Raw genomic sequence first — 72089 nt, 5'->3', positions numbered from 1 at the left:
CTACAGAAGGGAGCAGAATAATAAATTCTGGCTGAAACCTTGAGGCTCTCAGGTACAATCACATACACATTTACCTGGCAGTAAGTACCAATGAATGCAACTATAGGATGTCGGTATACATAATTCAGTGACCCAAAGGAAAGAACCAGAGTCAAATGCAAACATTGAAACACTATGTTGCCCTAGTGAACTCTATCTGAAATCAATTTGTTTGAAGGATATTGTTCAGCCAAAACCCAAGGAGCATGAGGTGGCTGGTTAAAAAACAACGGCAACAACAACCACCAAAAATCCAAAACCCTTTTTGCCTTCTGGTCTATATTTTCCCATTTAGTGTGATAGAGGCATCCATTATATGCAATCATAGAAAGTTGTGGTATCCTGAATCCACCTAGTCCAGTATTGTCAGCATTAACTGACAGCAATTGTTGAGGGTTTCACATCCATTCCTTCCCTCATCGTGCCTTGGGACACCAAAGGTTGGCCTAGGAACTTTCTGTATGAAACCTTCCTATGCTGAGAAATAAACAAGTAACTGGTGGAGTTCATCTAAGATGGAATTCTTATGCTCAATGTAACTGTCCCCACTCAGCCTGCAGCATTCTGGATTTCTTTATATCTCTAAACTATATTCAAAGGTAGCCCCATGTAGCATTTCCTCCAAAAGTGATGTACCAATGCTTGTGTTACTAATGCCAGATGAGTCTTCAAAAGAAATGTGCTCAGTTGGTGCATTACTTTAGCTGTGCAAGCACACTCTTGGCTATCACCTGGGCAGCCAAATTGAGTGAATGCAGGAATATTCCCACATTGCAGATGTGAGACTTCAAACGGAGTGTAACACCATTCCAGTGGAATCCCTACTCCATCAGCTTGTGACTAACCAAGGAACCTTGCTTAGGTTATGATTCAAGTTATTTGCTGGCATTCCATTCATTATTAACGTCAACACCACTTTATAAAGAAAGTAATTTATTTGGATTCATGTTGAAAGAAAAGGTAGAACTGAGTGCCAATAGCATATCAGAGGCAACAAACTGTAGATAGCCAATCCTGAATGTTTCATATATATATGTTTAATGTCACCAAATATAAAACAGAACCCCAAGGGACTCCAAAGGCCAATAACCACAGTATTCTATAGGAACTCCCCACCTTTGCATTCTGAACCTGCTCCTCCAGAAATGACCAGAGTCATGATTAAACAATAAGGCCCATCCTAGGAAGGCAGCCAAGAAGATATAATGGTCAATGGTACTTGAACGTTTGCTGAAAGAGTCAGCAAGTCTCCCAAGCACACAATCGAGTTGCCAACTTAGATAATCCACCAAAGTGACCGAGCCCAAAGCTAGACAGAAATGGTATTATGTAATTTGACTCATCCAGAAAGGAATCCTTGGAGCTGGGTGCAACTTATTCTCAATCAGTGTGTGCTAATAATGAAAACAAATAAAAAAATTCAAAATAGTAGATTTAATTTGATTTTACTGTTATCAGTTTCCAGAAATTCACTCCGTCTGACACCTTACAACTGATTACATATTCATCCAGATGCAATTATAGTTTTAAATTCTTTCCCAGCAGAGCAACTCATTACAAAAGCTTAAGGTCTTGTCTTAATTGTCTCTCTGTATACCTTGGTGGCTCAAGTTTGAAAATAATTTCCATTTTTGACCTTTTAGATAGCTGTTAACTTTAGCCCTTCGAAGAGAAGCAATTAAGGAAAAAATGCTTACAAATGGGTTCTTGAGTGTTATAACTAATGAGGGCCAAAAGCACATAAAGAAGAAAGATGGTAGCAAGATGTCAGAGCACTGTTTCAAAGGAAATTTAATATTAAGAGAAAAGGGGATCTGATAGGAATTACTGAGATATAGAATGATGTATTTTACAGAGATAGATTGGGCTGTGTGGGGGACACAGGGAAAAACCCAGGAAGATCAAGAGGAGACAGATAGAGAATTTTATTTACTATATATAGACTCTCATGACATTCATTGCCAGAACAAACAGAATTCCCCTTTTTCAATGGGGGGAGGGAAAGAAAAGTTCTACAGTTAGGTACGTAGGAAAAATGAGATGCAGAAATGTATGATGGTGACACCTGGCTTGGCAGTAGTACATGTAAAAATGATCTGTGGTGTTACTAGAGCACAAGATAAACCTGTGTAAAGCTGTCTATGCAAGCAATACTTCACTTTTTCTATGGATGGGGCAATCCAAATACTCTGCCATCTTGAGGGTCTTCAAAGCTAAGGCTATCTCCCAACCAATGTATGGGATCCCAATATGGCTGGAGCCTTCAACTCTTTGGTGGAAAGACTCCAGGCCTCTTTCCTCTATAAAATCTTTGCTGTGTCCCACTGTGTGCTGTACGCAGCTTTGTGCTTGGAGGCTGGATTAAGTAGACTGAACACACAAGTGTGGCTGAGACAATTTAAGTACCACCTGATAATCTGTTTTCTGTTAGACAAAGACCCCTTAATCAGGGATATCCTGTCTGATTCTTTCCAAGGTCTCCGCAGTCCTAAAAACCACTCTGGTGTTGTGGATAGACCAGAACTCAGGAAAGCTAACTCTCTGCTTAGCTATGAAATCATTCCTTCAACATCTCACACAGCTGAAAAGCTTTGTTCACATTGCTTGTTCAGGAATTCAAATATACAGAGGGATCTCAGTATCTATGGAGTATCAGTCTAACCCCCCCCCCATGGATACAAGAAAACATTAGTAAAATTATACTAAAATACATACATGAACAGTTTGAATGATCGAAAGATGTGTGGAATTTGGCAGGACAATTGGGAAGGCACCAAGACACAAAAACCAAATAATTATTTTAAAAAACTCCCTTGTAACACGATGTTTGATAAGCATGAACCAAATGTAGATAGATTGAAAAACTAATAAAATGTAATGGTTGTTGTGGGTTTTTCCGGGCTCTTTGCCATGTTCTTAAGGTTTTTCTTCCTAATGTTTTGCCAGTCTCTATGGCTGGCATCTTCAGAGGACAGGAGTCAGAACTCTGAGCTCTGTTGCTGTTTGTTGGATAGTTGAGTATTTATAGTTGTGGGATCAGCTTTTGTCCTTTTCAGGAGACTGGGTGATTATGGTGATCAGCATGTTTTTGTTGTGGGTGTATTGTTGTGATAAGAGGGAGATATGATCTGTCACTGTGATTGATGGGTGTCATTAGCTGGTCTTTTGTGTGCAATGATCACTGGTCCTTGTGGCTGGGTAGAGTTCATTGACCTTTTGCAGGCTATATTTTTCAGTGCTGAGAACTAGGCTTTCTTGAGTTTTAGAGGTTCTTCTTTTTTGTCGAAGCTCTGCTGGTGTTTGTGGGTTTCAGTGGCTTCCCTGTGCAGTCTAACAATGATTGCTGGTGTTGTCTAGTACTTCAGTATTTTGAAATAGAATTTCATGTTTCAAATTCTGCTGGAAGCCAGCTGTCCATTCCTGCTGGTTAACTTCCCTGTCCTGCTTCTCTGTGACCTCACTCCAATAAATCCTGTCAATCTGGTTCTGTGGGTTTTTTTCTCTCTCCTTTTTTAAATGTTTGCCAGAGGATTTGGCCAGCCCAGCTTGGCATCCCATTCCTCCCTTCAAAAGCCTTGTATAAAATCTGGGAACAGCTCACGAGGCAAGTATTGAGATATTCCAGCACAAGAAATCATCACAAGACTTCATCTCAGACCCACTGGTCCTGCTGATCACAGCAAACAATGACACCAGCCCACCAGCATGTTACAATCTCCATTCCTCACTCAGAAGCAGCTGCAGGAAAAATGAAATCATATATCTTGTGAATATAATAAGGGAAGGGAGCCATAGCGTAAGAAGTAGAATTATGACTATTGTGCTTTTGCTGGTAGACATAAGTCCAAGATACTGTCAAGAGAACTTTTCTTCCGTTCTCATCTGTGAGTGTCAAAGTCAATGTGGCTGATACAGAATGACTCCCACTTTGCCAAAAATATTGCTAATGGAAGGAATCTATTAATGGAAGGAACATAACATGTGAGAAAGTGTCTCTCACTGGATTGTCTGCTTTCTTCTGTGAAGTGAAATATTACACATTTTGGTTTTTCAATGGGAAGGCACAACCTCACACGATTTATTGGGCTTGCACATTACATTGCTCAGATGAAAGATGAGTACACACCCTTGTCCCTCCCCTCAACATATAGCTAGGAAAGGCAAGCAAAGAGATAAAAAGAAAAAAGAAGCAAATTAAAATTCAGAGAAGGGAATAAAAAGAATGAAAGAAAGAGGGAGCTGTAGCAAGTGAGGCTGGAAGTAGGACTGGTGGTTGTGAGGCATGATCCCCTCCATTAACCTTCAAGGATATCTCTGTAGAAGAGCAAGTTATGGCAAGGAAGATGAATACTGCATCCCATCCGCTGGGTCCTCCCTTAATTACGCCCAATATACTCTTGTGCTGCAGTGGGAACAAAACTGTATTGATACTGCAGAGCAGGGATGGGTTCCCGATTGCTTTTCCCTCCCAAAAAAGGAAGGCCTGTTTCCATTCATGGAGGTTTCCAGGAGCAGTACTTTCCCGCTTTACAGCCTTGAGGGATCTCCCAAGGCCTCCACCCCCAAACCCTCAAAATAGAAAGAGAATATGCCTGTTTGTTTGCTATTTGCTGGTGCCTAGGGGCAAGAATTTTTCCTGTAAGCCCTCTGAGATCATCAATCCCTGTTGCAGAACCTGGCAGATTTGCTGACAGGGTCGCTGATAAAGATGAAGCTTCTCTGTCTTATCTTGGTCAAACAGTTCCTGGCATCTTACTTGTCTCTTATGTGGGCAGGACTTCACTAAGCAAAACTCCAGTTCATTCCTGAAGTGGCTCTGGGGAATTTACAGGAGGGAAAGGGAGCAAATGAGAGTGGCAGTGTTGCTTATCCTGCCTCAGGCAGCAAAAGAGGTTGGGCCTCCCTGATTAGAATGGCAGCAGCACTCAGTTTGGCCATCTTTAGGAAAGGTTTGATAGGCTGACTGCATTTCTCTAAAATTTGTAAATGCTGTAGTATAATAAAAATCCAGGACAAAAATTGTTCCTTCATCCATGAAACAAGAAAGCTGGCTGAAGAAGTACATTGCTGTAAAAAAAAAGAAAATGGTCTTTTTAATGCTCTCCTATTAAAAGGTCTTGTCTACAGTCCAGTATATCATAAATTGTTACTTATTTAGAATAATTAGTTGCAATGTCTCAAATAATAAAAGGAGCACCCAAGTATACTATAAGGTTTAATTACGATCCATTGAAATAGTTTATATTATGGCATAAGCTCTTACGTTATCTTCAGTTTGCAAGGCTGGTGTTAATTACTGCACAGTTTAATAGTTGTCAAAGATGTCATACTTTCAATAAAATATGAACATCAATTAGCTTGACGTATTGGGAAAAGAACCACTGTGCAGGTCTTCCAAAGAGGTGGGAGCTAAACAGGGGACAAGAAGGGGACTATTTCTATCTTTCTGTCTATTCATTCCCCAATCACAGCTCATGCGGCCATGTTGGTTCAGCTCACTTTCAAAACAGTACAGTCACAATGCTTCTCTTGTAAACACACAAATCTTGAAGATCCTGGCTCATAAGGATCCCCAATTCTTTAGAGTGTGCTTCCTGTGTCTTCAGCTAACTGATCACCCATAGAAACTTCATTCTGGCCTGTTTTATTAATGCCCTGTTAGAGGATGAAAGGGCCAGGTGAGATCCAAACAGGGATGAAGGATGGACACCTCAACATAAAGATCCTTCATTTCTTAATCCTTAATAAACTCTAGAATACATATGTTTTTTATCAGAAACAATCAGAGCACCGGCACCACGATTTGCAATTTAGGCTGTAGCTATGATGAATTAAAATAGTAATCTCTGTTCTTTTGGATGGCCTATTCATTTTCAGTCTAAATTACCAGCATAAACAACTGTTTGTAAGCTTCTTTGACTTTGGCTTCAACTGGAATGCCACCAACATCTGTCTGCTGAAAGATAATGAGATGCAAATACTGGAATGTTCCAGGTATTATATAAAATGTAAACAGTAGGAATTGGAGTTTTCGATTCCTGCCCATTGCTACCTGGGAGTTTTCTGAACAAGAGACTTGAGCAGAACTAGGCCTAGCTAAGCCTCAAAGCATTTCAATTTAGGACTTTCTCTCAGGTGCTGTCCAATCAGGAGATGGTAAAGGAACTGTAAGGTAGACAGAACTCTCAGAATGGAAAATTATAGTATTTGTAGTCATAATATCTTGAAATCCCATTTTTAGCAAGCAAAGGATGTTTGAAGAGAGTACATGGACATTTTCATACTGGAACTGTTAGCCTTACTGTCATACTGTCTGCACCACAGTGTGCTACTTGCAGGGGACAACAAATGGTCTACCAAAATCTGTGTTGTATCTGTTGTTGCTGTTGGACTACTATTCTCAGAATCCTCCAAAATCTCCCAGATTCATGGTCAGCTCCAGACATACACTGAAATTTGAAATGGCACTCCAACAACAATATATTCTTTGGGCATTAGGGTAATCTGTGTCGACAGAGCACTGAAAGGCTACTTCTAGATCTTGGAAAAGTTGTTTGCAGAATATGACTCCCAGAATCTCCCAGCCATCATTACCACTGTCCATGCTGCCTAGAAGTTTCTGAGAGAATTCATTCTTAAAAGCAAACTTTTCAAACTCTGCATAAGCTGTCATTTTTAACATCATAAAACTAACTTGTTTTTCAGAAGTTAATCAGACAGACTTCTAAGCTACAGTGATGAACCAACATGACAGTAAGGAATGGCCTCCAGGTTCCTTTTCGTCTAATGCATCACTAATCCCAAAAAATTTGTTTCCCATCTATCAGTTACTGATTTTTTTAAAAAAGCATTATTGCTTTATAGAAAAAAACTGAAAATTACGAAAATAAAGCATAACTACATTAAGAAAGACAGTGCAAATGATATATACAATTTAGGAGAAATTCTTGAACTTCTTGTTTAAATAGCTGTGAACTGCTTTATTGCTCTATATACTGTACTTAGTTTTTGAAATATTCATATTGATTCTGGTTAGACTGATCTTTTAAAAAAGGAAACATAATCTACATTTCCAGGTGATCTTCTGAATGCTATGGAGAATATACCTCATGAAAGATTCATGATTCATTAGGAAAACAATTCATTTGAAAAGCAGGATATTAATGGCTATTGTAAATCCTCCATCAGGCATTACCCCCTGGGTCTGTAAAGAAAACATTTGCATTATGTAAAAATAGACCCAGAGAAAATTGATACCTCAGACTATAGAGACACAGAGGTCTCCATTTCTTACTATACTTCTCAATTGAATTGCATGATTTTGAGCAGCACAATTTTTGTTATACAAAATCTGTTATACACAGATTTTTCCAATATATATATGAGGGGCCACCTCACCACTAACAAGAGGGAGCTTGGTAAGCACAAGAGCTGCCTTTCTCAGGCCACTTCCTGGAGATGAATAGCAGCACACCATTTATTGAAAATTCATTTATATATATTCATTTATATATATATTACGCCAATTCTTGGCGTAATTGAACTGGCTGCCTCTCTAGTGAGAGCTCTTTCCCTCTCCACAGCACTCAACTTGATCAAAATGGTCCCTGTAGTCAGGCCAGTCCTCACCTTCAGATGATGAACTCACTGGGCTTGTGTGAGGTGGTGCCTTATACTTTGCAGGCTGTTTTTCCACCCTGTCCTTTCTTGGGCGCCATTTGTTGTTGTTTAATCGTTAAGTCAAGTCTGACTCTTCAGGACCCCACAGACCAGAGCACACCAGGCCCTCCTGTCTTCCACTGCCTCCCGGAGTTGGGTCAAATTCATGTTAGCAGCTTCGATGACATTGTCCATCCATCTCATCCTCTGTCGTCCCCTTCTCCTCTTGCCTTCACACTTTCCCAACATCAGGGGCTTTTCCAGGCAGTCTTTTCTTCTCATGAGATGGCCAAAGTACTGGAGCCTCAGCTTCAGGATCTGTCCTTCCAGGGAGCACTCAGGGTAGAATGGATAGGTTTGTCTCCTTGCAGTCCAGGGGTCTCTCAAGAGCCTCCTCCAGCACCACAATTCAAAGGCATCAATTCTTTGGTGGTCAGCCTTCTTTATGGTCCAGCTCTCACTTCCATACATAGCTACTGGAAAAACCATACCTTTGACTATGTGGACCTTTGTTGGCAAGGTGATGTCTCTGCTTTTTAAGATGCTGTCTAGGTTTATCATCACTTTCTTCCCAAGAAGCAGGTGTCTTTTAATTTCATGGCTGCTGTCACCATCTGTAGTGATGGTGTGCAATAAAAGCAATGGTAAAACCAGAAAACTTCTACACTGAGATTCTTAACTTCCCACCTGTCTGTAAACTGCCCCCCTTTTTAAATTTATAATTTAATGTCCCTTTGTTTTTTGTTTATATTTATTAACAATAATCAGTGATTATTGCTACTAATTAATTGATCAACCAACCAACTAGTTGATTAACTAATTATTCAGTTAACCAATCAGTTAATGTATTTATTTTTAATATAAACCACAGTAACCCTGTTGTCCAGAAACTCCTTAATTAACTCAGCCTTAATCCAATCAACACTCCCAATTTAAGTATTATCTACCCCTTTTTAAATTATTATTATTTGAAATATTTATCTGTTTCTTTATTCTTTTTACTGTATTATAAGTAACTTCTTATTATTGTCCTATTTTTTCCAAGTCTCTGTTGGCCTGAAATGCCCAGGGATGTAGGGGGGGAGAGGTGTAGAGTGCCAATATTCTATTTCCCCCTCCTTCACTGTCTCTCTCTTTTTAATATATCATCCCTCAAACCGTGGGGGTGCACTGATGTGCAGCATCAGTTAGGCCTCAACCACCCAACGTAGGCTCCATGCAGTGAAATAAAAACCACCGAGAACCACAGCTGATGAAGCTGAAAAGCATCTTTAATTGAAGCCCATAGCTTTTTGTTTCTCTCATCCACAGTCTCCCCCTTCCAACCTAGAGACTTACAAATACTTTAAATGCCTGCAGAAACCCAAGAAACATAAGTTTTAAGTCACCTCCAAACTAGCTCCAAACCAGTTCAGGTAATCTCCAAACCAGGTTGGCCCAATCTGTACAGCAAACATTTGGATAAAAATTGGACAATTGCCACACATCCTATTACAGACACTGGGGGAGGCTAAGCTGATGGGCATGAGTTATAAAGCATGGCTCTAGTAGCTATTGCTCTGTTTCCCCCTCTATGTGTGACTGCATGGAATAGGGGTGAGTGAAGATTTTGTTCCAGTTCATTCTGGATTTACCAAAGACCTACCAAGATTTTCACAAAATTCAGATATCAGAAATAACAAAATCAACAGATTTACCTCATATGAAAGGCAGAATATAATCAACCGTTATGTTGACCATCTTCTTTTCCTTCTTAAGCATCCTTCAGTCTTGAAAGACCATGGTAACGCACTCTGTATGAGTGTCCTCTCCAGAGCATGAAGCCTGGGTAGAATAATATGGAGGATAGGCTGTTACCCAAGCAGCAAATCCCCCCTCTTCATGTTGCTGAAATAGTCAAATGGAAAGGCAAGCGCCAATACAGCTGGTTACAGTGATGATGCAAGAATTGCCAGAACGACACGAACTGCCTCTGGGATTCCCGCTCCAGATTTTGCCTAGAGGTTTGCTCCTGAAGCCTTTTCCATCAGTGGATATAGCCACAAGGCAGTGGATGTTTGAAATTGGAGTTTTCCTTCTCCTAGATGGGCTGCCTTCCAAGGCTAACAAGCCCCACCTACCCAGTCCAGGTGGATCACATTTAGTCAGAAATCTCCACTATGACCTGTCCGTCTTGGATGTCTCTGTACGACATAGCCCATAGCTTCTCTGAATTACTCAAGCCCCTTTGTCATGACAAGGCAGTGATCCGTGAAGGGGCATCTTCTTTTATCTGCCTCTTACATGGTATTATATTATCTAAATTATTTCAATTATTTCTTTTCCTTGTTATTAATAAAATATGTTTATTCATAACCATTTATCTTTTTATTTCAATTTCTGTGATAAATAGCAGTGCCAGCATAGTAGGTCATACTGGTTCATTGTCAATATTACTTTTTGTGTGTGTGTGTTGAGGGGAGGGAGGAAGTCTTCTAGTATCTGCTGATTAGTGCTTCAACATTTACTTTTCTTAATGGGCTGTCCATCTCCATTTGTGTAAAGGCACAAACAGGTTACATTTGTCAGTGTTTCAATTATGCCAGATGCTTTGCTTGAAACACAAATCTCTATGTATGACTCTAATACAGCGAGCTTCAAATCAAATTTCATAAAAATGCTGAGATAAAAAGCATACATTATGTTGTAGTTCTGAATATTTGTGCTGAATAAGAAAACATATGCATGGGACAATATTACAACAGTTGTAATTGGTTTTAAATTAAAATGGAATTAAAAGTCCAGCTCCTGTATTATTGGTGTGTGTGTGTGTGTGTGTGTGTGTGTGTGTGTGCGCGCACGCACGTGCGTGCGGGCGTGCAGGCGTGCACATGTGTGTGAATCACTTTATATACTCCCATGGTAGATGAACAAGAAGGATTCCTGCTGGTATAGATTCTATATGAAACAGTACGGTTTTATTTATTTGTTTGTTTGTTTGTTTGTTTGTTTGTTTGTTTGTTTGTTTGTTTGTTTGTTTGTTTGATTGATTGATTGATTGATTGATTGATTGATTGATTGATACCCCGCCTATCTGGTCTACTCGACCACTCTAGGCGGCTTCCAGTATAGGATAAAACAATAAAACACAAGAACATTACATAATCATTTGATACAGTTACAATAAAATAGAGTGAGAATAAAATAAGAAGGAATAGAAAAGAAATCGGATATTGACTGGAGGGAAGGCCTGGATGTACAACCATGTTTTTAATTGGGTTTTAAAGATTCCCAGTGTAGGGACCGCATGAATCTCTGAAAGGAGGTTGTTCCAGAGGCGAGGAGCCACCAACAAGAAGGCCCGGTTTCATGTCTTTTCCTTCCGGGCCTCTCTCAGCATCAGGCTCCTCAGCCTCACCTCCTGACTCGCACGTGTGATCCGGGTAGACCTTGGTGGGAAGCAGGCGTTCCGCCAAATATCGAGGTCCTAAACCGATTAGGGCCTTGTAAGTAAGCATTAAGACTTCGAAGTCGACGTGGAAACGAATGGGCAGCCAATGCAATGCAGCCAGAGTTGGAGAAATACGTTGGTATTTTCTCACTCCAGTGAGGAATCTGGCCGCCGCATTCTGCACCACCTGAAGTTTCCGCATCAGCCTCAAAGGCAGCCCCACGTAACATGTGTTACAGTGGTCTAATCTTGAGATTACGAGCACATGCAAAAAGGTAGCGAGTGCCCCCGTGTCGAGATAGAGCCGCAGCTGGGCAATCCACCAGAGGTGGAAAAAGGCGGTGCAGACTACCAACACCACCTGCGTTTCCATGGTAAGTGTCGGGTCCAGATGCCAGGGTCACCCCCCCAAACGTGAGTCACCCAAGCAATCAACCACGGGGCCACCCACCCTCAGAACCTCCATCTTGTCTGGATTCAACCTCAGCCCATTTTCCTGCATCCATTTCAGTACGGCCCCCAGGCAGCACTGTAGGGACAGGACGGCATCACCTGCCGTTGGTGAAAAGGAGATGTAGAGCTGGGTGTCATTGGCATATTGATGACACGAAGCCCCACACCCCCTGATGATCCCTCCCAGAGGCCTCATATAGATGTTAAACAGCATTGAGGAAATAATCGACCCCTGTGGAACCCCACAATTGAGACTCCATGGGGCCGAAACACTCTCCCCAAGCTGCACTTGTCGTTAGTTGCGACCCTGACAGCTATCCAATTATAATCCGTCGGGTTCTTCCTCCACCTGTGCTCTAGCCTTCTCCTATATCGCTTCATCACTCGAAGCTCCTGGTTAAATCAGGGCACAGGCCAAGGTCTGTGTTGGAGAGGGCATTTAGGCGCGATCATGTCTATAGCCCTAGTGGCAGCAGTGGACCAGCTGTCAACCAGAGCCTCAACAGGAGTGCCAGCCAGGTCAGCCATAACACCTCTCATGGCGTCCTGGAATCTAGCAGGATCCAGTAGCCTTCCAGGGTGGACCATAGAAATAGGTCCCTGCTCCCTGCGAGGGGGGAGTGCCACTGACAGGTTACATTTTATTAGGTGGTGATCTGACCATGACAAGGGGACTGACATGAGGTCAGTCACCATCAGATCATACTCGCTCCAATTAGTGGAAAAGACCAGGTCCAACATATGGCCACCCACGTGGGTGGGGCTGGTGACATGTTGGGACATATTCAAGGAAGCCGTGGTTTCCAGGAACTCAAGAGCTGGCCCAGAAACCTCTGCCCCTGCGTACATGTTGAAATCATCTAAGACCAGAAGCCTCGGGTATCCCAACAGTGCTGCGGAGACAAAGTCGGCCAGCTCCGGAAGGGAAGTGGCTGGGTTGCGGGGAGCACAGTAACCCAGCAAAATCTCAATACCATCCCTGGCCCCAATCGACACGTGGAGTGCCTCTAGACCCAGCTTTACCACCGAGGAGCACCTAGTAACCTCCAAGCTGGATTTATAAACAATGGCTACTCCCCCCCAGCCCTCCAGTCTACCCTGATGTTGGATGGCATAACCAGGCGGACAGACAAGAGCCAGGGGAGGACCCCCTTCTCCGCCAATCCACATCTCAATTATGCATGCCAGGTCTGCATCCACCTCCAGCATATGATCGTGAATCACCTGGGGCTTGTTGGATACAGACCTGGCGTTCAACAGTACCAGAGTTAGAGTGGAGGGTTGGCTGGGCTGGCTACCTCGATACTGAGGGTTGGTCACAGTCTCAGAACAATGAACAGCCGTCAGACATCTGTTCATCATTCTTCTGACACGAGTAGGAATTGTGCCAATGCCATATCTCCCTCTACCTGTGATCACCGGGATGTTCAGTGGCCCCTCGCTGGGCAAACAGGCCCTCCACTCCATATCAAGAAAAAGGAAAAAGGGAGGAAAGAAAAAAGCAAGAAGAAGAAAAAGAAAGGAAGTACCCTAAATTAATACAGTGGTGCCTCGCATAGCGAGGTTAATCCATTCCGGAAACATCGCTGAACGGATCAAGAAAACCCATTCAGCGATGTTTTCCTATGGCCGCAGCCATTTTCGCGCCCTCCCCTCGCTTACCGAGGGCACAAAAATCCTGCACGCGGCCATTTCGGGGCTTCCGGTGGCCATTTTGGAGCCTCCGAAAAGCTGATCCACGGTGGCCATTTTGGAGCCTCCGAAAAGCTGATCCGCGAAACACTTACCAACCTTCACTATGCGAGTTTCGCCCATTGGGGCCATCGCTTTGCGATCGCAGTTGCGATCAAAAAACCCTCTCGCTATGCGGATTCGTCGTTCTATGGTGCGCTCATTAAGCAAGGCACCACTGTACAACAAATTAGATAACACAATACATATATAAGTCAATTAAAGTGTTGAAGTGCTATCAGTTAGAAACCCCAAATTATAAGATACATTATAAGATACAAAAAGCATCAAAGACACCAAAATCCACACTGAGAATGGTATTATCATTGTCATTTCCCTCCCATGAGAGACAGCTAAAAGTTGTTGTTAATAGTCTTAAGAGAGCAAGCAGAGAGAGTAAGTCCAGGGAAAGAAGTTCTCATTCAAGCAGCCAACATGGCGATTTTCTTAACTTGACCGGCCAGCAAACCCACAGCAGATAGCTCTCACTCCCTCGCTCTCTCTCCCTCACGGGCATCTCAGCTCTCTCACCGAAGACCTCCCTCCAAGAGCCTGGGACAAACCACTCTGCTCGCCAGCACCCACAGCACATGCACGGACAGCCGCAGGAAACCCAGTGATTTCCGGCTCCAGACTCCAGTCTCAGGGAGACGCCTAGGTCTCTCTCCAGCAAAGGTGGAACAATGTCCTCTGGGGGTCGAGCGAGGAGCTTCCAAGCTCTGCTGAAAGCCGCCGCAAACTCCACAGGCTTCGCTTTCTGAGCTCAGACTCCAACGTTCACCACACTGCCCAGTCTGTAGCTCTTCTTTTCAGGGGAAAGGACCCAAGCCGCTCTCAGATTGCTCCCAGCAAGCCGAACAAGCAGAAAAGGAAGGCGGGTCAGTGGGGAAAAAAAGGGGGGGAGAAATAGAGTGTAGAAATGTAAGAAATGGAAATAAAATGAAAGAGAAAGGAAAAGTGAAAAGGCAGACGGCGCGGCGGGAAAAAAAAAACGTGGTGGAAAAAATGCTAACCGCCTGCTGCCAGAGCCATCTTTTACTTACACCCAGAGACAGTAAGAACTGTGGCAACAGCCCAGCCCCAGTTCTTACTGTCTCTCAACCAGTGAGCTGTGGCAGGCAGAAGATCTTCTGTTCCCCCCAACGCAGGAATGCTGGTCCAGTAGGGCCCTGAAAACACCTTTGGCTTCAAAAGTCCTCTCTCCCCCTGAGCCAGGTGGCTGATGTTGGAACGGGGTGAGGCAATCAGGAGTAGCAGGGCTCAGTTCACAGTGCAACGATAATCCCTTACTTTTCTTAGCTGTTCCTTATAGATGTACTATTAAGATTTGTTGATATGACAGAACTGTTCACCACCACCACCTCTGGCATTATTCAAATTCTACAGCTCAGCCATGGAAGATGGGAAAGGTTCACACTCTAACTTAACAATATGTGTGAGAAGGGAACTAAATCATGAAACAGGATAAAAAGGATTGAAACGATGCTGAATATTTGCAGCTATAATAGAAGGAGAGAAATGATGTTAAAACAATACCCAAAGAGAATCCATGTTTCACCATAAACACCTCCTAATAGGTGATATGAAGACGTAGGAATGGATGAAACTGACAGTTTAATTTTCTCTTCTACTTAAAATTTTAAAACTTCTTCTTTCAATCCCACATGTGAAGGAATGTATTAATTTGTGGAAGTTTTTGAAAAAATATCTGGCCAGAATCTGTCATGACTGGGGCCTTGCTAGAACCTGGCAATCTCAGTGCAGGCAGGATCAACCCTATCTCTCTGGTGAGAACTGCTCTAAGAACTGCAGGACTGGGCCTTTTCCCTGCAGCTGTTGCCCTGTTCCTCAGGAGTGCTGCCTGGGGAAGCTGAGGACCTGGCTCTATAAGAACAGGCATTTCCAACACTGTTGCAACCAAGGGCTTTGCCTTTGCTGTGGTACCCAAGGCCACTATGCTGCCACCTGTCCCACCAAGGTTCAACCAGCAGAAAATGGCTCCTCCCAGCAATTGTAGGGGGTAGCCTACCGGGAGCTGAGCCTTCACCCCCACACTTTTTGATACCAGTATAAGTTGTGCTACCACAGGGGGCTATCCTTGAAGGGCTGGCTATGATAGACTCTGGGGCTTCATCTAACTTCATGGACATCACGTTTGCGAGAAAGTTTCAGATCCCCTGCTGGCTGAAGCCGGTCCCTGTACCAGAGGAATGATCAGATGGTACGCTCTTTGCATCAGGTCTGGTGATGCAATAAATGGAACTTTTGGGGATGTTTGTGAGCTCTACTCACCAGGAATTGACTTCATTTGACCTGATCAGCACACCCCACTTCCCAGTAATCCTAGGGATTACCTGGTTAACAAAACATGACCCTGCAATTTCCTGGGCCCAGTGGATGTTCTGTTTCCCATTTGCCCATTGTCAGGAAAACTGTTTCCAGGGTTCTGTGGTCAAGGTTGGGGTGGGTGCAGTAGCTGAATCCTCAACAGAAGACCACCTCTAGAAGCTTGAAGTTACTATCCCTGCACTGTACCAGGATCTGGCTGATGTTTTTGAAAAAAAGGGAGCTGGTTGCCCCCAAATTGGCCTTATGATTGTCCCATTGATTTCCACCCCGGCACGGAGATTCCTTTTGGATGGATCTATGCCCTGTCTGCTCCTGAACTGGAGGATGTCCATGAATACTTGAAAAAGAACCTAGCCAGAGGGTTTATTCGCCCATCCACCCCACCTGCAGGGGTGTCTGTCACCTTTGCCAAAAATAAGGATGGAGGATTGTGCCTTTGCATTGATTACTGGCAACTGAACCAGGTAACAATCAAATCCCAATACCCCCTGCCTCTTATCCTAGGATTAATTGAGCAGCTTCAGGGAGCTCACCTCTTTTCCAAGTTAGATCTTCATGGGGAATATAATCTGGTGAGAATCTGGGAGGGTGATGAGAGGAAGATGGCATTTCACACTCGTTATGGCCATTTTGGATATTTTATCATGCCGTTTGGTTTGTGCAATGCCCCAGTGACTTTCCAACACTTCATCAATAACATCTTCCAAGATCTCCTGGAGCATTTTGTGGATGACATTCTGGTGTGTTTTTTTTCAGACACCTTGGAGGAACATATTTCACATGTCTGGACAATTCTCCCCCATCTCCGGAAGCATCGCCTGTATGCCAAGCTGGAAAAGTGCCTATTCCACCAGACATCTATGAATTCCCAAAAGGGGTAAGGGCTCTTTAGTGATTCTTGGGCTTTGCTAACTTCTATTGCTGGTTTATTCAAGGTTTCTCTCACCGTGTTGCCCCACTCACAGCCCTCCTGAAGAAGGGGGGCGAATTTTCACAGAACCTCAGGCTCAGGAAGCATATGAAGGACTCAAGACTGCCTTCACTTCAGTCACCATCCTGGTCCATCCGGATCCTGACTTGCCATTCATTTTGGAAGCTGATCCATCCAGTAGTGCCATTGGAGCAGTATTGTCCCAGTACCAGGGGCCCCATCACATTCTCCACCCTTATGTATACTACTTACTCCAGATGCCTGACCCCAGCCGAGAGTAATTACACTGTCTGGGACTGGGAGTTGCTGGCCATCAAATCTGCCCTAGAGGAATAGTGACACCTCCTGGAATGAGCCAAACACCTGGTGCAGGAGCTCACTGATCACAGGAATCTGGAGCACTTCTAAGCTATGAAGTGTCTGCAATCATGTCAACCTTAGTGGGCACAGTTCTTCGCCATATTTTACCTCCAGATTATTTACCACCCTGGGTCACAGAATGGAAAGACTGGTGCCCTTTCACGCCGAGATGACTGTGAAGGCAACACTTTATGTTCCTGCCCCGTAGCTTCCTACCAGGATCAGTGGCTCAGGCCTCCCTGCAACAAGTTGAACAGTTCTTGGCGACTGACCCTTATGCCCAGTCTCTTGCACCCAACATGGGACCCTTGCCTGCGGACTTTTTTTGAGAGAGAGATGGCTGTCTGTTTTTTGCTACCCACCTCTATATTCCGGAAGGGGACCTCCAGCTTCAAGTACAGCAGCAATGCCATGCTGCTTCTAGTGCAGGTCATTAGGTATTTCCTAAGACTGCACGTTCAGTGGCTCGGGCCTACTGGTGGCCAACATGGCAGTCAGACAACTAGTCCTGTGATGTCTACGCCTGAACTAAGGTACCTTTTCAAAGCCCCCAAGAGTTGCTGCAGCCTCTGCCCACCCACCCTTCACCCATTGTCCATGGTGTCTCTGCCTGCCTGTTCCTGCTTTGCTTCTCCTGCATCCCTAGAACCTGCTGCCTTGATACAATTCCTCCCAGCTTTGACCTCTGGACTGTCTGGCCATGATTTGCATCATCCTTCTACCTGGCTACTGTTTGGACTCAAAACCCCAGCTAGCTGGTCTCTGTCTGGGCTGTGAGGTTGGCTCTACCTTGTTCCTATAGTCTCACCCTGGACTGGGTCTTGGTGCCTCTCCTACCAAACCCTGACAGAAACAATTCACAAATTATGCTACCAAAAAAACACACAAAAAACCACACTGGTAAAAAAAATACACCTTTAACAGAATAATTAGATATTAATTTGACCAAGTGACAGTTCTTTAAAAATCAGAGAAAATGTGTTTGTGTGAAAAGCAAGTGAGCAAAAAATCCAATCACAGCCTTCCCCACAAAACTACTTAAATGTGGGGTGAATCCTCTCCACTTGAGGAGCCTTGTGGTGCAATGGTTAAACTGCTGTACTGCAGCCAACAACTCGGGTTTCAGTCCCAGATAGCCAGCTCAAGGTTGACTCAGCCTTCTGAGTTCAGTAAAATGAATACCGAGCTTACTGGTGGGACAATGTGTAGCCTGCATAATTAACTTGTAAACCACCCAGAGAATGCTTTAAGCATTATGGAGTGGTAAATAATCAGCACACTTTGCTTTGATGAATTATCTTCTTTTTTACAGTTCAATAAGCAACAGCATACAGGCCAGGCAGACAACATAAATAATCCAAGAAAGGAAAGACTGAATAAAGGGAACATTTCAAAATATAACCCCAAATAATCATGCTGACTGAGGCGGGCTGCCTAAGTGTTAGCAGTACCATAAAAAGGCCTGACCCCCTCTAAAAATAAAGGGGAAAAGGCAACAAAGGAAAGGATTCAAAATGGAATTAGGGAGGCAGCCAGCCAAACAGCTTAATCCGAAATGGATAGCACAGGAGCTTGTACACCCACAAGGTTCAGATTTAGATTAGGCATCCCTTCAGTCTTGAGAGACTATGGTAACATGCCCTGAATAGAGGACTTGGAACAGTGTCTAGTGTGGCTGAGAAGGCCAATTTGAGAGTGACAATCCCTTCCACACTGAAGACAAATACAGTCTGTCCCCTTTCCAGCTCCCTGATTTTGCTGGTTTTGGGACTGCCTCTTTGCCTTGGCCTGCTGGACAAGGGTCTCTTCACAATGGGAGAGGCCATGATGCACCACCTGCCTTCAGGCTGAATGCTCAGATGTCAAGGTTTCCCATCTGTTGAGGTCCATTCCTAAGGCCTTCAGATCCCACTTGCAGATATCCTTGTATCACAGCTATGGTCTCCCTCTGGGACACTTTCCCTGCACTAATTCTCCATACAGGAGATCTTTTGGAATCAAACCATCAGTCATTCTCACAACATTCCCAAGCCAATGTAGCATTGCTGTTTCAGTAATGTATACATGCTAAAAATTCCAGCTCATTCTAGGACTACTCTATTTGAAACTTTGTCCTGCCAGGTGATACCAAAAATGTGCAGAGGCAACGCATATGGAAGGTGTTCAGCTTCCTCTCCTGCCATGCACAAAGGGTCCAGGACTCACTGCAATACAGGAGTGTGCTCAGGACACAGGCTCTATAGACCTGGATCTTGGTATATGCCCACAAGGTATATCTGAAGTAAAGTAAGAGCACTCTGCACTGCAGTGAGACCCTTTTACAGATTCAAGATTCAAAAAAATAAGAATAAAAATACAGGCCCTTTTACAGATTCAAAATCCCCACTTCTCCCCTTCTGGATGTTATGACTGCTGACAGCAGCCCTCACAACACTACTGGATGAAAAAAATTCCCAGGTTACTCATCAGACAAATAGTGAAAACAAAATTAAATGAAAGAGTGAAACATGAAAGAACATGGAACTTTCACATACCCCTCTTTCATTAATGTGAATCATTTGTTTTAGAGGCTGTCTTCTAAGAACTGACAAAAGAACAGGAAAGCAAAATGAAGAGCCTCTTTTGTTTTTTGTTCTTTTGCTCCTTTGTTTTTCAAATCTCATGTAAACATAAAAGGAAGTTACATGACACATAATTTCTTAAATGGTCGTGTACATACCATAACAGGATTTTGTTTGCAGATAGCATAAAACAAACTGGCATGTGCAATAAAAACAACATTATGATGAATAAAATTCCTCACAGCTTACAAATATATTATTACAAGAACAGCCACAATAGGTGAAATTGACCCACATAGTATTTTTGAACTACTTTATCAAAAATACTCTGTAATCATGTTGGTGGAAGTGCACTGCACAACAAGGGTTATGTCACCAGCTGCAGTTATGACTCAGCTATTTTGGGGCAATAAACAGCCCCCTAGGGCTCTGCTTTTCCAGATTTCAGGAATCCTTACAGATCCCCTTCATCACATAGCAGCTTTCAGGAGGCACAGAAAAGAGTAGGGAATGATTTAAAACCGGAAAAATTACAGCCGTTGGCCCCAGTACTGCTGTTGGGATTGGCAATCATGATTTTCCAGCTTTACATAAGTCCCTGTCCTATTTTTCATTTTCCAAATACTACAATACAGAATGAAGTGGACTCCAGGGTTCCCCAAACCCTGACAGAGATTCCAGAAAGCTTTTTATTGTCTCAAAACAGCTGCAGCACAGCCATAGCTGATGATATCATCTTCTTTAATTGGTGTAAGTCATGCAACAGGATTCCAGTCATAGTTTCATGTCTTCTCTTATATATTTAGTCTCTCATTGCAGATTGTAGCTGTGATGATTTGTTTGTTTATTAACTTTTTATACCACCCATCTAGTGGCATTCCATTACCTTGAGCAATTTTCAAAATAAACACACAATACCAAACCAACCAAACAACCCACAATAATGTAAAATGTAATATTGTGAATTTCGTTGTATGGTATACTGTGTATATACTTACAATGACAATAAATTATATTATTATTATTATTATTATTATTATTAAAAGCCAGCCCACAAAGAATCCGATGGCAATAACAAACACCAAAGCATAATCAACATACGAATGCAAGTGACAACAGTTATAAAAGGAGGATCTCCTGATATGCATCTTTGAAAAGCAACATTTTTGTATGCTTTTTAAATATTGGGAGGAAAGTGGCCTTGCTTTTATGGAGAATCACCGTTCTTAAAGGTTTTTTTAAAAAATCCAATTCTCCCTTGCGAGTTCAGCCAGGAATAATGAGATGCCAAATATGGATTAAACTAGGGCCACAACTTCATTAACTTATTAAATTTGAACTTCCCCTTTCAATAGGGGACCTGCCATAGTACAAACAGGTCCATCCCTGGCATCAATCGAGCCCAATTGGTCCACTTTCACCCCACTGAGTTCCTACTCTGAAAGCATACTATCCAGCACATTCTCATTCCTCCATGCAGGAGTTCCCTGGGTTCCCCCTGCTTCCCCTCTGTGTGTCTCATCTGGAACTCACCTGAACCTATCCTGTTTCGCACCACCCACTATGGCATAGAGGCTACAGTGTAGTCCCCGTGCCTCTGACCAAACTGAAATGTCTGCCTTATGCCCCCCTTTCAAATTCTGCAAGAAAATATTTAAAGCTAAATTTGCTAAATGCACCCCATCTTCTCTGTATAATTCCAGACAGCTAACCTTAATTTCAGGATGTGCTATCACTGATCCCCATCTGGGGATCCCCATGCATTAAATTCCCAGCATACCAGGCAGGGTTGAACCATCTGTCCCGCAAAAGTGCGGGAACAGCTAGGTTGCGAGGCCCTCTGCACTAGGTGGCCAGTGTCAAATCTTTTCCCCAAAATCAGGCAGGTCGGCATCATAAACAGGAGCAAAAGCTCATCATGCAGCATGTCTCAGCACATGCTGGGGTGCAACACCACACCCATACAAGACCCTTCATCTTAAAGGAGCCACACATGCCCTGGAAAGTCAACATATGCCCTGTAAATCAGGTCCGTGTAGTGTATCAGAGAGAGTGCCATTTCTGGCTGTGCCCTAACAATGGTTCCTAAATAAATAAAGTAACCTGGTAGCCAATTGGCCCAGCATTTGTCTGGCTTCTTCCTATCGGTCCCATCCTCTTTCTTGCCTTTTTTCTCCTCTAATTTTCTATCCAACCACTTGAATACATCCACATAATTTCCTTTCCATTTTTTTAAGACCATGGCTGGAAGCATATGATTCCCAAGTGGCAGACACTGGTCACCTTCTCGTAATGCATAACACAGCACAGAGTTGCATCCTGTGTATGGGATGACCTTAGCAACTGCTTCCTCCACACCTTGACCCTCTACCACTTGTGTAGCGATGTCAGGGGCAGGTGCCCCACTTGTACCTACACCCTCTGGTGTACCTGTCTCTTTCTGTGTTACCAGCAAAGGTGAGGGCATGGAGACCAGTACTGCAAGGCTTCCGCTATCCTGCAGCTAGGCGCCTGTCATTTGTGAAGTGGCCGGTGCTAAGGTTGCCTCACCCAGCTGTATGACCCCTGCCATCACCACAACTCCATCTCCTGGGTTTGCCTCTCTCTTGCTGCCCGTCTGCATGTCTGTCGACACCCTCTGACTCCCTCCTGATAGCTGGGCTAGTGCTGGGGATCCAGTAAACCTCCTCTTTGGGGTCACCATCGCTGATGGTGCACCTGAAGGGCCAGGATGCTCACTTTTAGGACAGCAATCCTAGACAACATAATGTCCCACTATCCTCAGCCAACCTTTGCACTTTTGATTCCCTATGAGAACTCCAGACCCTGGATGCACCAGCTGCTTCCCTTGCTTTGGCCCTTTGCCCCTCTAAATTACTCAGCTTCTCCCATATGACTGAATAATCTGGCCACTCTTCCATGTCTGATGACAAAATAATTGAGAGGGATCTTGCTTGTACTTTGTACTTTGCTGGCTGCTTCTCCTTACTGCCCCCCTTTCCTTTTTTTGGGAGGTATCTCTCAATGCCAGCCCCTTGGGGGTTCACCTATCATGCTTCCCTGTCTTAAACCTCCCTCTTCTTCACACCATCTCTCCCCTCTCCTTCTCCCTCTCTCTTTTTCCTCTCTCTTCAGATAGATAGATAGATTCCCACCTCTCTCTTTACTTTTTCTTTCTTTTTTAATCATTATGTTCCCCCTCTCCTGGCCTGTGCAACCCTCTGTTAGGTCTTCCCTGGCCCAATCTCCTATGGACTGCCCCACTCTCCCACTTGGTACTCAAAAGACCAGGCCCAGATGCAGCCTCCAGCTGCTTCGCTGCCGGGCCTCAATTCCCCACAATGACCTGTGTCCTCTTATGATTAATCGTATTCTTGTTTGTTTCTTTAATTTTCTTTCCCTTTTTTTCAACCAAAAACACCAGCACCTCAATCTGGTTAGCTCCCTACACTCATGATGTCCCCCATACTGTAGGGGCTGTGCTGCTCGCTGCACAGCCCTACGTCCAACGATGTTCCCTTCTAGCTCTGCTCAGGCCTTGTGGCAAAAACGAAACTGCTGAGGCTCTGATGCAGCACTCTCCTGCACTCGGAGAAGGGAAGGTGGTGATGCAGGAACAGGCGGCCTCCTTAAAGACTCACCTGAAGCCCTGCCTACTCGCCCCTCTCGTGAGGAGCCCTGCTTCCTATCCCACCCCGACTGGCAGGCAAAGAAACCCTCGCCAGGCAGCCCCGCACCTTTGCAGAGGGCCCTTGTCAGCCAGAATACATATACGTATCTATTTGTCTAACTGAATGGCCGGGAGGGCCAATAAAACAGAGTTGGGTTGGCAAATATGTGTAATTCCCATAACTACAGTACATGCTAATACCATCTAGTGTACACCTTCCAGATTTTGCTGGACAGTAATTCCCAATATTTTTCCTTATGGCTGTGCTGAGTTTTGAAGCAGATAAACATCTGGGAGGACACATGTATTCTTTCCTTCCTATCACACACCTGACCCTACAATTCTTTAAGTAGAATAGCATTAAGAGAATGAAAAATTTCCTGGGACTGAAAATGACTCTAAAACAAATAGGAATGTATTCAAGTGCAAGTAGCTCCAGAGCTAATGAAGTGGTTGGGCCAAAGCTGAAAGGACGCTCAGCTGTGGACGTGCCTGGAAGTGAAAGGAAAATCCGATGCTGCAAAGAAAAATACTGCATAGTAACCTGTAATGTAAGATCTATGAACTTTGGTAAGCTGGATGTGGTCAAACAGGAGATGGCAAGAATAAACATTGACATCTTGGGCATTGTGACAAACCCAGACCTACTGGAGGATGCCACAGTTTCAATAAGCTGCCACCAACCATTCCCTGTAAGGAGTCACACAGACCAGGAATGGATTTTTAACAAATAAAGGAATAAGGTTTATTTAAATCACACACAGGGAAAATAAAATGATCAAGTGAATAAGATACAGTAACGTGGCTTAGTCTCAATCATACATACACCAGTTTGGTTCACACAGAACACCTTTGAATAAAGCACAGACCCTGAACCTATCAGTTCTGGCTACCCATAAAGACACCTGAACCTATCAGGTTGGTACTGACTGACACACAGTAGTACCCTGTCTGACACACAGACTCCCACACCAGCTTCTTCTCTCAGCTCTCCTCCAGCTTCCCTTCAGCTCTTCTCACAAACTCCACATATATATACAGTACAGCCCCTCCTCCTGATGTCCCGCCTTCCACTCCCCATAGGATGGAACTTTCCCTCCAACCCATGACAGACAGGTAACATCAGTGCTGTATGTAACACCTCCCCTCTTTATAAGTTGTTTTGTAGGGGGAAAGCTAACGTGCTTTTCTCCAAAAAACAACCTGGATCCAAAACATACAAAAACATTTATACATTAACATACAATACCTTACTTACTTATACTTACACTAGGATAACCATATCAATTAGGCATCTAAACATTTACCATTTACAATACATCAAGTTACCTTTATTCATACAAACCAAACATGTTTAATAAACAAGTACATTTAACCTTTGGTCACCAAAATATATACATAGTCCATGTTTCTTTCGCCGTCTTCATTCTTTGGGTCTTCTTGACAAGGCGTCAGCAACACAGTTCACTGACCCTCTGACCACCTTCACTTCAAAGTCATAGTCTTGTAGGTTTAAAGCCCACCTCATAAGTTTACTATTGTGGGATTTCATTGTCTTTAACCATTGCAGTGGTGAATGGTCAGTGCACAGAATAAAATGTCTTCCCCAGATGTAAGGCTTGGCCTTCTGGATCGCGTAGACTATGGCCAGGCACTCCTTTTCCACGGTTGCCAAATGTCTCTCACCTTTCTGGAGTTTCCTATTCAGGTAGGACACTGGATGCTGGTCACCATTCTCATCCTCCTGGCAAAGAACTGCTCCTACCCCGCTGTTAGACGCATCGGTGTAGATGATGAACTCCCGGTCGAAGTCTGGAGCACGCAGCACTGGATAGTTGATGAGGGCCTCCTTCAACCTCTGGAACGCCTCCTCACAGTCGCTGGTCCACGGGATGCGGTCATCAGTCTTCTTCCTCGTCAGATCGGTCAGCGGAGCCGCTATCTCGCTAAACCTCGGGATGAACTTTCTGTAGTAGCCCACCAACCCAAGAAATGATTTGACTTTTTTCTTGGTGTTGGGTCTAGGCCAATCACGAACTGCTTCTATTTTGGCCTTTAGGGGTTTGATCACTCCTCCCCCTACCATGTGACCCAAGTATTTTATTTCTGGGCTACCCAGCTGCAGTTTGTTCTCTTTGCAGAGCCTAGGCCAAAGCACTTCCTCCCCTGGATTAAAGCGCCTCTCCCTGCCTTCCTGGTCATCCCAAGCTTTCTTTCTGACCTTTTGAGCTTGCAGGGTCTCTGCTGCTAGCTCTAGGTTTCTCTTTAGGTCATTCTTTAAAGAGTCTATATATGTTACAACGTCTTGTGGGTCATCCTGGGTGATCTGCTCCCAATTTTGTTTGATTAAATCGAGTGGCCCTTTCACCCTTCTCCCAAACAAAAGTTCAAACGGACTGAACCCGGTACTGGCTTGTGGCACTGATCGATAAGCAAACAAAAGGGATTGCAGCTTCTGGTCCCAATTGTTTGGATTCTCTGCCAAGTAAGCCCTAAATATGCGCATCAGAGTCCCATTGAACTTTTCCGTTAACCCATTACTTTCAGGGTGATAGGCAGTGGTTTCCTTGTGTTTAATTCCACAGATTTGCCATAACCGTTTCATGAGCTTCGATGTAAACGATGTGCCCAAATCTGTGATTATTTCTGAGGCAAATCCCATCCTGGACATATACCCCACCAAGGCATCTGCCACTGTGTTGGTTTCAATGTTAGTCAAGGGTATGGCTTCAGGGTACCTCGTGGCATGGTCCACAATGGTGAGAATGAACCAGTTCCCCCTCTTTGTGGCCTTGGGCAAAGGTCCCACAATATCCACCCCTATACATTTGAACGGAATGTCAATTACAGGCAAAGGGCACAACTTCGCTTTGGTCCTGTCACGGTTATTCCCCTGCCTCTGACACACATCACATTGTTTACAGAACTCCTTGATCTGTTTCCCTATTTCAGGCCAGTAAAAATTTTGTGTGATTCTCTGCTGGGTTTTGTTCACCCCTAAGTGCGCAGCAAACATGTCAGAGTGCCCCCTTTGTAAGATCATGGGGCGATACTTTTCAGGTACCACTAGCTGACTTCTGATCCCATCTCCCCCTTTTGAGGCATTCATCAGGGTCTCTCTATATAAAATTCCCTTTTCCTCACGAAATCTCGCTGGGGTTTCAGGTGTTAGCTGGGTGTCTGTCACCTGTTCAAAACACTTTTGGAGAGTGGCGTCTGCCTTTTGCTCTTGGCCAAATCTGCTGTCTGTGGTTAAGGTTTCCACCACAGCTCAATACAGTCAGCAAAAACAAAACCTGGAGCTGATTGTGGCTCTGATCATCAGCTTCTCATAGCAAAACTCAAGCTTAAACTGAAGAAAGTAGGAAATACCACTGGGCTCGTAAGGTATAATCTAAACCACATCCCTTATGAATACACAGTGGAAGTGAAGAACAGATTTAAGGAACTGGATTTGGTGGACAGAGTGCCTGAAAAACTTTGGATAGAGGCTTGTAACATTGTACAGGAAGTAGGAACAAAAACCATCCCACAGAAAAGGAAATGCAAGAAAGCAAAGTGGCTGTAAAACGAGGCCTTATAAATAGCAGAGAAGAGAAGGAAAACAAAATGCAAGGGAGACAGGGAAAGTTACAGAAAATTGAATGCAGACTTCCAAAGAATAGCAAGGAGAGACAAGAGGGCCTTCTTAAATGAACAATGCAAAGAAATAGAGAAAAATAATAGAAAAGGAAAAACCAGAGATCTGTTCAGGAAAATTGGAGATATTAAAGGAACATTTTGTGCAAAGATGAACATGATAAAGGACAAAAATGGGAGAGACCTCACAGAAGCAGAAGACATCAAGAAGAGGTGGCAAGAATACACACAGGAACTATACCGGAAAGACCTGGATATCCCTGACAAACCAGATAGTATGGTTGCTGACCTTGAGCCAGACATCCTGGAGAGTGAAGACAAGTGGGCCTTAGAAAGCTTGTCTAACAACAAGGTCAGTGGAGGTGATGGCATTCCAGTGGAACTATTTAAAATCTTGAAAAATGACACTGTTAAGGTGCTACATTCAATATGCCAGCAAGTTTGGAAAACTTAGCAGTGGCCAGAGGACTGGAAAAGATCAGTCTACATACAAATCCCAAAGAAGGGCAGTGCCAAAGAATGCTCCAACTACCGTACAATTGCACTCATTTCACACGCTAGCAAGATTATGCTCAAAATCCTACAAGGAAACATTCATCAGTATGTGGACCGAGAACTCCCAGAAGTGCAAGCTGGATTTCGAAGGGGCAGAGGAACTCGAGACCAAATTGCTAACATGCGCTGGATTATGGAGAAAGCCAGAGAGTTCCAGAAAAACATCTACTTCTGCTTCATTGATTATGCAAAAGCCTTTGACTGTATCAACGACAAAAAACTATGGCAAGTCCTTAAAGAGACGGGAGTGCCTGACCACCTTATCTATCTCCTGAGAAACCTATATGTGGGACAGGATGCAACAGTTAGAACTGGATAAGAAAACACTGATTGGTTCAAAATTGGGAAAGGAGTACGACAAGGCTATATACAGTCTCCCTGCTTATTTAACTTATATGCAGAATACATCATGCGAAAGGCCAGACTGGAGGAATCCCAAGCCGGAATTAAGATTGCAGGAAGAAATATCAACAACCTCAGATATGCAGATGATACCACTCTGATGGCAGAAAGTGAGGAGGAATTAAGGAACCTTGTAATGAGGGTGAAAGAGGAGAGCGCAAAAAATGGTCTGAAGCTCAACATCAAAAATACTAAGATCATGGCCACTGGTCCCATCACGTCATGGCAAATAGAAGGGGAATATATGGAGGTAGGGACAGATTTTACTTTCTTGGGCTCCATGATCACTGCAGATGGGGACAGCAGCCACAAAATTAAAAGACGCCTGCTTCTTGGGAAGAAAGCAATGACAAACCTCGTCAGCATCTTAAAAAGCAGAGACATCACTTTGCCGACAAAAGTCTGAATAGTCAAAGCTATGGTTTTTCCTGTAGTGATGTACTTAAGTGAGAGCTGGACCATAAGGAAGGCTGACCCCCAAAGAATTGATGCTTTTGAATTGTGGTGCTGGAGGAGGCTCTTGAGAGTCCCCTGGACTGCAAGGAGAACAAACCTATCACTTCTAAAGGAAATCAACCCTGAGTGCTCACTAGAAGGACAGATCCTGAAACTGAGGCTCCAATACTTTGGCCATCTCATGAGAAGAAAAGACTCCCTGGAAAAGTCCCTGAAGTTGGGAAAGTGTGAGGGCAAGAGGAGAAGGGGACGACAGAGGATGAGATGGTTGGACAGTGTCATCGAAGCTGCCAACATGAATTTGACCGAATCCCAGGAGGCAGTGGAAGACAGGAGGTCCTGGTGTGCTCTGGTCCATGGGGTCACGAAGAGTCGGACACGACTAAATGACTAAACAACAACATTCAAGTAGCAGTAGTTTTAAATTACACTGTATCTTCCTGGATACTTACAGGCATGCCTGAGTTATCCCCTATTGCTCCTGAGCTCTGTTCCTCCTTGTTCTGCTAGTGCAATAAAAATGCAGTTTTAGCAACTCTGGTATTACAAAATAACCCACAGCTCCAATATGCTTGTGTGTGCATATGGCACAGTCACATTTTCCCCAGACATATTTTATTGCTAACTGTACACAGGGATAAAGTTACAAAGTTATGGGTCTATACAATTGGCATCTGTAGAGTTATACGTAATGTCCCCAAAATTGCCATATATAAAGAAGAATTACTGGAACCTTAAAAATTGTACACACCCAAGAAATCTATTAATCCCATTCCATTTTTCAGGCAATCAATGATGTGCCAAAGCAGAAGAGCTGTGCTCTGGTTGTCAATATGTTAGCCTGCTGATTATAAACTGAAATGTCTTCCTGAGGGGATGGTGGTGTTGGAATTCAGTGGGATCAAGAAATATTCTCACTGTACAAAGCATAAATTGTATTCTCCCTGAGTGTCCTTCTACTTTTTAGTTTTCTAGCTCTGGGTATTTGAGTAGAAGGACACCCTTGATTCTGTGCATGCAAACAAACGGCAGTTGTATATTCTGCAATATACTAGAAATTATCACCAACGACTGCAGATGAGAGCTTGTGGAAAAGGCTGAAGCTTATATTACAAAAAGGAAACTTTGACAAGTTTCCTGGAGCTTATATTACAAAAAGGAAACTTTGACAAGTTTAGCCAAACCTGTTTCCAGGCAGACAATGGGATTCTTTCTTCTTCCAAAGGAAAAGGAAGCTGCAGATGGGCTCAGACTTTGGCTCTTTACAAACCACTGGGCATGTGGTTGGAGAATTCCAAATTGTAGACACAAAAAAAAACACAATTTTTCTAAGCTCTGGATATACCTCCCAGTCTACTGCAATCAGTTCCACTGATCATCTTCAGAGTCTTCTGATCATTAGGCATTGATGACATTGCTCACAGAATCATAGAACAGTGAAGTTGGAAGGGATCTGCATATAAGGCCATCATGTTCATGTTGTAGGTTCTTTTCTTCAGAGGGAGGGAGATGCAGGTGGACTTCAAAGCTGGTTCCAAAGTGACCTATTTGCTAACCAGAAGCCCAAAAGGGTGATTTCACATGTGGGCATTCGACCCACATGAGGGAGCTCTGTGAAGAACAGTGCTTCAAACAAGGCATTTTGCTCTCTAAATTCTTTACTGTATGCTGCTTTCAGTTCCTTGCTGGAAGACGACAAGATTGCTCTCATGCTCTCTTTCACCTGAAAAAGTAATTCCAAAAGTTTATTATTCCCAATCATGTAAGAACACAGTGTCTCTTCTCGATACCAAACCTGGCTAATCATAAAATCTTTTCTGCCACCATTTGGACTATTTTATACATTTATTCATCCATTGCCCTTTCTATACCTTGGTTCCAGGAGTTTCTTTTTCACATATCTGCCTCAGCTGCCAATAAATTTTTCTGTCCATCATTAGAAGTTTAGCATTCCTTCTTCTGACCTTTTGTTCTTCATGTACTTGGCAGTGTCCTTATTAATCACAAACTCTTGTGTAATCTTCCTTTCATTCTCCACCTTTGGTTTCCTTATCTTCTTTTTATACTTCACTACATTCTGTAATCTTTCTAGCTCTTCCTGGTGCTTGATGTGTTATACATCTCACATAATAGCCCTTTCCATCCTGTTCCCCTTCATTTATATTAACCTCATTTTCTTTACACAATTATTAAGAGATTTAGTGTTCATACTTCGGCCATGACTTAGTTAATATTTAACCCTTCTCATCCACTTATACAGTGCTGACATTACTTTTGTGTGACCTGATTTGATTGCCTTCTTTGAGGCTGAAAGACAGGCATCCTATATTTAGGAGAGCCAATTCTGCTTTAACTAATCTCATTACAACTAGCAAAGTAATGGGCTAGTTACATTGGCTGTGCATCACCTTCTTGGGTTTTTTTACATGCCAAGGATAAACTTCCTTAGAGAGTTTATTAGCCTACTTCATCTCTGAGAAATTTCTTGTACTTAAATGCTTTCACCTCCTCATAAAATTTTTTTGCTCTTTATCAAGAGTAGCCAAGTTCTTTCTCTTTGGTTAGATGTTGTTTGCATTTCTTCATCTGTTTTTTTAAAGTGTTCTTTAAGTTTGTGTTGACCTGGGATGCTGTGTCAATAATCTATATTACAGATGGGCACAAACTGGTGGTTTGGTAGTTTATGCCGGTTCAATTAGTGTTTGGTGCTTCAAATTGTACACACCCACTTGGAGGTAGCAGCCTGGCTCCCCTGACCTCCTTTGGATGCTGCCTTTGAGTGTGCACCTGCTGGAGGAGGTGGGGTTTTGAAGTGCCAAACACCTGTTTGGCCACTAAACAAACAAGTACAAACCACCAAATCAGTGGTTCATGTCCATCACCAATCCATACCATAAAATCTTGGGAGCATTTGCTGAAAATGGCATTCCACTTGTCCACAAATTCATTCTTCTCTCTTATACATGTCTGTTCCTTTCAATATTCTAAAACCTTTTGGGATTCTTTGGACCTGGAGATATTCCAGTAAAGTTGAAGCATGTTGTTCACTTCTTATCAGCCCCTGATGCATTCTGCACAGTTCTTACCATTCCATGCCAAGACTCTCTTCTTTATTCTCAAAAACAGATGGTTCTAATAACAGCTGGTCCAAAAATTCTTTGGGATAGGTAAATGTGTCCCAAGTAAAACAGGACAGAAAAACAAAAGGAGCAAGTACATCCAACAAATCTGATAGTGTAGAAGAAATAGGTAACACCTTATTTCAATTTAAAATTGTCCCTTGTGTTTCAGCCTGAATTTGTGGCCTCCTTTAGGGGCTGTACAAAGAAAAGAGAGTAAACAAAAAGGGGGACAAAACATTAACATTTTAAAAAAACTTCACATTAATTAGAAAGTAAGTACATCCCTGTGTTGAACTTGCCTCTCTCTTCTTCAACTCAGTTTGCCAGAAGACATCTGATACTATAGTATTGTTATTGTATGCTCCTGTAGTACCTCTCTGCAGCTTATAGGTACCTGCAAAAGTAGAAGAAAAGGATTTTGTTTCTTGGAAAGGATTTATTCAGAGCAAGCAGTTTGGGCCAAATTGCACCCACTAATGAGATATAATTATAGATTTGGCACTATCCACAGCAACATAGTTCAGTATGCTGTGTAGGTTTTGTAAAGAGAACTATTTGTTTTCTTCTTGTTTTTGTTCCAGGAGCAAGGATTATGGGAAGTTAAATCTCCAAAATTGCTTACTTGGCATCTCATTCCTTGGAGGCTTCATAAATTGCAGCAGTTAGATATTCTCTGAATTGTGTTCACACAGCTCCTTGTCACAGCCAGAAGTGACATAAAAGGTTCATATATCCGTTAAGAAGTGTATTTCTGTCACTGCTTTCTTTCAGGATTGATGCATTAATTGTTATTTGAGTGCATATGTCTTCTCACCTTGCTTTCTGGTATGAAAACAAAATAGCCTCACGTGCAACCTAAACACACACACACAGAGAGAGAGAGAGAGAGAGAGAGAGAGAGAGAGAGAGAGAGAGAGAGAGAGAGAGAAAGAGAGCTTCCAGAAATATTAAATCCTTAGACAAAACCTTGGGGTGGGACGAGACATCAGATAAGATGTAAATGATAAATCTCCCTCTTTTCCTGCATGATCTGTTTACAGAAGTTCCTTTCATTATTTAATAAAACTTTCAGGCAGAAGGAAATATTTTACTCCATTCAGCTACTTATATACATCCTGGTCATCCATTTCATTGCCTAGAGTAGAGTAGAGTAGAGTAGCCAATGGTATCACCACCCATCAAAGTCAAGGGACATACTACCTATAGTTAGCCAGGTTTGTAAAGGCACATACTAAGAGGGGAAAATGTGCCAGTGCATCTTCCTCTGCCTGACAGCATTAATGCAAATAATAAATTGGACAGAAGAATTTTCTGCTCATTCATGATGTTGCAAGCACACTGAAGCCTCTATTATCTCAGGCCTTCAGGAGGTGCTCACTCTCCTTCACAAGTTGCTGCCACCAATACCAATTCAGTACCAATTATTTACTGAGACATGTGTTGCTTTGAACCTTAAACTTGTTTATTTGATCAGTAATATATAATAAGTAAATCACAAGTTGCTAATCAATTTCTCTCACTCACTGAACTCACTGACACACAGAACCCTACTCTCACTGACTTTCTGGCTCACTCTCTCACAGACTCTCTCTAAAACTCTCACTCATACTCCATACACCCCCTTTATATCCCAGCCCCTCCCCCTTTAGCACCACCTTCCGTTCACTCATTGGCTCCTTTTCCACTGCTCAGCTGTGACGGACGGGTGAGGGCAGGGCTGAACGCTACACATGATACCTAAAATCTGCTGCCACAAGTGACTACAAAACTCTTTAATTGGATTGTCAGTCCTGGAATGGCATAAGCAGACACATTCAGGGCACAGATTAAAATGAGACCCATATTGTTCTTAGAAATCTCTATTGTGCACAATTAACATTTATTCATCTGTCCTAAAAATGCATAGGTATCACTTAATATTTTATACAAGCATGTGATAACTTCAGAAACATTCTGATGAGAACTGTTTAATTTCTGATTTTTGAGGAATCATCACATCAGTTAAAAAAATTATTTGAGTAATCTGTGTTAACCTACTTTGATGAATTTGTATATTTTGATTCATACTCTTGAATGGTATTTGCTCAGGGAGAGGGAAGAAATCCAAATGGGAGGAAATAATAAAAGGGAAATGAGAAGGGAAGATAAGCATGACTTCAAAATGTCTGATTTAAAATGTCCATATAAAAGATGAAGATGAAAACAGCAAACTTCCTTTCTTTTCTGTGTGATTATAACGGGTAGTGCAACATTGTCCAGCAAAAAGTATGGAACTAAGGATAACAAAGTAATCAGAAAAGCACTTTTTGTAAAGAGAAAAACTGAAAGACAGACTGTTATTAATCACATTTCCAAAAAATGTATCATGCAATGAGCTGTATACAATGCAAAATGGCAGACACAGTATACTTCAAAGAATTATAGCGATGTGACCATCCTCAGTCTTTTAAACATCCTCAAAATTTTTCAGAAATACAACTGCTGGTTAAAAGCCTGATAGACTGTATCATATCTACAGCCTGACACTAGATATTTCTTGAAGTATGGACTTGTCCATGTAGATTTATTCTTCACAGTCATTCACATGTTCTGCAGAGTAGTTACTGTACTGATGGAAGAAATGCCATATTATCTATTGGCCAAAGAACCCCAACCTAATCTTATGCACCAGTTGGCAATTGGTCTGCCATTCACAATTAGTTTTTAGCTGCACCCAAACCAGTGGTTCCCAACCTTGGGTCCCCAAATGTTTTTGGATTACAGTCCAAGAAATCCTGGCCAGTACAGCTAGTGATGAGTTATGGGAGTTTTAGTCCAGGTACATCTGGGGACCCAAGGTTGGGAACCACTGATCTAAACTATATTTACCATATTCTCAGCCAAAGATAATCCTTTACTATTATATTCAGGGATGTAATTTTAAATTTGGCACAGGTGCTCGTCATCATAGTCCCCATTGCTAAGCCCCATAAAGAACATTCAGGAATGGAGGCAGCTGGATTAGTCCATATAAACTATTGAAGAGCAGATAAAATTAATGGCTCTTAACAGTGCACTGAAGACCAAGCCACCCTCAAATACTTTGCCGAGATAGCTTGCAACAATATACTGTTCCTGGGAAAATCTTTTTCTTTCCCAGCTACTGTGAAGATTCCAGATTCTCAAGAGGGAACAGGGAAGCCTGAAGAAGGTGGAAGATGATGCCAAAGTCTCTGCTGATCAAACAGCCCCTGGGTTTGAACCCAGGTGCCTGGGTTCCAATATGCCACTGATTAGACTAGCACCTGAGGATGTGTAATGATGCCAAGATGTCCAAATGAACCTGCTCTCCTCACTTCCTGAGGAACCATAATGAGGCTGCCAATTTATAGGAAACATATATATACAGTATTATGTACTACATCCTGTAGGAGTAAAATAAGATTTATTGTATCACCTTGGATGTAAATAGAAGATGTTTAAGGTTAAATGTTTGTCCTAAAATTTGTAGGTGGACATACCTGTAGTTTTGTATCAAACCATGTAGCATAATTATTATGCACTTTAAGGCACCTTGTGATGTGTGTGTGTGTGTGTTTGTGTGTGTGTGTGTGTGTGTGTGTGTGTGTGTGTGTTGGAGGGTGGGGAACATACATGTTATGTGTTGCTTGTATACCACCCCATAGTACTTAAAGCACTCTCTGGGTGGTTTACAAGTTAAGTATGCAAGCTACACATTGCCTCCTTGAGCAAGCTGGGTATTCAATTTACCTTCTCTGGAAGATGGAAGGTTGAGTGAACCTCCAGCCAGCTAGCTGGGATTGAACCTAGGTTGTGAACAGTTTGGCTTGCAGTACTGCAGTTTAACCACTGCACCGTGAGGCTCCTGAATACCAAAGATTCTTTAAAGATTCAATCGAACATATATCTCAGAACCACAAGAGCCAACAGTACACAATTACTAGAAGTTCCATGTTTCCCTGATAGGTCCCAGTTACTTTTGCTGGCAACTAATTCTGCAACCTGTGAACGAAAGAAACTCCTGGAACTGGGGCACTTGGCTGCCTCTGCTGTGGTGAACTAGTTACATTATAGTAAGAATAACATTGGGTAGTTCCAATTAATGCTAGTGCTGAACACGAAGACTTTCTCTCTCCATTTCCCCTGACTGTAGGTGCAGGTGCGGTACATATGGTTGAACTATAACTAGAAATCATGGCACTCGGGGAAGTAGTGCAAAATGCACCCCCAAGACAACTTTGTAATTCACAACATGAAAATAATGCAACAAGTAATTGTAGTTTTAAACACTTTGCCAGCATCTCCCCTCCTCCACAGAGAATCAGCAGCACTGCCAGAGCTACAAAAACAACTCAATAACATGTTTAGGAGAGAAAGAGAGCTTAGCATTCCACACATACTAATAAGATGATTCTCTGTACTATCCAGCTGAGCTGCCTGGTCTCCTGTGAGCAAGGTAGGCCTGCCCTCCAAGAAGGCAACCCTGGTTTACCCTTATAATCAAAGTTGATAAGACCTCCATCTGGATAATAGCTCCTTTTCAAAGGCTACATCAGAGGCCTGGTCTACCAAGCTCGCAGTAGACCTGCATTCTACTGCTTCAGTAGGGCCAGGTACATCAATCACTTTTCATCTGCTGTCTCCAAAGTCTATTCTTATGGCAGTAGACTGAGTGCTTAGACAGTCGGGGGGGGGGGGAAAGGGTGCCCTCTTTATTTGGCACCCTGGGGGAAAGTCCCAGTTTTCTCACCCTAGCTACACCCTTGATGTGTGGAAAGGGGACAATTTCTGAGAATTCAGGAGAGCATCCACAGAAGAGGAAACAAGTTACGGTGGAGTGAGTTACTTAAATGTAAGAGAGCAGTGGCCAATTCTTTCCTTTATTCACCTGGCAAGGCTAAAATATTGCTGCAAGCAACAGCTGGGTACAAGATCTGCAATTGTGGTACCAAGCCTCCTATGAACATAAGGACCTTGCCCCATAGGAGTAATGCCATGTAGTAGAATTCCCATAGGCCAGTCATAGCTACCATTTGTGCAGAAAGAACAGCAAAGAACTCAGTTGCAAAGTTTCCTCTCATGTTGCAGAGACACTTTGACTTTCCTCTATGGAGAGGGACTAGAGAAGGAACCATTGCCACTTTATAGAAAAATGTCCCACACCCAAACCTATCCACCCACCCATCCCATCTTTTCTTGACCAACCCAATGAAGCCTTCAAACTGTAATTTAGCAGCCATTATAAGCTTAACACTAACCCATGACCAACGTAAATATCAGTGCTCAAAGCACTATGTGACTGTATGTAACAGTTCACAATTGTTCAGACTCCAAGACTGTTAATGGTTTCTAAATGCAAACTAATTACTTTTAAAAACCTCAAGAAATGTGTTCACGTATTGCTTAGAGTTGTTTTCCTTCTAACATCCCCAAGATATGCAGTTCTTATGCATACCAATATATATTTCAAGAACACTTAAGGCTGTAGGAAGAAACAATGCAATGAAGCGTGCATATACATTTTATTTTTTTAAAAAACAAAACAAAACAAGAGGCTTCCTATTAACTAGGCTTGGAAGCCTTGAGGGGGCACAGAAATCTTGTTAATCACATATTTAATTAGTGCTCTGGAGAGCTGGTGTTTTGACATTGCAGAATCTCTTCGGCTTCACCAAAGTGTCTCCTTCACGCAAAAATGTTCTCTCAGCCTTGGGTTGAGCAGAGCAAGCTGTAATTTTGTCCTGCCTGTCCCAACCTTCATTTCAAAAGGACACCAACAAGCATTATTTCATTGAGAGAGGAGGATGAAAGTGCCAGGACAACCAAAGAAGTATTGACTTTTGGGTAAACATGAAAACTTTAAAACAGCAAGCTTTGAAGTCTGTAAGAATTTATTGTTTGCTGACTAGCTGCCTGGCAGTGGGAGAAGATTACAGGGAGAAAGAAGAGACGGGTTATGTTTGGCTGCTACAAATACATAATTTACAAAAGCTACAGTTTATCCAGCAAGCAAGAACCGAGGCGTGAGGAAATACGCACATAAACCTTTCCCTTTATGTCTATGGTAAAACAATGTTGACAACACTACACTGGGCTGTTTGGAGATTTCCTCTGTAGCCTGAGGAAAATTTTAACCAGCCCACTATGTCTCCTGCTGTCACTGAATTGTCCCTTTTGTGAGGCTGCTGACAAAGGCTTGGCTTGAAACAGCAGGTCACCTCAGCAGCAGAAAACTTCCCAGGAGGGTCTTTCTCTCTGGAGGCGACCACTTCCACTCTCGGCATTGCCCCCTCTCTCTGCACACATTATTTTATGGACAGATAAATAATGTTCCTGAAACATAAAATGTGATCCGCAAAATAAACAGTGCTTCTTAAAAACACTACAATGTGGCATCTTGTTGTAAGAAACTCTCAGAACATTTTACCAAACAAAGAAATGAGAGGGTGGGCATGACTATGATAGTGAGGCTAAAGTAGGGACGAAAAAGACCAGGTTCACATTTCTGTATGAAAAAAATATGTGTTTCTTCCCTCTTGACAGTGGCAATAGCATGGATCACATCTTGCCTTGAAAATCTGTATATTTCTGTAGCTTGTGATAGAGAGGAGATATGCATGTACACTTTAGGAATAAACATGTTTAAAATGGTGAGCCTTTAAAAAATACTCACACACCTTAGCCAGTGCAAAAATATGAAAAGGAAGTGTACATTAGAGAAAAAAATAACTATACAAAGGCATGGATCCATACTCCCTCAAAATGTGTGAACCGTCCTACCAATGTTTCAATGTCTGGGCAACCAGATACAGAAGGATGGAATGAAATAAGAATCTTGGTTGTGTTCTAGAAATAGAAAATGTTAACAAAGAAGCTGATGTATTTTTTTCAGTCTCTAGGTTACTGAGCTTCATAATCAGTATTTATACATGGCTACTTTCCCCCCACACACACACACACCAGTGTTATAAAAACATTGCAAAGTAAAACAGTGCTGCTACTTGCTATACACATGAGGAGATTGGCAGGGCTTATGTAAGGCCAATGGTAGCCCAAGCTCTTCTGATGCTTGAGGTGGGAAGCAAAGAGTAGATTTTGCTGCAATGATATCTACACACAAAGTCTAGCTGGAAGAGAGATGATGGTAGTACCTTCAAAAGTCCCCTGGCCAGAGGTGGAAGAGAAGGTATCTATACTTCCACCACTGGCACCTAGAAATACCTACCAGAGAGGAGGAGCAAGATGCAGTCATGCCTGCAGATATCCCCCACTGGAGACCAGCTTTACATGGAACTGATTGTCTACTCCATGTGTGCAACCTAGTTCCTCAACACCTCAGGCTTTTTGGAATGAGTGACCAGAAAAATTTCCTGTGCAATTTTTAATGGTGAGGCAATTAGGAAATAGCTTGCTGTGAACTGTACAAAGCAGTGGCACCAGGACATCTGCTGGACAACCCCTCTTCCCACCCACCCCAACCCCATGGTTGGTTGGGAGTGGTGAATTTGCCACTTCTGTAAGACAGTACAGCACCCACCTCTTTCTACCTTTTGGAAATGCTGGCTCTAAAATCACTAAGGTAGCAAACTGGTACAAAGTCATAAACTCTGACTCTCCTCGACACAACGGTGCTTATTTCCATGGTGTACCATCAGTGGTTTCGAGGTCAAGCTATGACATTCATCAGAGAAACAACTTAGAACTCTAATGTGTGAGCTCTAGTGAAGGGTGTGTTAAAGCAAATGTAAGACATGTTTAGAAACTTACAGCCAATGAATGCATTCATATTTATCTTCACCCATTTTATCTACTGTAGGGGTTCTCTTCCTTTAAATGTATTTTCCAGTTTTACAGAATGTGCCATTCCCCATAGATATATTTGTCTCCTTTTCAAGGCATGTTCTTGACTATCCTATAAGACACCCTTTGCTTCTTTTCCTCTTTATATTTCTTTTTCAACTTCTTTTGAAAAGGCATACCAAAAAGAAAACCTTGCTTGCAAAGAAACGTGGGACCCTTGGGGTAAGGAAATGAAACAGCATGTATCTAGTTCATCTCCAGCAACAGATAAAAATGAATGAGAGGAAAAGTTGGAAGTAGGCATCAAATTGTCATTCTTACCATCCTTTTCATGAACGATTGTTATCTCCAGACTCCATTTTCTAATGCTAAGAGGGGAGGGGGGAATCCAAACAAACATCTCCATCTTGACTGATCAATGTGGCTCAAAATGTGAATTGGAACTCTGAGAAGCAATTATAGTGAAATCATACACCTCTCTACCAGAGTTTGGAAAAGTTGTTCTTGGATTACAACACCCAGAAACTCCAGAACAACCACTGGCGACTAAAATGACTGCTAAAAGAAGAAGTGCAAAACAGTGTAAACAATGAAGAACAGTATAATAATCGAAGAAAAGAAGGCAGTGACAACAATGACAATTAGGAAAACGATCTGGAAAATATTGGGACAAAATATACATGGAATCTTTTCCTTTTAAAAACATTTTCCGAATTGTAGAGTATAACATTAGCTATAACCTGAAATATAAAAAGAGAGAAAAATTTAAAATCCCAAATTAAAAAAAGCAAGAGATATTATTAAACAGGGTTCAGTTTCACGATTTTTGTTGTGTGAGAGTGTTTGTGTGTCCAATGACTTTTCTATTGTTCTACAAAATCTTGTTCCAAACTTTTTGATATTGTCCTTGCAAGCCATGTGTCTATTCTGAGGAAGTCATTAAATCTATAAATGGGTATCAGAAGTCATCTCAGCGCAAAGATCCTGTTGTCATTTTCCTTCACTGGATTAATTTATCTGAAATCACCATTTTCCATAGTCTTTTGAAGTCATAATTATGCTAATACACATAGGTGTTTTTTTTCAGGTCACACTACAGTATCATTCACTTCAATTTTAAAACTGTTGTTAGTGACTTTTAAAATAAATGATAATGCCACCTTCACCATCATTAGAGTTCACAGCATCTTGCCTCTTTGTATTCTTTGCTTTCACTCTTATATATTATAACTAGACATATGGGCAAATGTAAAAACAAATCAGGATATTCGTTAAATATCCCTGATTTGTTAGATATTTGTTGCTTCATATTCTTGGGGTCCAAAGACCCCAAAGAATACGAAGCAATGGATATGAGCCTTTTATATTAATCCCTTTGTTCTCTGCTTTCCCTCCTCTTGCTATGCCCTGCGGGGCATAGCAAGAGGAGGGGGAAAGGGATCAAAGCAATCTCACAGCCAAACTGCCTTTGGTAAGGCAGCACAGTTGCGGGATTACTTTGATCCCTGCTTTACCTGATCTTGCTATGCCCCATGGGGCATAGGAAGGCTGAGGGGGCCGGGGATGTTTTTTTAGACTGCCCCCTGGGCTGAGGGACAATTTGTGCTTCATGGGCTGTCAAGTTTGATGACCCATGAACCAAGACGAAGCCCCATTTTGGCTCTTCATCCCCATCTCTAATTACAATCTTGATGATTACAGGCCAAGCTAATCAGGCAAACAGTTATGAAGGTTTATGCTTCCATACAGGGGGATCACTTTGCAGTTATATAATGCCAAGATCAATGACTGACCCAAGCTTTTACTTTTTACATGACTGCTTTTTTTAAAAAAAGGCAGATCTATATCTTTTTCTCCTCTATCATCTTAACTGCTTTATATGTTCTTCTCAGTTTTATAATCTTTAAAATCTTTATTGCTGAATACATGTTGCTACCTAGGGATACTAAAACAAGCACCCCTGAGAGATCTTGGTCCATCTATTTCCATGACCCTTTCCCTAAAGAGGAGGGGAAAATCAGTTATCTTTAACCATTTCTTGCATAGTTAAAGAGAACAGGCTTTTCAAGCCATGGAAATGGATGGTAAAAGGTAAAGGTTCCCCTTGACATTTAGTCATTCGTGTCCAACTCTAGGGGCCAGTGCTCATCCCCATTTCCAAGCCGTAGAGCCAGAGTTTGTCCAAAGACAGTTTCCATTGTCACATGGCCAGTGCGACTTAGACCCGGAACGCTGTTTACCTTCCCACCGAGATGGTACCTATTTATCTACTCGCATTTACATGCTTTCGAACTGCTAGGTTGGCGAGGAGCTGAGACAAAGCGACAGGAGCTCACTCCGTCACATGGATTCGATCTTACAACTGCTGGTCTTCTGACCTTGCAGCATACAAAGGCTTCTGTGGTTTAGCCCGCAGCACCACCACGTCCCCTTAGGAAATGGATGAGCTCAGTCTTAAGAAGACATTCTACAATGATGACTAGCCTTGATTTGCCATACAAACTAAGGGAATACTCAGCTTCCTATGAGTTCTTTGTACATGTCCTAAGGGGAGTGGGGGGTGGAGAGATCAACAATTTCATTATGGCTTCCCTAAAACAAAAATGAGGCCTTCAGAGAAAATGATTATCTTGTATTTCCAATGAAGAATTTAAATAGTCTCGTATATCTATCAGGGCATCTCATGAAAGAATTTCTGCTAGTAGTTTTCCCTGCAAAGATAAAATCTTGTAAGAATAATCAATATTTTTGTGTGGGGAGGGAGGTGGTGGAATAGATAAATAAGAGTGGAGAAGGGAAGCATAAAACACAAGTCAAGAGAGAGTTATTTTACAGCTGTGTTTATATTAGCCTTACACTGAATACTACAGTGACTTGCCTAAAGTATTAGCTGAGATTTTCAATCTCATTTCCAAACACAGGAGGCATTTTATGGCATAATCTAACTAAATGTATGACACGGTACCTTTTTATTGCTTTCTGAGGTTGGTTAAACCTCTTGGATGTAAAGAGCCGATGTTCATCTGTATTGTACTGACTGTTTGGAGAAAGGTGAGGAAGTGGCAGAAAATCATAACATTCGATTTAGACCATTTTGACTGTGGTACCTGCTTCTATTTGTGTGTTCCAGGACTAATGGATGTTTACCAAGCATTTAAAGAGCAAAAGAGAAGATCCAATGTTTCCAGTTGTTTTATACTAGATGCTCATTTATATATATAGCCTTCTGGCATTGTATTAGTCCTAATGGGATGGAGGGTGTGACTGAAGGGGGTTTTAGTCTCCTGAGGTCTTGTCCACTGTGGGGATGGGCTGCCTTTTCCTGGCAATGACATGTATGGATAGAGAAGGGCACAAACTGCCAGTTCATTGGTTCATGCTGGTTCATTTACCAGCCAAACAGGTGTTTGGCAGTTCCCAGACCTGCCTCCTCTGGCAGGCACTCACTCAGAGGCAGTACCCTAGCTTTCCTGCCCCACCTCATCTGGGCGCTGCCAGAGCAGGCCAGTCTGGGAAGTGCCAAACACCTTTTCAGCCAATAAACAAAATGACATGAACCGGTGGTTTGTGCCCATCTCTACACCTGGGCTACCACAAACCAGCCTGTCTCTGAGCCATGCCTGAAAGTTGTCTTCCAGAAGGTGCTCTGTCACCATGGACCCTTAACATCAGCCAAGAAGGACTGCAAACTGAAGAAAACATCTGCTTCCAACTAGTAGGTAATACAATCAGTTTGGCTACATCTGGCTTCACCTAGTGGGTAGACTAAATTTCATTCCTAATTCTGTGATAGCAGATGTGCCACCTTTCTGCATAACCTCATTCCCCAACCAAATAGGAACCTTGGGTTTCAAAAGAAGATGATGGAGAAGAGGAAAATGGTGTTTGATGAGCTGGGAGAGAGAGAATCCAACCAAAGGCCACCAGGGGTGGAATTTGAAACCTACATTCCTGGCTTGTGTTTTCAGCCTGCATTTTAGAACTTACTGTGCAATTACACAAGGACAGAATGCATATTCACTCACTTCCATCAAATTGTTTGCAGTTCTTCTTATGGCCCTGCAGGTGGTGGTACTCAAAGAACTTCATTAACAGGCAACGGGACACAGACTTTTTCCTCTCTGGATTGTCAGCTTCCAACATTGCTCTTTGCCTTGTTAAGTTGTTAAAAAGTAATAATAACAACAGAAGCCTTGCCCAAGCAGAGAAGCTTTAAAAGGACTGCCTCCTTCCATATGAGCCTACCCGGCAATTAAGATCTAGCCAGGGGATCCTCCTGAAAAAGCCATCCCTAAAGGAGATAAAAGGAATGTCTTATAGACAAAGGGCCTTTTCAGCAGCTGCCCCCAGACTATGGAACGTCATCCCGAGTGATATTTGTCTGGCGCCAACATTGATGACGCTTCAGCGCCAGGTCAAAACCTTCCTGTTCCAGAAGATTTTTACAGAAATAATAACTGTGGGTCCTGGTGGCAATTTTTAGAGTACTGTATTTTAATTGTTTTATCTTTTTATCTTTTTATTACATTTAAATTGTTGCAAGCCTCCTAAAAACCTTTGGGTAGTGTGGGTGGCATAGAAGTTAAATAAAATAAAATAAAATAAAATAAAATAAAATAAAATGAATGAATGAATGAATGAATGAATGAATGAATGAATATTATGATTCTTAAGAAAGACGTTTTGCTGGGCAGAGTGCATGCTGGTCCAGCCTTGTGTGTCTGTATATGTGCTTCTAATGAGTCAAGAGTCAAGAGGCGAGGAGGAAGGTGGGGCAGTGCTTTAAATCTTGTGCACACACACCTTCTCCTTTTCTGTATCAGTTCAAGCAGTCACATACTTGAATCACTCTGAAAGGGTCTGAAAATTTAAAAAGTACAAAGTTCCCTGGTGGATAGGAAAAGCTACAGATTGATGAGTGGAGACTCCAAGGTGATTTGCATTTTCTGTTGCATCATTTGATCAATGGGGAAAAATACAAAAATACAGTCCACCCCAAATCCTCAGTAATTCCCACAGCTTTGGAAATGTGATTGCTCTCCCTGTTAAGAAACAGACCTGGTGTGGGCTTCTGCCATGCCTTTTGGAAGTTGCATATCTTTTTGTGTGCGTATATTATCCACAGTACATTGCTGCACAGCCTGATGAAGACCAGTAAAGATCAAAAGGTAGGTTTTAAAAAAGTGGTCTAGTAAAGGTATCAACTGCCCTTGTTTTTGTATTGTGTAAAGAACACATGGCTACATTTTTGTTAGTTACATATTTGTGTGCATGTGTTTCTCTGGGGAAAGAGTAGTTGTTGATGACACATAGATTGAGTCCTATATCCTCAGTGACAAACCAGTTGCTTTACAGGGAATAGATGCACACTCTGGAAAAACCTGTACACCATTATTATAACAATCACAATGAGATACTGGCTGGGCCCCTGTTCAATTTTAGGACCATGGGATCTGTGAGTAATCATTCCAAGCCCTCCCCTCTGCAGATGCCAAAGGGTGCAGGCATAGAAACGCTATATATAGCATAATCTCTTGTTCTGTCTAGTGGCCATTTCTGGTAATACACCTTGGAAATGTTTTATTTCACTGTGTATGGAGGTGTTACTTAATATTTTCAGGAAGCCGACAAGTGAAACCACAGGTGCTGATCCTACAGATATGGCAGTTCTACTGTATATTGAATTATAACTGGATAAACTATCATAGCAATCTTATGAAGTGCTGGTTATATGCATGGCTGTATGTGACCAACATCTCATTAGACTGGTATGGCTCTGCACATTTACAGATACTAAACAGGACCGTGTATTGTTTGAAAAATACTATAGAAATACTTAGCATATTTAGTCTCTCCTCCACTATGAGAAACAGAACTAAGAACATGTATACTTTATATAATGCTATGTGGGGTAATGTAGGAATTTCAGCTTTTTGATGTTAAGAACATGTCACTCACAAATTCTTTGCTAGTTCTCCCTTGTAATACCTAAGCTGCTAGGATGGTCGAGTAAAACGTGTACGTCGGAATCTGACTGTACATAATATTAAGCATGTGCTTGCATAAAAGTTCTTAGTATTGCTAAGAAGAAAAACTAATTGGGTAAAGACAGCTCATCAGGCAATAAAAGGGACAGTGCAAAATCAATGTACTTTTCTGTCAAGTTTAATGGAAATGGTAAAGGAAGGAAGGAAGGAAGGAAGGAAGGAAGGAAGGAAGGAAGGAAGGAAGGAAGGAAGGAAGGAAGGAAGGAAGGAAGGAAGGAAGGAAGGAAGGACAAGAGAACATTTTATCATAACACATGTTTTACAGTTTATACTAGCCAAAACAAGCAAGCAAACAAAAATATCATGGTATCAAGTACAGTAATATAGAGGGTGTTTACACCTTCATATAGATATGGATCACTGATAGCATGGCATGGATTGGGGAGCGGGGGAGTCTGTGTCTGCATATATATCTACTTAGATTCTTCTCCTTAAGAGCTGTCATACAACTTTCTGGTACAGGGGTAGGACACACATTCTTTTTGGAACAATTCATTAGCTCATTGTATACAGTGGAACCTTTACTTAAGAACGTCCCTGTGGCCACCTCCTCCTACGTCACAGAGGAGCTGCCACTTCACTCTCATTCACACACTTTACACGCTGCCACCAACCACACAGATATCTGACTCCTCAGACAATGGTATGGATTTTAAAAATAAAAACGATTGTTTATTGATACAACATATGTAATAGTAAATCACGGTATTAACTAAATAAGGCAATCAATATAATAAAGTATCCCCTCATACACTCTCACACAGACCTTCACTAACACAGTACCTCATAACCGGCACATGCCCTAAGTCCCTAACCAGACCCTAACCAAGTCCCTATCTAGTCCCTATCTAGTCCCTATCTGACTCACACATCATTCACTCCCCCTTATATACCTTAGCTCCTCCCTCTGAAGTCCCACCTCCTGTCCTGCTATAGGCAGATGAACTCCAGCCATAGCAATGACAGGCAGGTGACATCATCGCAGCCGTCACATACCTCCCCCCTTATAAAGTTGTTTTGCGGGGAAAAGCTAAAGTGCTTTTCATCCCAAAACAACTGCACAACAAATATAACAATACATACCCCAATACAATACATAGCACAACCACATAACATTTGTATACATTAACATCTCTTTAAATATACTTACTTTCCAAATAAGCAAATGCAAAAGTATACACAGATAATAATGCAATCACAATAACATTTTACAACCTTTTACACTTAATTATAATTTTTAAGAGTCCCTGTTTATTCATCCGTCGTCTTCAAGTCTTCGGGATAAGGTGTCAGTAACACAGTTCATTGTCCATTTGACAGCCTTACCCTCCAAGTCATAGTCCTGCAAAAGGAGAGCCCACCTCATTAGTTCACTGTTCTGGGCTTTCATAGTCTTTGGCCATATAAAAGGTGAATAGTCCACACACCAAATGAAGTGTCTTTTCCAGATGTAGGCCCTCACTCTCTGGATCACGTAAACGATGGCCCAACACTCTTTTCCGATGGTCGACACGTGCTTTTCTCTGTTTTGAAGTTTCTGGATCAGGTAGGACACAGGATGCTGCTCTCTGTTGTCATCACACTGGTACAGCACGGCTCCTACCCCGGCCTTCGAAGTATCGGTGTGGGCGATGAATTCTTGTTTTAAGTCTGGAGCATGCAACACAGGGTGGTTGGTAAATGCTTCTTTTAGCTTTCCAAAAGCCACCTTGCAGTCATTGGACCATGGAACGAGGTCCTTGCTCCTTTTCTTCATCAGCTCTGCATCAATCTGATGTAACATTCCTTTGGCTACATTAGGTTTGCTGTAGAAAACCTGCTGATACTTATTAACTAATGTTAAATCACTCTGCTGTTCCATGAATAGAGTAGGGCTGATCTGCACCTCCTCTGAGATGAACTTTTGCTGACCCCTCCCTTTCCAGAAAGGTAACTCATTTCTCTTTTATCAGCTGCTTTCATTTCAAACAGCACATTTTTTTCTTTACTATAAGAAGGCTTAAAGGCATTTACATGAACAACCCTTTTGTCTAGGTGTTCAACTCCCTCAAGAATGTCATTGAGGTTACTCATTTCATGAATAACTCCATATGGACTGTTCCAGTTCAGTTGTAACTTGTTCCCTTGATGGACCTCACCAGAAAGACCTCATCTCTAGGAATAAACTGAAGTTCCCTAGCCTTTTTGTCATACCACATTTTCAGTTTGACTTTTTGTGGTCTTAGATTCTCAGCAGCCAAATCTAGATTTCTTTTGAGGATGTTTACCACAGAGTCTACACATGTGATCACATTTTGGGGGTTTCTTTTAACAATCTGATCCCAATTTTGCTTACTTAGATCAAGTGGACCCCTCACATGTCTCCCAAATAATAGCTCAAAAGGGATGAACCCAGTACTCTCCTGTGGGACTGATCTGTAGGCATATAAAAGTAGCTGTAATTTTTGGTCCCAATTATTTGGGTTCTCAGATAAATAAGCTTTAATCATCCTTATGAGGGTCCCATTGAATCTCTCTGTTAACCCATTACTTTCCGGATGATAGGGAGATGTTTCTAGGTGTTTTATTCCACAAATCTGCCATAATCTCTTCATAACTTTGGAGGTAAATGATGTTTCTAAATCTGTGATAATCTCTGAAGGGAAACCCATCCTACTCATATAGTTCACCAGAGCATCAGCTACGGTATGGGTCTCAATGTTTCTTAAAGGAATTGCCTCAGGGTATCTCGTGGCATGGTCCACAATGGTAAGAATAAATCTGTTCCCTCTCTTAGTGACTGTGGGTAATGGACCTATAATATCCACTCCTAAACGTTTAAAAGGCGTTGAAATTACTGGTAAAGGGCACAGCTTTGCTTTAGTCTTGTCATGGTTATGACCCTGTTTCTGGCATGCATCACATCTCTGACAGAAAATTCTAATCTGTTTTCCCATTTGAGGCCAATAAAAATTCTGGGATATTCTCTGTTTGGCCTTATTTACTGTATACCCAAATGTGCTGCGAATATGTCTGCATGTCCCTTTTCCAGAATCATGGGTCGATATTTATCTGGTACGACCAACTGACTTTTAACCTCAGGTCCCCCTTTTGAAATATTGATAAGTTTTTCTTTATAAAGCAACCCACATTTGATAATGAAACGGTCAGGACATTCAAGGGATAATTCTTTGTCATCCACTTTTTCAAAACAAATCTTTAAAGTGGGGTCTGCTATTTGTTCTTTGGCGAATATATTCTTCTGAGGTATTTCTAAAGAAAACGCCTCAGCTTGGGGTATATTTTCCTCTTTCTCTTGTGATTCAGTACCATTTCTTGAAGCCTTAATTTGTTCTGATTGTGATCGTGTAATCACCAAGGCACTTTTGACATGTTTTGATAAATCAGTACCAATAAGGACTGGTGTAGGAACTTGAGAAGAAACCCCAACTCGCCAATTACCCCGCCATCCTTGATAATTAATTAAAACTTCCGTCACAGGCAAAATCACTACCTCCTTCCCAATCCCTTTGAGAGTCAGGTGCTGATTAGGAATTATACATTTCTGAGGTACAATGTCAGAGTGGCAGATGGTAACTTGGGAGCAAGTGTCTCTTAAGGCTGTATAGTTGTTTTCAAATATTTTTATTTTGTCACCAGCTGATTCAAGTAACTGAGAATTAGCTTGAATATATAAGCAGTGTCTAATCTCAGCTATAGGCAGATTTTCATCATCGCTTGAAATCTGCTCACTCAAAGTATCAATTTCAGAGGTCTTAGCTGCCTCTGTTTTCGTTTCCATGGTTACAGAGCTACCTCTAGAGGGAGTCATCTGACTGTTCTGTATGCAATATACAGACTTGGTCTCTTTTAAATTCACTTTCTGAGGAGAAATTTCTTTATTTTGTTTTGTATTAAAACACTGGGAAGCAATGTGTCCCCTCCCCTGACAAGCGAAGCAAATTTTCTCTCCCCATGAGCTTTTGCCAGCAAATCTTTCTGATTTTTCTTTTCCCTCCAAAACCTGGCTCTTGGCCTGGCTCTGTCCTGAAGGCTTTTCAACAAAATGGCCGCCCATTTTAGGCTAGCCCTGAACTAGCCCTTTGGAGTACTTAGGGTCCCATGTCTTCCTTATGTATTTTCACTCAGAATTTACAGGTCCCCTTATTTGCGAAATAAAATCAGCAATCTGAGCAGCCTGTTTAATGTCTGAAGGTTTCTTTTCCTGTACCAAATATTTAAGTTCACCATGGAGTAAGGAATAGAACTGCTCCAATCCTATAACATTCTTTAATTGTTAAAATGTCTGTACATTCTCCTGTGCTAGCCACCGGTCCAAACATTTTTCTAAATTAAAACCAAGCTGTGTGTAAGATTCATCTGCTTTCTTTGAAAGTTTTCTGAATTTCTGTCTTAGGTGTTTTGCATTAATGCCAAATCTAGTAAAAACCATCTTTTTAAACTCTGAATAATCTTTACTTAATTCAATTGGCATATCAGCATAGACTTCAGCCATTTTCCCACTAATTAGAGACCTTAAAATTATCATTTTCTCTGATTCACTGACAGAAAAATCTGAGCATGTTCTTTCAAAAATCATAAGGAACAATTCAGGAGAGTCCCCTTGTTTATAAGAAGGAAATTTCTTTAAATCTGCTTTTGATAACTGTCCCTCCTCAGAGTTAAAATTTCTGTTGCTGTTGTTATTGTTCTGGTTCATTAGTTCCAATCTCCTAATTTCAAAAGACATGCGCTGTTTCTCCAGTTCAAATTGTCTCTCTCTTTCCTCCTTCTCTAGGGCAATTTTTCCCTTTCTATTCTTTCCTCTTTTTCTAGCTGTTTCATTTGAAATTCATGTGCCTGGGCTAACTGAATTTTCCTCAGTTCTGATAAATGTTCACTAGTAAATTCTTCCTCCTGCACTGAGGCAAACCTTGCCTCGCCATTAAACTCATCCCCAGACCTATCAGACATCTCTGGAGATTTTGGCTCACTTTCAGCCGTTTTACTGCGCGTTAAAGGCATGTTAATTGCACAAGAGGCTCCTTCCTATTTCCAAGCCCCTGTGTAAAAACACTATTTTTCTTTCCTGTGCTAAGGTCTGCTATTTATTAGCAGTGTATTCCAGCTGGTCTAGCTAAGCTGGTAACTGTAACTACGCTTCTCTGGCGTCTTCTTCCCCTTATACTGGGCCTCTTGCCAAACTAAGGATACTTTATTTTATATTTCTGCCTTTGGCTGCCTTAAGTTTCAGTACAGCTCTACCCACTCACAGGTTCTGCTGTTTACAATGGAGATCCCTCAGCTTTGCTGCCCTTGGTCTGTCCCAACAGAGTTCACCTAACTCTGGACACTCTGACCAAATCAGCACAGCCTCCACTTTTGGGCCACTCTCCCTCACAAAATGGACACCACAGAGCTCATATATCAGTTCTTCCACTCTGAAGCTTAAGCACCTCTCCACTAAATTTGCTTCCCTTGAGTCAAATTCTAGAGAGTTACCCACGCTTTACACTTCAGGTGACCCTAACTAAAATCCTTTTGCTCTGGTCACTTTGACCAAGGCTTTACTGGACAACTCGTATCCCAACCTCTGGACACCAGTTTTATTGTGGCCACCTCCTCCTACGTCACAGAAGAGCTGCCACTTCACTCTCATTCACAGACTTTACACGCTGCCACCAACCACACACATATCTGACTCCTCAGACAATGGTATGGATTTTAAAAATAAAAACGATTGTTTATTGATACAACATAAGTAATAGTAAATCACGGTATTAACTAAATAAGGCAATCAATATAATAAAGTATCCCCTCATACACTCTCTCACACAGACCTTCACTAACACAGTACCTCATAACCGGCACATGCCCTAAGTCCCTAACCAGACCCTAACCAAGTCCCTCTCTAGTCCCTATCTAGTCCCTATCTGACTCACACATCATTCACTCCCCCTTATATACCTTAGCTCCTCCCTCTGAAGTCCCACCTCCTGTCCTGCTATAGGCAGATGAACTCCAGCCATAGCAATGACAGGCAGGTGACATCATCGCAGCCGTCACAGTCCCTACTTAAGAACAGCTCCGTTTGCTAAATTTTGCTTCTATTTGAGAACGGAGCTCCAAGATAAGAACAGAAAAAAATTTCCTGCCCTTTTTTTAACCTTAGGTCATCTTAAGTTTTTTAAAAAATTCTCCCCCTAGTGGTAGAGGACGGATTAACCGATTTTGCATTCATCCCTATGGGAACTAATGCTTCAACATACAAACATGCCTCTACATAAGAACAAAAAACGGTTGGAATGGATTAATCAGTTTTCAATGCATTCCTATGGGAAATTTTGCTTCAACTTAAGAACATTTCAACTTAAGAACATCATTCCAATACAGATTAAGTTCGTAAGTAGAGGTCCAACTGTAGCATGTTTAGCCAAGAGATAGTAGCCTGCAACAGTCTCACCTTCCATCATGGATGGAAGCATCATGATTCTGAGGAATAGTGAGAGAGAAATTGTGTGGAGAATGAGGGAAAGGAAGCAGAGAGTGGGAAGGAGAAGGGGAAAAAACAAAATAGCACTGACAGAGTGAGGGAGAAGTGACATAAAAATAATTTCATTTCTGACTCTCCGCAAAAGATTAGGTGACATGCTTAATTGACGGCTGATCAGGCTACAGGGGGTCGTTTGCTGTCTGGATGGCAGGAGTGTGCCAAATGACACATTGCTCCTCTTGACCTCAACAGATCCTTTATAACCTGATCCAGCCCACACCAAAATGGCCAGTTTGGACAGGCCCATGAATGAAATACTATTCATTCCATCCCCTTTCTGTTCTGTAAGCAATTAATTTGTAGGAGCCACTGCTTTTCAAACAATAAGTTAAACAGAGAAATGGTCTCACAGGTTCATTAAAAAAACAGCTTCTTTGCTTAAAGGAGAATAAATTTAAATCCTAATGGCTTTCAACTGGAATCTCAACTCCATGTAATTACTTTTTCTCTACAAAATCTTCTCCACTATTGCAATTAGGTACAAGGTTTTTTTTAGCCTCCTCAAAATTTAAGATAAACACAAAACTTGTGAGTGCCGTATTTAAAACTTGCTGAATCCCACTGCTAAACTTTCAAGGCTTCCTCCACTGCATATCATGAGCTCTTTTTCCCCTAAGCTCTCTTAGACACACAACAAATCCTAGCCAGCAAAAACTGTCACATTGAGCTGCGATATTCCTAACACTTGGTAAAGTTATTTTTTTCAACCTAGCCAATGGTGGAATTCTGGCAGTTGTATTTCTATGAGTGAAAAACTCTGTTTATTTCTGTCATGCCACATTTAACAAGCCCAAATACAGTGGTGCCTCGCATAACGTTTTTAATTGGTTCCAAAAAAAAACCTTATGCGAAAAAAACTTTATGCGAAACACCATTTCCCATAGGAATGCATTGGAAACCGGTTAATCCGTTCCAATAGGCACGGATTGGCGTCCTTAAGCGAAAAAACCCATAGGAAACATTGTTAAACGATACAATGTTTCCTCCATTGGAATGTATTGAAGCCGACTCAATACATTTCAATGGCTTTGCGAAGTCAATTTTTGCAAATTTAAGTGTGTCATAAAAGGGTCAAAAATGGTTTTAAATGCTTGGATTAGCTTCTGCACCCTCTAAAACAGATGCAAAAGTTAATTTGGCTTTGATCTGACTTTTCGTTAATTTATGGTGAATTTTTCCCCCCAACTTTTGACAGCTGTCAAAATCTGACAGCTCCATTGTTTCCTATGGGGGAGAAAAAAATTCACAAAAAATTAACGAAAAGTCAGATCAACGCCAAATTAAGTATGCACACATTTTAGAAGGTGCACTAACGATTCCAAGCATTTAAAACCGTTTTTCAACATGTTAAGACACTTTTGTAATTGAAAAAATGAACATCGTTAAGTGAAGCAGGGGACCTAAAACAAAAAACGTTAAGCGAAGCATGGTCCCCAAATCGCTATGTGAAAATCGCCCATAGGGAAAAACGTTATACGAAACACAATCTGACTCTGAAAAAATAAACGTTAAGCAAAAAAAACGTTAAACGAAGCAAACGTTATGCGAGGCACCACTGTATATTTAATTTCATTGGTTTGTCCCAAATATAGAAGGGTTGAGTGGGTGGGCATTTATCCTACTTTGCATCCCCTAACTCAGTGGTTCTTAACCTTGGGTTATTCAGGTGTTTTTGGACTGCAACTCCCAGAAGACTTCACCACCAGCTGTGGTGGCTGGGGTTTCTGGGAGTTGCAGTTCAAAAACACCTGAGTAACCAAGGTTACGAACCACTGCCCTAACTGAAGGTGTCCACTATTTAAAGAACCCACCCATTCTAAGTATAGTTTAGAACCTTGAGGTTACCCATCAGTGTTCGTACTGATCAGACAACACACAGGTCCAGTCTTCCCTACTCTAATGAGATGTATTGTATTTAATTAGACATCATAGTAATCCAATTTTTGTGCATATATACCTAATATATCATATTTTTTTCTGGTTACTGACCTCACTTTTTCTTTTGCCAATGTATTAAGTGGCCAGCCCAGTTGATGCTATGCCAGAGCTATTAAGCCTCCCTGGCTATCAGACTTGTTCCTCATGATTTTCATGTGCATGTTCGTAACTTTGATTTTGAGAAGAGACCTTATGGCTGGCTGTGGAAATGTACAATTGTTTCATGCCACAATGCAGAAGTTAGAATAACATCCCTCTTACATTTTGGCTGAAATCCTTTTCCACAGTTATGCAAACAACTTTTAGAAGCAAATTGCCTTAAGTTGACAGATCTCCATAGACATGATTTGTTGCATACTGAGTTGTTTAAGTATGTAGCAGATGGTTATGGAGATTTTTTTTATCTTATGACAATTAACCTCTAAAGGCTATACCATTTGCATAACTGTGCAATAGGATTTCAGCCTTTATTTCATAAAATGCCTGCACTTATGTATGCCTTTTCCAGCTCTCTTTTGACATTAAAAATACAAATTTTCATTCCAGATGGGTGTCATTCTGCAAGTTTAAATATAACCCAGTGGGAATTTAACACTCAAGTAATATCACTGGCTTGTAGAGTCATGGGTACTGGGTGACATCAATAATGCTCTATATGTGGAGACCCAAGTTCATATTCTCTCTCAGGGAAGAAACAGGTATTTTAGATAGCCTGTCACTAGAAGAAGAAAATCCTCAACAGCTAAATATGTATGACTGTCAAAGCAGTTTTTCTCAATCTAAGGAATATGCAAGTTCTTTTGCTTTATTTCATGACTGATCTTCAGGGCTAAAGTATAAGATCCTGTTGAAATTCTGATTCCTTAAATGTGAAATACTTCTTGATCACATCTCTCCAACCTTAAAGTGCTTTCAGCTCTAATTAAAGGTATCTATAACTTCTGTTTCCACCCTCTGCCATGAAGCTTCCTGATCTATCTGGTGCCAAGTCACCATCCCTCAACCTAACAAACCTCAGAAAATTAAAATAAGAAAAAAAAAAGGAAGTATAGAACTACATAATTCTTTTTACCTCTCCTCAGGTTGAATGGCATATATATTAGACAATAGATAGACAAGCAGACAGATAATAGAAGAAGTAACAGACTTTGTCATTCCTCATGATTTCTCTAAGTGGAAATTCTACCTGGTAGAAATGTAACATTGTGGTCCCTGTCATCACCTATCCAGCAGTGGAGTTGGAACAGCACACTGAGGAGAAGAATTCCAAACATGGCCTCCCTCAGCTGACAGGAAAAACCATTTAAGCAGCTACTATCCTGTCACTGGTCATACAGTTACAAGTGAAAAATGCCACTTTCTCTAACATGAAAAATTTAGGAAGAACCTGATAATGAATGGAAAACACATCATCAGGCAAGGTGCTTGAACAGAAACCAGCTGGATATCAAAGTCAGCGTTCTGCCAAAGTTTGCTAGGTAGCCAGATACATCTGATCTGCTTGCATGGTGTAGCTCCTGTCTCTATCCCAAATGCTGCTGGGATGCAGGAAGTAGTTGAGAAAACAAATTTATTTTTATTTTTTATTTATTATTGGATTTATATCCCACCCTTCTAGGCAGAAGTCTACTCAGGGTGGCTCACAACATCAAACAAATAAAAACAATTAAAAACTACAATAATAATATGATCAAGATGGGAGTATAAACAACAAAAGCAAAAAATACAATCAAGAATTGGCGGGAGGGAAGGCCTGCCTAAAGAGCCAAGTTTTTAATTGACTCTCAAAGACACTCAGCGAGGGTGCCAGGCAGATCTCTGACGGCAAGCTGTTCCAAAGTAGGGGGGCCACCACCAAGAAAGCCCAATTTCTTGTTCTTTCTTTTAGGGCCTCTCTCGGCGTCAGGCCCCTCAGCCATCTTTCCTGGCTCTGGCGAGTGACTTGAGTAGATCTAGGTGGGAGAAGGGCTTTATCAGTCGTCATTAACACTTTGAAGTCAATGCGGAAATGAATGGGCAGCCAATGCAAAGCAGCCAGAATGGGAGAGATATGCTGGAATTTTCTCGCTCCACTAAGTAATCTGGCTGCCACATTCTGCACCATTTGAAGCTTCCGCATCAATCTCAAAGGTAGCCCCACATAGAGCGCATTACAGTGGTCTAATCTCGAGATTACAAGCGCGTGGGCCAGAGTGGTGAGGACCCCACCATCAAGATAGGGACGCAGCTGGGCAATCCACCACAGATGGTAATTGGCGGAATGGACCACTGACGCCACTTGGGTTTCCATGGTGAGCGCCAGGTCCAGGTGTACTCCCAAACAGAAGTATTAAAAATATCAAGAGTATGAGAAAAATTATCCTGGTCTTGGCAATTGCTTTGAGTTTCATAAAGCCAAGACTTCACATTAGCTATTCTTTCTGCACCAGAGACATTTTTCCATTTTTTAAAAAAGACACTGAAGCTGCCCCGCCCTCAATTTTTTTGCCTTCTCTAGGTAAAATCTACCAAATTCTGTGCAGATTAAAGCCCCCTCCAGGGAATCCTGTACAGGCTATTTTGCACAAGATTTGTGATAAATTCTGCACAGATCAGTGTTTCTTCCAGGAAGAAGGCCACCAAAAAGCATCAGTCAAATTTGTGAGACTGCTGGTGAGATTTCTAAAACTCAAACGAAAAAGAAAATGAAGCTCTTCACAAAGAAATCTTGCAGAAGGAAGAGGGATTCTTTTTTCTTTGTTGTTGTTGCTTGTTTCTTTATTTGTTTGTTTTTCCAGGAGCAAGGGGCTGCAAAATTCAAATCCCTGGTGTTTTAGGTATTTCTTTCTTTCCAGCCCTGGTGCACTACCCATAGTTGATAGCTTAGTGTTTACTGCCATCTAGTGATGCAGCTAGAAAATGTCTAAAGAGCATGTACAAAGGAATAAAACGGGGTGGATGTGTCCCATATACCCAATGCAAAAGCAAAGGTCAGTGATATCCTTATTATACCACTTAAAAATTACAGACAAAGAGGTGAAATCTGAAACCTACACCTCTGACCTGAATCTGCAGTGGCAAGGGAATGTTCAAACCTCACTTCCTCAGTGAGGTGGCCATGAGAACCAAGATACCAGTAGTGTTCAAACTTGATGCCTGTCAGGTCCCTTGTATGTCCTGGTTGTTTATTTTTAAAAACATGAGTGGCTGGCATGTTGCAAAAGGAAGCATCAGTTGCCATTGTCATTTTTATTTGCTATTTATCCTTCAGGGGCCCAACGTGGAAAATAAAAATAACATTGGTTCAAGGGAAAGAAAGAGGGGGCATTAATCTAATAGTAATGGAAGCATTTTGGGATGGTACAAGGGGAACGAGGAAAGGTTTTGGCTGTGTTTTGTGTGTTTTGCCTTTTTTGATGTAAATTGTAAGAGCTATAACTTGCTTGTTCTGATACAGTACGTGTTTTCCTGGAATTTTTGTTTTGCTGGTTTATAACAGTGTGCATTCTACCTTTTTTTCTTGGGTGGGTATGATGTGGATGAGTGTTTTGCTTCTGCATGTAAAGTGTGCTGCTTATATATCACCCCATAGTGCTTAAAACACTCTCTGGGTGGTTTACAGTATAATTATGCAGGCTACACATGCTCACCCCCACGCAACAAGCCAGGTACTTACTTAAATGATCTGGGAAGGGTAGAAAGCTGAGTCAGACCTTGAGCCAACTACCTGAGTTTGTCAGAACTGAACTTGGGTTGTGAGCAGTGTCTTTGACTGCAGTACTGGAGTTTAACCAGTGCACCATGAGGCCACCTATGTATATGTGTGTATTTATGTTTCTCCTGACAAACATCAGTTTGGCTTCTGGGAAATGGGTTATCTTTTTGTCTTTTGTGAGGCAAGCATGTGATTTGACACAGATATGATTGGACTCAGCCTCCACCTCTGCTTTTTGGGCAACTTGCTCATCCCTGAGCATCAGACATTTATCTGCTTGCATGTTAAAAGTGGCCAACTATGGGTTCAAAATAATTCCTTCGTGTTTTGAGACACATGCCTACATCTCTGTCTTTTACTCAGGCGGTGCAGTAATTTATTTTTTCTCTCTGCCCCTTTCTGTCAGCCTCTATTCTGTCAGTTTGCTTTCTGGGGCATGCGTGGTTTGTAGTTGGCCATAGCAGCTATGGAGGTAATGGGCAGGCCCACATCTATGGCTACCATTTTGTGGGAATCTCCATGATACTTTCTCAACGCTTGCCCAGAAAGAAAAGATAGAAATTAAATTCTAGTCTACAACTTGCCAAAAGGGTCAGGTAAAATTCACAGACTCTTGAAATTCATCTCCAGTAATGAGGATTGAAATAAAAATCTCTGAGACATCTCCGCCAATGATGACAGGAGAAATATTTTAAGGGATCTGTGATAAATAATAAATAAGAAAACTTTCCAAACTAATTCATAGACAATGACTAGGACAAAAGGTACCCCTCACATCATGGGATCAGGCACTCCCGTCCCACTACATCAGCCACCCCGGCCTAATTTCATGAGCTCTTCAGACTAGTGTCAGCCATGGCTCCTCTATAGGTCAGTGTGACATAAAACAGCAGAAACCAATGGCCTAGTTGAGAACATGGGGATAAGTGACCTTCCAAATGTACTGTATTCCAATTAATCCTTGCCACTATGGCCAGTGGTGAGTGAATTAGTGGCATATTGACATCTTAGTTGGAAGCTTGTGTTAGATTTGTGGAGTTTATCACTTGACCTGTCCTTGCCTATTAGAGCAAGAGGGCTTCCTCTGAGCATTTTCTTTCTGCAGCTAACGGTGGGGTACAGGTTGAATCCTCAGCAATTCTAAAACAGTTGTGGACAACTAGGATATATATATGCATGCCGGCCGTTCATTCTTTTGGAGAAATTAGTCAGAAGTGAATTACTGTCTAAAAAGCCCAAATGTGCATTTATATTAGAGTGTTTTCAAAAAGTGATGGTGAAAGTTGCAAAATTATCAGGGCATCACATTCTACAAACAGTTGCAACTCCGTGTAATGGCATTGAGAAAAGATGGAAGAAGCAATTTAATTAGCAAATAAGTCCTATCAAACTCTGTGGGACATATTACAAATAAATGTTCATGGGTTCAAGCTATATGTTACTCAACAGTGTCAGCTATTTGCAGTTTTGTGCCGTTAAAACTGTGGAACCCTGTTCCATTCACAAGAAAGTAATTTAACAACCTTAAATTACTGTATGTACATAATAACTATAGGAAATGCCATATACGCCTCAGGAGCATTTTGCTAAAATAAGTTTGAATTTAATATTACTTTGTAAATTTATAACATACAGATCTATAGTATAGATCCATAAGCATCTATCTGACTAATAATTTGTTCCATAACTCTCTGAGGTGTGTAATAATTTACTAGTGTAATAAAAGAATCAATATTCACACTGACATACATATTAGCTTTAATTGTTGGAAGCCTGATGGGAAATCAGCTCATAAGCTGATAGCAAATGAAAACCATCATTTAAAAGGTAAGAGCAATTATGTATATAGCAAAATGTGTGATACTGGTTACCAAAGGAACTTGATACTACCATTCCACTGCTTAACAGAAACTGAACTCAACTTTATATCCCTCACTCTTGAACAATTGCTCTCTTGCATTAGGGACAAGGCAAACCAGATGAAGGTCTCAAAAAGAAAGGAGGTGTACTTTTATGCCAATCTGGGCTCACTTTGCAAAGTCATTGCCCTAGTCAAGTGTAAATGGAAGTGATTACTATTCTTTCTGCAGAAGAGAGATGATAGACCTAACTATGAACATAATTCACCTTCCATCTTACAAGGGCAAAGCAGAGATGGGGGAGATCCATGATGGGAGATCTCCTGCCATTTCCTTCCTCATTCCCTTCCTTTTTTCCTCCCTCCCTACCAACACAAGCAAACCCTACAATGAATAATTATCTCCAAAAGCTAAATACAGCATGCATTAGATGTTAGTATTAGAGAGTGGCTCATAATAATATGAGAAATAAAATGAACACACCAACCTCCTTTAGAAGCCCCAGTCCTGACTTACCATAGCTTTTATCACCCTCTGTTAAATATACTCTTTGCAGATATTGCTGCTACTCTGTGCACATACACACCAAACATGCATGTATAAGTTCTAGCAGGAAGTGTGCTAAATGTGTTCGTAAGCTACCACGCTGCTTCCCCACACATGAAGACTTCTGGTGATGCCATTGCCATGCATTCTATAACTGAAATCAATAAAATTCATGTATCTGAAGAAGTAATCCACAAAAGCTCACAATGGAACCAATCTGTGTTCTGCATATCATGGGCTATTGTATATTGAGGAGATGTAGTGTCTGCAAATATTTATTCTGTGCACAAGCTTAATTATCTCTAGAAACTTATATTTACAGGTTTCCGTCTTTCCTTAAGCCTTCATTGGCTATTCTTAGTCTAGACAGAAACTGGCTTTGCTTCACAGCTCTGTTTCACAGCTTCAGTTCTCTTCTCATGCCCTTTGCTTGACATGACAAATTATTGCCTGGGAAAGGTATATGTTTATTGTGAAAATATGTGTTTACTGTCTGGGAAGGATATGTGTTTATCTCAGCTGTGCTGGCCAAGGCCAATTAACTTTGGACATCTGGAACTGGGAAAGTAAAGTGTTATCACTCAGTTTGTTAACCACATGCTTTGAAGACACATAAATTACCATTTTGCCAATTAATGAGATACTTTCATATCATTGAACCAATTAGTGAGTTACTCTTTGATTGTTTTACCAATTAAGAAGGAATGTGTTGTGATTTTAACCCAGTATTAGCTGCCTTAAAAGGCCCTCAAGGTCTTTCAGGAGCCTTAATGCAGGATATTGCCTGCTTGGACTGCACATTCACTTGGACATGGGCAGATGGAAAAACCGACTGCTGCTCCAAGGGCTCCCTGCAGACAACCTCCATGGCCAATTACTGGAGTACAGAATTTATTTATAAACAAGAACAGTTATTATTATTCCAGTTGACTATTCAATTTATTTAATTTTAAATGATAATAACTGAATGATAATAATTGAATTAGAGGGAATCTTGCATGTCTAACTAGGAGATACAGTTATACAGGGTTGTTGTTGTTGTTTTTGTTTTTTTGCTGGCTTTTAGCTATTCATAGATGAGGTGATCAGGAGCAGAGTTATATCTGTGATAATGGGCAGGGGGAGATATGATGTTGGGAGGAGGACAGGCTGTTATATGAGAACATGTTCCAGATGATTAATCTTTATTCCATCCTCTGGTCTCTCTCTCAGCTGGCAGAATCAAGGTAATCTTACCAGCTGACTATCTGATCTGCTCATACTGCTGCTAAATGCCAGATCAGTCCAGAATAAAACTAAACTATTTTTTAAATCTTGTAGTAAATGAAAAAGCTGATCTGGTTTGTATAACCAATACTGTACCTTTGTGGTGTTGAAAGTGGGTTCGTCCTTTCCCAGATATGACCCCCAAGATATTTCATGGCAGTTCATTGGGATGTGATTCTTGGTGGTATCTAACCTATATTTTTGAGGTATGGCATAGTGTTTCAATGTCTATAGGCTCTTTTCTGAAAGGGCATCAGGGGAGTGCAGGTTCTCAAGCACTGTGACATCCATTTATAACTAGGAATCACAGTGACATATGGCCTGAGAACTGAGTCTATATACTCACAGTTCCCCTGTCTTGAGTGTATACCTTAATGTGGTGAGGGAGGTCTGAGTTTGTCAGAAAAGCTGGAGGCCATACCATCAGGAGGCTAGACTCAATTATGAGTCTAGCCTCATGGGGAAGCCAAAAATGGAGAAGCTCAATCATTTCTGTAAAAACAAATCCAGGACCAGGCTATTGTACAATCTTTTAACATTGAAAATAATCAGAATAAAGCCAAATTCATTCAAAATGTGGGGTTGGAGGGAAAATTGCATTGGTACCATTGACTATAAGAAAGCCAAATAAGCGAGGTCTAGATCAAATTAAGACTGAACACTCAGTGTAAGCTAAAATAAATATCCTGGAATATAGAAATAAGAAGGGAGCCTTGCCATGGAAAATGGGCAGAATGGAACACTTGAGCAAATTCTTATGCTTCCCCTTATGTAAAGAGAACCACATGAATTTAAAAGGCGCAAAGAGCACCACAGGAAAAAAGCAAGTACAATAGAAGACTAATGCGGGCAACCAGGAATAAAAGTAACTCAAGTGGAGCTGAAGAGCACTTGTGTGGGTACACTTTTAGACAGCTGTAGAAAAACAACTGACCTCTTCTGTATTTATTTACCATCAAGTCAGAGAGTGATTGGATACAAACTTCTATCAGGCCTGTAAAACCATATTCTAAATATCTGGAACTAATTTATTGTGCAGGAAACAGCCAGCTCATCCCGCCTGAAATGACATATTTTATTAGCATTGTTTCCTGAAAGGCCTTGACAATCAAAATACATCACATTAGGTCACTGTAATTACAGTGGTATTTTTTTTCCTTTGCACTGATGCGAAAGCACAGTATGAATGAAAGGGAAATGCATTCTGTAACACATAGACAGAAACTAATATTAAGTCGTAATTGAAAAAGATGTGTTGCTTAGAAACTGCTGAGGACACAAAATAAAAGTATGAGGAGAAAAATAAAAGAGTAATTAAAAGAGTTTTTAAAAGCCAAACCAAACTTTTCCCTCTCCCTGATGTAACTGGTAATCATTTTTAAAAACTCTGACACAGAACGGTTTCAGAAGAGCCAATGGAAATATAACAAGCTGCCCAGCCAACATCTAAACATATGTTGAGATTAGCTGGATGTTATCAAACAATGCAGATAGAACTGCTAAGTTATGACAGCAGATGTTAAGTATTAGGCCTAGTTTAAGGGGGGAACAGCTGTTTCTTCTTGTGTAAGAGTCATTCTAACTGTAGGTGATGTATGCCATGCTTTGCTGGAAGGGTTTTGCTGTTACATATATTTTTGGTGGCAGTCCACATTTATTTATTACAATTATATCTGGCCTGCCTCTGATGAGCAAAGAGCAGCTTAGTAAATGCACCACACCAACATATGGATTAGGTGTATAATGATAGGGTTAAGATGCCAGAGAATGGCTGGGCAATTTTAAAGGCTAAATGTTTTTTTTAAAAAAAGAGTTGTGTTCATGAAGGACACATGAAAGCTTCAGGTGTTATATCTGAACTGTGGGCTGAATCAAAAGGGAAATGGGGCACATGTAAAGCCTGCCATCTGTGTTTGCTCTCCACCAAGAGGTTCATCAGACCTCAAGTGTTCAAAAACTGTAATAAGGCAGGGTTCCTGATCACAGAAGCTCTGTAAGTAAATACTTGGACAAAAACAAACTCCACTCTACACATTCACATTTCTTCTGTGAAGGTCTAAGTAAATTCAAGGTGAAGAGGGGATATAGTAGTGGGGCTCACAGATTGTCTCTTGGTATACATATATGAATTTGTGTGTCCAGCAGTTGAAAGAATGTTCATTTAGTCATTATCAAATTTTAAGAATGTTTACTGTGTAACATGTTGAAAAATAAAACTAACAATACTTGAACATTTTTGCTTGGCATAGATTTCTGCTTGACAGACTTGTTAACAGTTTTTAATAGCTTCCTTAATAAAATCCTGGTAGTAGATGGCATAACTGAAAAACACTACTTCTCAACAGAAAAACCTCATGCTAACAGACAAACAGAACGAGCAGAATAAGCCTCATCCTAATTAGTGCATCTTCTTCTACTTATCTGGCAGTTAACCCACTTAAAACCCATTGGCTAACACCAGACAGAATCAGAATGGTTACAATAATCTATTACATGAGTAACGTACCTCAATTATTCTTATATACACATATATGCATGCTGGGTTGTGCAATTTTATATTCATCATGAGAAACATAATATACTGCAATACATCATCGAAGGGAAGTTTGAGGGTAAACATGAAAGAATGTACTTCTTGAATGAGAAAACTAGCTGGTCCTTAATAGACAAGTAATCCACAAAGTGAGATAGATAGAGATATGCCATTATAAACAACCTCGGCAACAGAGATGACATCCAGAAAGAGAAAGGACTTGTAGAAGAAATGATAAGCATACTATAAGCTTCTCATGCACTTCCCTTTACCCACTGTTGGAAACTGACTGTTGGACTAGACAGGCCTCTACTCTGATCTGCGGAGCTTCTTCTGAAGGCAACTGTCATTGAGAACATCCTCCTATCTGTGCCAACCAACCAAACCTAACACTGGCTCAGTCTGAATACACAAATGGAAAGGATATTATATACGGATGAGGTATCTTCCATGAAACTCTGAATCCAGAAATAATCCCAATATTGCTGTTTCATTATGACCAAGAAATCTGAGTGAGACCTTACTGCAAATCTCTGGGTGAATTCCCCACCCCCACTGCCTTCTCTTCTGTATACAAAGAGCATAGGCTAATTCCATGGGGAATTTCAACATTTGAGCCTTGTCTGTCAGATAATTAAGTACCTGACTGCTTATACCAGCTATTAATTAAGTCAAACACAGAATCAAGAACTATCAGTGCAAATAGCAGCAAAACACAATGTCTTCAATCCCTGGTCCAACCAGATGGATAGGAGGATACCTACTGAAAGCAGTAGAGAATGTAGTACAATCAAAGGATTACACTCCCAACTTTCTGTCTTCCAGCAGAACGGCACTTACTAGTGGATATTGATCTTCAAATGAAGTTGTGCTCAATATACTGTAGTTTACTGTGAGATACTACACAGCACCTGCAGCTCTTTAAAATAAATAAAAAACACTTCCAGCCCACATTTCTTCAAGGAGAGAGCTTAAGTACACAGCTCCACTTTCAGGTAATCCAGTCATATGACAGACACCCTTTCACCTGTTTGAGATGTTTTTGAAGTAGAAATCAAAGCAATAGACTTGAGAAGTGTATTTTTACTCAGAGTTCACCCATGTGGCTAGCCAGTAAATGTACCTGATAATAGAACTCTGTGTGCTTTGTGAATCAATGTATCTAGCCTGGCAGACATATATTTTGAACAATGGACTTTTCCTGGCTATCACTTCAGTCAAGCACAGAATCAGGCACCATCAGTGCAATTGGAACTTTCTGTAGTGTATCATACTACATTTGGGGGGTGGGGGGACAAGCAATAAGATAGCTTCTTTTAGATTAATATTTCAATAGGCAAAATTTCATAGCCTACCATTGTAAGCATTTATTCTCCATTATCTGTCACAGTTGTAAGTCTTAAGATTTTTCAAGAACAGGACAACTCCTGGAATTGTGACATGTTGAATGTTCTCACATGTCAAAAAATAGACACATTCAAGTACATGAAAGATAATGTTTTTCAGTGGTGGTATCTGTATGATGTACTACCTCCTTTTTGTTCATGTTAATGTAGGCATTTAGATGACCAAAGCTATACAATGCCTAGAAGGAGATTATTGACCCTGATACACACTCTTCAGACAAAGACCATGTATTGTGCTGCCCTTACCTCCATCACCACCAAACATTTATCTTCTGGCTACCTTCTGATCAGCATCCAGCTCCTATATGCACTGTTGATGCCTCATTCAGAGAGTTAATCTAGAAAGTTCCAGAGAATGGTTCAGCTGTCTTGAAGAAGAGATTCATACTTCTCCCCATCTTGGACATGATGGTTTTTCAGAATCCTCTTTTGTATCAGTTGGTGAATAACTGGGAACTGCTTGGTGTCACCTTGCCAAGCTGTTTCTGTTCTTCATTGCTGGTCCTCCCATTTGACAGAGTGGGACTTCTGCGTCATGTAGTAAATGGTGCTGAGGAGAGAAGTGGGAGCCTTCCAATTGCTCATTCTGAAGCCCCTGGTCATCCCCTTTTTTTGGAGGAAAGATATTTGTGTGCCACTCCCTAAACTGGCTAGTTTAGGGAGTGCTGGCCTGTACTCCCAAAACTAGCCAGCAGTTTTCAAATAGAGTTTGTGGAGGACCATTGACAATTTTGAAGGTAGATTCAGCAGCTGGTCCAGTCAGCCTTTACACATGGAATGTCTTAAGATGACTCTAGTGCTGCTTCTCCGTTCCTTCTGCACAAGGTGATTATTTAGGACATACAACAGTGATCTACCTACTCATTGTAGTGCCATGACAGGATTATTCAAGATGGGCTTTGTGGGTCACAATCTCTGGTGGTTCACAACCTCCATGTAGATAACATATAGAAAGTCTGGGGGATAGACAAGCAGCAGGGTGACTGAAATCGAGTTAAATCTTCGAGTGTTTATGGATTTCAGTGGCTTCCCTGTGCAGTCTAACATAATGATTGCTGGTGTTGTCCAGTAGTTCAGTATTTTTGAAAAGAATTTCATGTCCGGCTTGCTATAGGGCATGATGTATTCTGCATATAAGTCAAATAAACAGGGAGACAATATACAGCTTTGTCGTAAACCTTTCCCAATTTTGAACCAATCAGTTGTTCCATATCCAGTTCTAACTGTTGCTTCCTGTCCCACGTATAGGTTTCTCAGGAGATAGATAAGGTGGTGAGGCACTCCCATTTCTTTAAGGACTTGCTATACTGTAGTTTGCTGTGGTCCACACAGTCAAAGGCTTTTGCATAGTCAATGAAGCAGAAGTAGATGTTTTTCTGGAACTCTCTGGCTTTCTCCATAATCCAGCGCATGCTAGCAATTTGGTCTCTGGTTCCTCTGCCCCTTCGAAATCCAGCTGGCACTTCTGGGAGTTCTCAGTCCACATACTGCTGAAGCCTACCTTGTAGGATTTTGAGCATAACCTTGCTAGCATGTGAAATGAGTGCAATTGAACAGAAGTTGGAACATTCTTTCGCACTGCCCTTCTTAAGGATTGGGATGTAAACTGATCTTTTCCAGTCTTCTGGCCACTGTTGAGTTTTCCAAACTTGATGGCATATTGAATGTAGCACCTTAACAGTGTCATCTTTTAAGATTTTAAATAGTTAGCCAAGCTTTCTAAGGCCCACTTGACTTCACTCTCCAGGATGTCTGGCTCAAGGTCAGCAACCACATTATCTGAGTTGTCCGGGATATCCAAATCTTTCTGGTATAATTTTTGTGTATTCTTGCCACCTCTTCTTGATGTTTTCTGCTTCTGTTAGGTCCCTCCCATTTTTGTCCTTTATCATGTCCATCTTTGCACAAATGTTCCTCTAATATTTCCAATTTTCCTGAACAGATCTCTGGTTTTTCCCTTTCTATTATTTTCCTCTATTTCTTTGCATTGTTCATTTAAGAAGGCCCCCTTGTCTCTCCTTGCTATTCTTTGGAAGTCTGCATTCAGTTTTCTGTAACTTTCCCTATCTCCCTTGCATTTTGTTTCCCTTCTCCTCTCTGCTATTTCTAAGGCCTCGTTGGACAGCCACTTTGCTTTCTTGCATTTCCTTTTCTTTGGGATGGTTTTTGTTGCTGCCTCCTGGACAATGTTACAAGCCTCTATTCAAAGTTCTTCAGGCACTCTGTCCACCAAATCTAGTTCCTTAAATCTGTTCTTCACTTCCACTGTGTATTCATAAGGGATTTGGTTTAGATTATACCTGACTAGCCCAGTGGTTTTTCCTACTCTCTTCAGTTTAAGCTTGAATTTTGCTATGAGAAGCTGATGATCAGAGCTACAATCAGCTCCAGGTCTTGTTTTTGCAGACTGTATAGAGCTTCTCCATCTTTGGCTGCAGAGATTATAATCAATCTGATTTTGGTTTTGCCCATCTGGTGATTTCCATGTATAGAGTCGCCTTTTGCGTTGTTGGAAAACAGTGTTTGTGATGACCAGCTTGTTCTCTTCACAAAACTCTATTAGCCGTTGCCCTGCTTCATTTTGAACTCCAAGACCAAACTTTCCTGTTGTTCCTTTTATCTCTTGACTCCCGACTTTAGCATTCCAATCCCCTATAATGAGAAGAACATATTTCTTTGGTGTCACTTCTATAAGGTTTTGTAAATCTTCATAAAACTGGTCAGTTTCAGTCTCCTCAGCGTTGGTGGTTGGAGCATAAACTTGGATTACTGTGATGTTGAAAGGTCTGCCTTGGATTCGTATTGACATCATTCTATCGTTTTTGAGATTATATCCCATTACAGCTTTTCCCACTCTTTTGTTCTCTATGAGGGCTACTCCATTCCTTCTATGGGATTCTTGCCCACAATAGTAGATATGATAATCATCTGAATTGAATTCTCCCATTCTTGTCCATTTTAGTTTACTGACGCCCAGGATGTCAATGTTTATTCTTGCCATCTCCTGTTTGACCACATCCAGCTTCCCAAGGTTCATAGATCTTACATTCCAGGTTCCTATGCAGTATTTTTCTTTGCAACATCGGACTTTCCTTTCACTTCCAGGCACGTCCACAGCTGAGCGTCCTTTCGGCTTTGGCCCAACCACTTCATTAGCTCTGGAGCTACTTGTACTTGTCCTCCGCTCTTCCTCAGTAGCATGTTGGACGCCTTCCGACCTGAGGGTCCCATCTTCTAGCGTCATATCTTTTAGCCTTTTGTTTCTGATCATGGGGCATTCTTGGCAAAGATACTGGAGTGGCTTGCCAATTCCTACTCCAGGTGGATTGCGTTTAGTCAGAGCTCTCCACTATGACCTGTCCGTCTTGGATGTCCCTGCACGGCATAGCCCATAGCTTCCCTGAGTTACTCAAGCCCCTTCGCCACGACAAGGCAGCAATCCATGAAGGGGAGTGCAGCTGGTACACTAGTTTTAATTGTGCAATGGCACTCCTGGTCACTGCTGAAACCTGGGCATCCAGGCTCAGAGATGAATCCAGGATGAGGATGAGGAGTGTGTAGCTTTCTCAATGTTATTTGATTGCTCTTCCATAGCCATTGCTAATGCTGTCTAGAGTTCTTTGGGGTTATAGTTCAACAACATGTGGAGGGCTAACATGTTCTCCTACCTCTTCTATAAATAACAGCATAATGGTGTCTTCTGATCTATAGAAATTGTGAGGACATAAATCCTCTTCAACCCTGGCAGTTCTTGCTTAGCCATTCTTGGATGAGAGCAGCAGATTAGGGAAGGGAAAGTGCAAAGCCTGAAGAGCCATCATGCCCACTGTGCTCTCATTGGTTTTGCTACACCCCATGATCTGACCCACTGCATATTAAATGGTTGAGAAGAAATCACCACAGCATCTTTTTTCATTTCATTTATTTTATTTCATGTTTGGCAGACAGAAGCAGAAGGTGTCCCAGTAGGTTCCTGTCAAAAGTGAAAGATGGTAGTAGCCGTCTTTACATCTGCCACTGCAGCTGAAGGAGTGTAGAATTTGCTGACAGCCCTCTTGAATTTGCCTTGAGGATGGAAACAGTGAAGTTGTCATCAAACCATCTTTAAAGTGTTTTTTATCCCTCAGCCTCCATGCCGCTTATGATGTTTTTATGCCAGCACAACTCAGTAGGTCTTGTGTTTGCTCTGACAGTGATGAACTGGAACAGCCAGCCAGTTTGGCCTATATACGTATTTTCTTATGTAATAACTTTTTATTAGAACTATTACAATAGCACCCACCAATAGCATAGGCATTGTTTATGGATCCAATTCATAAGAGTTCCCTTTCCATCCCTTGGCTATTAACCTATGATGACCTGGAATGGGGCATCTTGGCAAAGTTTTTGACTGGAGCAAGGAATCTGAGGTTGTAACTTTTTACAATCTGACTGATTTATGTTAGTTTTGAAATGTTACTTTTGAAATACTGAAAAACTGTTTCAAAACTGCCATGAGGAAATATGGAAGAACACATGACATCATGATCTTCAAGGCAGGTAAATCATAAATATTATGAACATGCCCTAAAACAAACTGGACATGAAATTCTATTTCAAAATACTGAAATACTGGACAACACCAGCAATCATTATGTCAGACTGCACAGGGAAGCCATTGAAATCCGCAAACACCAGGAGAACGTCAACAAAAAAGAGGAAAGTGTGAAGCTCAACAAAACTTGGCTCCCAGCTCTCAAAAATACAGTGTGCAAAAGGTCAACGAACTCTACCCAGCCACAAGGACAGGGGATCACTACACACAAAAGACCAGCTAATGACACCCATCAACCACAGTGACAGATAATCTCTTCTCCTTAGCACAACAATACACCCACAACAAGACACACTAATCACTCATCTACAGAAAAAGACAAAAGCCTATCTCACAACCATAAATACTGCACTCCCAAGCCAACTACACCAGACACAGAGTGCTGTCCTCTGAAGATGCCGGCCACAGAGACTGGCGAAACGTCAGGAAGAACAACCTTCAGAACATGGCCAAAGAGCCCAAAAAACCCACAACAACCATAAATATTAGCTTACTGAAATCTAAAATTCTTCCTCAACCATTAAACACTTCTGACTGAATGGATAATGAAGATGCAAATAGGATCATGGGGGATACCTGTTAGCTTCACTCACTGCCAGAACTGCATGTCATCCTGCTCCCCTATGAACCCTGTATGAATGTATACAAAAAAAAAAAAGTAATGTACAGATGTGTGCTTTGAGAGCTATACTCATAGATGAATCTTGATTGGAGAGAGGCAGCATAGGGTATAACTATCTCGAGGTAAAATATGGTTTGATCTGCTATGATTCACAATTTATCAAACAGGGTTTCCCTGGGTGGAATCACCATAGGCATCTGGATGACAATTTGCAGGAGTCAGCAGGAGCATAAGCAGAGACCTCCATGTAGACGGAGCTCGAAGAAGTTGCCTACGAGGCTAACAAGGTATTAACTGTCATTTTTTGTCTCTCTCTTTTTTCATTATTCAGGTCTCCTAAGTGCCCTAGCAATAGTGTGTTACAGTGTCAAGTTGAAACCTTGATTGTCTGTCTGTCTTTCTGTTTGTCTGTCTATCGGTCTGTCTCTCTGTTTGTTTGGAGAGTTTTTTATTTGTTTGTTGAAACTGTTGGGAGATTAGGGGTGCTCGGTTTAGGGGAACTGACAGCTCCGCGAGTGCCTCTTCACATCGCATCAGGCAATCACACTGGCAGAAAGAAGGTAAAAGTGATGTCAAACCAACTGATAATCAGAAAGCCTTTTTTTGAAAAACTTCATAAGGAAACAAGATTTTAGAGGTTATGAGGAATGCTTTATTGTAGGGAACTTGGACTCTACCAAAGTTAATAAAAAAGAAAAAAAACACATTAATTCCTAAAGCATTCCTTTTACTGGCAAATGAATTAGAGCTGGTGGATGTATGGAGAACAAACTATCCAAAATCTAGAGATAATACCTTCTATTCAAACAGACACCAATCATGGTCAAGAATTGATGCATGCTGGATCCCTAGAACGTTGCACAATGTGCAAGAAACACAAATATTACTCAGGTCAATTTCAGATCATTGCACAGTTACATTGAAGATTCAGACCTATAAAAAACCATCACAATGGAGACTGAATACTAATATACTGAGAAACAAGGAAGTAGTGAAGACAATTAAGGAAGATATGAAGGGCTACTTTCAAAGAATTATAATACAGGGAATGTCATCACAGACCATTTGGGAAGCCAGCAAAGCAGTGTTTCGGGGCGTGGCTATAAGAATTACAGCAGCAAAGAGGAGAGAAAGAAACAAAAACATATAAAGAACTTGAGGCAGAACTGAAGAAAGAGGAGGCACAACTGAAATAAAACCCAACAGTGACACACTTAAAACAGAAGATACAGATGACACAACATAAATTGAATATCTTAATATCTGAGGATTTAGCAAATAAATTAAAATTTACAAAACAAACATGTTTTGAAAATGCCAATAAAGTAGGGAGATGGTTGGCATATAAGCAAAAGAAGGAAAGGAAAAAAATATATCTTAAGCCTCAGAAACCAAAAAGGAGAACTCATCACAGGACCTAGAGAACTCAGGGAAGTGTGCACGCGCAGGAGTGGGCCAATGGCCAATTGAACTGCGCAGTGTTTTTGCTTTCCGGGCCCCGGGGAGATGGCAAGCAACCCGGGCCACGTGACCTTTTTGGCGGGAACCGGCGCTACTTAAGGTAGCGCCGGTTTGTAGTCTCTTCCTCTTTCAATTCTGGCAGAGCTTGGAGAAAGATGACTGTTGGTAATTCAGGAGACTGGTTTGCAGAGGGGCAGCTTTGCGCTCCCCACCACCACCTTTTTCGCTACCTTGTGGGCTGGTGCACGAGTGGAGGGGGGTTTTTATTGTTGGTGATGGATTGTAGAGCGTCGGGGGAAGCAGCTAGGAGACGAGGAGAGAGGGCGGTGCAGCGTGCGGCGGTCGTTTCGCCCCGCCGCGCCCTGGAGTTATCTTTCAGAGCCTCCCCTCTCCCTCGCATGGCTGAGAGGCGAGCCTGCGGGTTGTTTCCTCTG

At 41.6% G+C, this 72089-nt stretch overlaps 1 long non-coding RNA gene across 1 annotated transcript; it reads right to left on the bottom strand.

Annotated features, from left to right (window-relative positions):
- Positions 1 to 29646: 29646 nt before the first annotated feature.
- LOC144588446 (uncharacterized) lies at positions 29647 to 65021 on the bottom strand. The gene is made up of 2 exons (XR_013544020.1): positions 64928 to 65021; positions 29647 to 29958 (listed from the first exon to the last, which is right to left on the bottom strand). It is a non-coding gene; the product is annotated as an uncharacterized LOC144588446 (long non-coding RNA).
- Positions 65022 to 72089: the final 7068 nt, after the last annotated feature.

Source organism: Pogona vitticeps, chromosome 3, assembly GCF_051106095.1.
Source record: "Pogona vitticeps strain Pit_001003342236 chromosome 3, PviZW2.1, whole genome shotgun sequence".
Taxonomy (NCBI): domain Eukaryota; kingdom Metazoa; phylum Chordata; class Lepidosauria; order Squamata; family Agamidae; genus Pogona; species Pogona vitticeps.
Note: the sequence above shows the minus strand (reverse complement) of the source record. Positions and strands in the feature narration are given on the sequence as shown.